The sequence below is a fragment of the Cupressus sempervirens genome, chromosome 11, assembly GCF_028749045.1.
Source record: "Cupressus sempervirens isolate cs-2001-9-10 chromosome 11, ASM2874904v1, whole genome shotgun sequence".
Classification (NCBI taxonomy): Eukaryota; Viridiplantae; Streptophyta; class Pinopsida; order Cupressales; family Cupressaceae; genus Cupressus; species Cupressus sempervirens.
In genome coordinates, this window is record NC_143128.1 from 237,978,517 (window position 1) to 238,050,605 (window position 72,089).

Consider the following 72,089-nt stretch of genomic DNA (forward strand, 5'->3'; position numbering starts at 1 on the left):
CTAATAGTCTAGGCTTTGGATGAGGATGAAAACTTTCTAGAAGCGTCTAGAACTTCCTAGGATGAGGATAAATAAGGTTTTTAGAAAATAAATAAGGTTTTATTTATTTCAAGGGTTTGGGTTGAGGAGATATTTATTAAAATATTTTTAACAAACATGAGGATTAATATTTAATCTTAATTAAATATTTTGAGTTGGGATTAGGGGTAGGAAATGATGGGATTAGCCTTTAATCGAAATTAAAGAAGGATTAGAAGATTTTGGAAGAGGTTAGTGGTCTTAAGGAAATTGGCCAAGCTTTGGGCAAAAAATAAATTATTTATTTATTTTGAGATTTTTGGTCAATTTATTAATTAAATAATTAATAAATAAGGAAATAATGTTTAAATAAAATTTAAACATTTTTGGGAGGGATTCCTTAATTAAATATTTTTAATTAAGATAAAGGGATTTAATGGCATAAAAATAAATAATTAATTAATAAATGATGATGTCATCAGGGACTTTTCCACAAAATAAAAATAGTTTATTTTCTAAAGGATTTTAGGTGTCTACATTTTGCCCCTCTTTGACATAGTGTTGAGATAACACTATTTCAATGAAGTTCAGATATAAACGACACAAGGAAGATGTTTTAGCAACAAAGTTTCCCTAGTCTTGGATAAGAAGGAGAGACTAGACTATGAGATGCCCCCTCAAGAAGGCGACGGGGATAGAAAATGAGGGTCGACAGCTTCTTGACAAATACAAGAATCCGAGATAAGCAAGGAGACTCAGATTGGCAAAGAGAAGGGGCTGAATTAGCTCAAACTCTCACTATGGGAGAATGATAAAGGAGAATCAGATGCACAAGAGGAAGCAAGCTTAAGACTTTAGGGAAGGTGGAGGATGAAAGAGTAAAGCATTATAAAAAGGAATCTAGGATAGGGAGAAGGATGAGGGGATTATAAAGCTAATGCAACAGGATTTCAAAGAGTCAGATTGGTGGAAGATGGGTTTCAGAGATCCCTAGGACTAGGATTGTTGATCTCGAAAGATGAGGCTTGGTGGATTGATAGGATTGGTGGATCCTTAAGACTAGGATTGTGGATCCCTAAAGCTGAAATTAAAGATTGATTCAAAGAGATATTGATGCATAAGATGGGGTAGGAGAGATAGATGATGTATATGGATGGGGGATAATAGAGATGATGGGAATCCATTGAAGCTTTTTGAGAAGGGGGATACATCAAAGAGAAGTACCACCATGTAGTTGAGCACTAGATTTGCTATAGGACTTTTGGTTAATTGCCAAGGTTACCAAAAACATCAAGGCCATGTCACCAACCATCCAGAGGACTAATGGATTGACTCAAAACAAACACACAAGGATTGCCCCAGCATTACACATGAAACCCAGAGGAAATAGCATTGAACCGACATTGGGTAACCCACAAGTAAAAAAGAAACAAACGAAAGACTTGATCAAAACTGTAAGCTCAGATTGCCCCATTTGCAGCATACCATGATATGGATGATCCTGGCAACCTTGAAGAGAGAACAAAAGGATTGCTTGGAAAAGATACTTCAAGACCCAAAACAGAAGATTCTAAATCAAAAGGAAGTGAAAATCCAAAAGAGAACCATTTTCCAATGAAATGGGTAGGACAAGGTACTAACAGACCAAGATCAGACATGAGGAAAGCTATATCCTGCAAGGATCTATCAGAGATCATCTAATCTAGTGGATTTGGATGAGGGATGCATCTGGCAAGCTGAACTAAGAAGGATAACGCTTTGGTAATAGGAGATCTAGCTAAAGGATGCATTGGAATAGCTAACCAATATTTGTGCGATGTGTGCAAGATGTTGATCAAGGATGAACTAACACAAAAGTTGGATAGATATAATGGTACTAAGCTAAAGAGGATGTACAAGCTGACAGACCAAGATATGGTACAAATGTACAAGATTAGATATACAAGCTATGATACAAGGTATGATACAAGCATTGGATACAAGATTATTTACAAGTTGTACAGGAGATTCGGATGATAAGATAGCGGGATGGCTCAAGTTGGTGCAAGATGCAGAAGCTAAGAATGAGGTGATAGCAGAAGATATGGATTTGGCAGGATGCATCCAATGATGATGATAGATGTGCGACCAAGGATGGGGACAATGTTAAGGTTGGTGGTAGCTGAGCTGATAGATGGTGCTAGAGTGAATGGCTAATGAGAGGATGACATTGGATTTGCATGAGGATAGCCTAGAGCGAGATACCAATGACAAGGGAGGATGCACAAGACAAGATCTCCAAGGAATAGAGTGCCCCCAATTAGAAGATGACATGTGGAAGGAGGTCTTATGATGGATGTGATAGGATTGAAGCTAGGATGGAAAAGCTGAAGGCACTAGGGAGATGGATGATAGCTGGGATGATGGGGTGAGGTTGCAAAAGATAAGTGGATAGTGATAGATAAAAGCTAGGGGATGAAAGATAGCTGGATAAATTGGAAGATGGAGCTGGATGGCAAGATGTGTCCAAAAGCATGAGGATGATAGGCTAAGTTGGGGATGGCTGGATTACACATGACGCTTGTTTGCCAAGTTTTCATCATGGTACTTGTCCAAGGCGCTTGAATTGCAAAGTTTTCACCAGTGGATGCTTTATTTTTCTTTTTTTTTGACTTTTTTACTTTGGACTTAGCTGGAATGATTTTGGTTTTCTTTAGCTATTTTTGGCATTTTTGGGATTTTTCACTAGCTATTGAACTATTCAATTTTGTTGCTAGTTGTTGGTACACCAGATGTGTGATTTATGCAATAGATCGGATTAGATGGGATTGATGGTAGTAGATGGAGGGATGAAAAGGCTGGAAAGGAGCATGAGATGGGAATTCTTGTAGGATCAACATTGGCACATGTTGGGACGGGTGTGAAAAGAGCATATGGGGGATAGATGGTAGATGTGGGTTTGATGGAGGATTTGTGGAAGCACGCTTGGGGATATAGGCACCCAAGATGGAGTTAGGATATGGGGGACACGAGTCACTGGATGGGGGATTAGCAATGATGGATGCCATTATGCATCGGGTTTCAACTTTTTTCTTTGGGATCCACATGGTTTTGGATTTTGTTTTCATAGGCTTTTGCATTGTTTTGCATTCTTTGATTGGATTTTTCCTTTTTGGAGTATGTCTTTTAGAATAGACATATGATTGCCTAGGATGTGGATATTTAGCTTTATGAATTTTGAAGTTGGCATTCACACTACTGTGGTAAGCTTTGGGAAGATGGTTAGGAGAAGGTTTGTTAGATGGAGAGGATATGGAAGAGCATGTAGGGGGATGATGATGGGTGATGTACCCTGATATGTGCCTTTGTTGATCTTGTGTAGGAATGGAGGGAATAGGATTTTTATGATGGCTAATAGGGGGATGGAGGTTGGTAGATTGTGGGACATGGGGACCCAAAATGGATTTAGCAGATGAAGGGGGGATATGGTAGGTTGTTTTGGGTTGTAAAGATGGTGGAGGGGGGATGACATAAGATTTCTTGAAGGAGTGATGGGAGGCTGGCATGGTGGGCTTGGAGATAGGCTTGGTTTGGGGATGGTGTGTACCAACAGTTTAGATGGTGAGCCTTTGGATACATATCCAAGACCATGAAATCTTGGATTCATTTGTGCAATAATAGGCTTTCTGATTCCTTGCTCTTGTGGTCCTAAACCTTGACCTTGATAATGCCATCAATTGAGCATTTGAATGAGTTGAGGAAACTTTTTTCTTGTAGAAAATGGTAGAAGTGCTTTATTAGATGTACTGCAACGGGGAGATACTATTCTTAATTCTTCTACTGAGAGGGGGCCGCCATGGATGAATGTAATTGAACCAAGAGGGTAGATTATAGATGGTGGAATATCTTGGATAGGTGGTAAGATGGAAGCATGGAGTGGAGGAGATGGTAGCATAGGATCTTGATTTAGCTAATGGGATGAAAAGATATCCTGTAGTAGAGGAGGTATGGCTTGAGGTTTTGGGGATGGAGGGGATGGTGACTGCACTATGGATGGAAGACATGGTATGATGATATCTTTGTTTATGCTTTAGGGGATGTCAACATGCTTTTGGGCAAGATCTTGATAGGATTAGATTGGAGTGAATGGTGCGATAGAAGGTGAAGGGATGGATTCTTCAAAGGCAGCAGATGGATAGATGGGAGATTCGGTAGTGGAGATGGGTGAGTAGAAGATGGATGCATAAGGGTCATTACAAGAGATTTGGGAAATGCTTGGAGGTGATGTGGATAGGATTTGGAGGGATTTGATAGGTGGTGGGATTTTGATGCTTGCGGGAAGTGGAAGGGTTTTAAGCAATTTGATGGATGGTATGGGGATGATAGCTATGGGAGATGGAGGTGATATTATAGATGGGGAAGCTTCATCATTAACTACTTCACATAGTTGGATTAGATGACATGGCTTATTGACTGTTGGAGGTGGCTTTTCTTGTATTTCCTCTAGGAGATTCCTGGGAGACTCGTGTGTCGAAGGTGGAGGTGGTGGATTGATAGGAATAGCTGGTGTGATGGGGGTGGAAGATTGGAAGCTTGGTTGATTGGGTGATGGAGGAGAAGCTGGGATATGAGATGGCATGACTAGATAGTTTGGAGGAATGCTTGGATTTTGGGGGATGGTTGGTGAAAGGCATCTAAGGCTCTCAAGATACCCGTCATAGTCAACAAGATTTTCATCATCATTGGAATAGGATGTAGCAGGAGAAAGGACAATGTGACCAAACTCATCATGATAGGTTTGGAATTTCATGTTTTGATGATGAGTTGGATGGGGATGGGGTCTTGCATATGGATGAACATGGAAGCTCATGGTTGGATTTGGATTAAGCACAGATTTTGGATTGGCTAATGAAAGATTTCCTAGGGAGAGTCAAAGCTGCATGATAGACCTAAGGAGGATTGGCTGGAGATTTTTGGCTTTCCTATGGATGGAAGACTTTAAGGGTATGCTATCAAAAAGTGAGAGTTTTGCTTTCCTATGTGCAATATTGGTGGCTTTTGGTGTCAACTTGAGGATAGACAAATGATCCTATGGGCATGACACAAGATTGACCACTTGTGGATCCCAACCTTTAGCTTAAGGTGATGAGGGATGACAATGACAAAGCTAGATTACCCTAGACAAAGATCTGTCAATGGGATAACCTTTGGGAGATTGAGGGATTTGGATAGATTGATTGGACAACAAACTTTGGCAGAGTAACAACAATTCCTTAAAGGCTTGGGTGATTTTGGATTGGGTTGCTAGTTGGCTAGGGGGATGATTTGGATGGACTTTGGATTTGGAATTATTCTAAAGCAAAGAACTAGATAGATTCGATTGTGGCGGGGGAGCTTGGATGAATTTTTGATGAGGCAATGACTATGCTAAGTATGCCTTGAGCTAGGATATTTCTACTTTTTTGGGATTTTGACCAAAGTTGGCAAACATTCATTCAAAAGCTATGAACAAACAAGCTGACAAAAGTTTGGAGCAAGCATGTCAAACACACCAACATCCTAGGAAGCTTTCTATAAGGATGAAATTTGGTTTAGCTAGGGAGTCATCAATATATGCAAGGTACGTGAGGCCCAAATCCGTAGATGAAACCAAAAAGATGTCACACAACCGAGAGGACTAGTAACCCACTTCTCCTCTTTCACTTCTCAAGGGTATAAAGTTCCTTGAGGCTTAGCCCGAGTGACAAAATTTTGATCCCAAGAGAGGTGTCTTTAGATTCACCTCCCGATCTTTATACTTCGCCAGAATGCTGGAGTTGAGGTCATCCCAAGGGGTGATGAAACCCCCGAGTAGGCCTCCTAAAACTTAAACAAGATTTTGGATCTTAATCTTATGCACCCAAGATGGCCTCGAAAGATGACAAGGGGAGAGAAGACTTGGGTGATCTTGGGCTACAAGACAAAGTTCTTTTCCAATTGACACTTAAGTTTTCTGATCTAGACTTTTTGAAAACACACGTGATTAAGATGCAAAGGTTCAATTCCAATTTGAAATGCAAAAACAAAAGAGAAGTGATCGAGGAATGAATACACAAAGGAGAGTTAGGGTCAACAAGAAAGTAAACTCGCGCACCCGGAGGCCCTCCACGTCGAGTATTGATTAATTTCCTTTAAGGCATACAAGAGTTGGTGTTTGTTCGTTTTAAGGCCAAAACAAAGATGTGTGTAAAGTTCGATTTCAAGCGCATACCCGAAGGCCCTCGATGTCAAGATTTGTTCAATGTTTATGAACAAATGAAGTGTTAGCGAGACTAATGTGTATTCAAGAAATTTTCTATCTTAGAAAAACCAATAAAAACTCAAGTGAGTGGAGTTTGATTTTTGTGGAGCATTTAACACCTTCTTAGGTAGACCCATCCCCATATATGGCTCTAATATTGCAACCAATGGATAGAATGATGGGTGATTAAAGAGGGTGAGTCCCACAACAAACTCACTCAAAGTGTCTTTATTTGTTTTTATAACTTAGAAAGTTTCTAAAGTGTGGATTCTTTTTATGCCCCAAAAGATGAAGTGTGATGTATGATAATGATTATTTGATCTGTGGCATTCAAGATTGGATTTGTTATGCATTCCAATGAAAAAAAAAAACTTGATTTTAATCCATGGCACTCAAGAGTGATTTTAGCAACATGCATTCAAAGACGAGTGTTTAAACATTCAAGTTCTTTCCTTCGAGCATTCAAGATTGAGATTTTACGTGTTGTTTTAAGAACTTTGAAGTGTTTTGTTTTAACCTTAGATCATTCAAGATTGAGTTTGTTTGAACTGAAATTCAAAAAGGAAGGAATAGGGATGCTTTTCTTTCCAATTTAGATCATTCAAGATTGTTTTTTACTCAAAAAAAATGACTCTTTGGACTTTGGTTTTCATTCAAGATTTTGTGTTCTAGTTTGCATGTTTTAAGCCCAAAAATGATATTCCTAGATTGTTTTGATGCATGAAAAACCTAGGAAACATTCAAGATTTTGCAACAAGACATTTGTTTGGAACAAATAACAAAGCTTTTAGGACAATTTTGACAACCATTTAGGACTCTTAGTTTTCATGAGATTTCAAAAGAACTTTAAAATATTTGCAAATGAAGTTCATTTTATCCTTGATTGATACTTTGAGTTTGATTTAGAATTTTGTGTGCACTTAGTGTTGATTTTGAACCTTTTGAAATGGAAACTTGAAGTTCTTTTTAAGTTTCCAAAAATGAAGTGTTCCTAACTTTGCACGAATGCATCTAAAACCTTGATGTTGCAAGGATACCAATGATTGGATTGATTTAGTTTCACTTGTTAAAAGATTTTTTTACAAATTTTTAATTTTTTAATGGATTTAAGCATGATTTGGGGGTTCATTTTAAGCACTAAAACAAGCTGTGTATGATTTTGCTTCCTTCAAAAAAAATGGCCAAGATCCCACAAGAAGAAGAAGAAGAAGTAGATGGAATAGAAGAAGAATATGGACAAGAAGAGGAAGAAGAATTTCAAGTGCTCCGTCCACTTATAAGCTTGAAAAATCTGAAAACACTCTAAACCCCATTAGAATGTTTGCAAAGAACTCTTGTTTCATCTTCTTCTTGCTTCCTTGGACCTGTAAACCCTAATTAAATGCCCCTGCCAATCCCCAAAACATGAAAATTAACCAAACTTAGTGCAAAACATGCAATTTTGACTACAAATGATAACAAGCATGACCCATGTGGGGTCCTACCAGGCGTGCTAGAATGTATACAAGGATTAGTAATGCAAAGTACACTAAATATCAAATCAAAAAAGTATTCACAAAACTAAATAAATGTAACTTCAAGATAGACTAAGATGAGCTCTCAATTGAGAATATGAGCCATTAATGGGCTCTCTCAATGAGAAGCTCTCTTGTTGAGTAGCTTTGTCTAATTAGATAGGATGTATGCTCAATTCTCCAAAGGATTCAATGGTGTTCTTGATGGATTTTGGCTTGGGTGAATATATTTGATGTAAAATGGCTTCTCAAAAATGGCATTATGGCTTTACTTCATGATCAAAATGGCATTACTTTGTTACTATGGGTGATTGTGTTAAAATGGCTTCGGAGAGGATTCCTTAAATAAGAAAAAGGCTTGAAGGATCAAGGGCTAGGATGCAAGGATGGGAGAAAGCTTATGGAAGGTTTAGATTGAATGAGAGGAGAGCACATGGATTGTGCTTCCTTATAGCCAATCAAGGAGTGACACATGTCACAGGGTCATTGGTTAGAGCAAGAGGGGTTGAGGGGTCAACAAAGGAGGCTCAAAGCTCATAAAGACCCTCATAATGGCTTGTAAGAGCAATGAATGGGTTTGTAAGAGTCATTTATGGCTTTGTGGGCTTCATAAAGTTTTATGGTTGGGATATTTATGAGAGAGTTGAGATTTTTGACTTGGGTTGGATTAAGAAAGTCTTAAGCTTGACTTGGGAATGTGCAAATGATTAAGGCTTGGATTAGGCTTGGCTTAAGATTAGATTAGGCTTGTTAGAGATGGGCAAGTGGATGACATTTAATGAAGGTGGGTGAAGGAGGAGATATTTGGTGGCTTTGGCTTTGGTTAGCAAGTCTTAACCCATGTTTAGGGAATGTGACAAGGTTAGGGGGGAGATTAGGATTAGGGTCAAAGATAAGGATTGACATCTTCTAGAAGAGTCTAGGCTTTGGATGTGGATGAAGACTTTCTAGAAGAGTCTAGAACTTCCTAGGATGAGGATAAATAAGGTTTTTAGGAAATAAATAAAGTTTTATTTATTTCAAGGGTTTGGGTTGAGGAGATATTTATTAAAATATATTTTAATAAACATGAGGATTAATATTTAATCTTAATTAAATATTTTGAGTTGGGATTAGGGGTAGGAAATTATGGGATTAGCCTTTAATCGAAATTAAAGAAGGATTAGAAGATTTTGGAAGAGGTTAGTGGTCTTAAGGAAATTGGCCAAGTTTTGGGCAAAAAATAAATAAATTATTTATTTTGGGATTTTTGGTCAATTTATTAATTAAATAATTAATAAATAAGGAAAAAATGTTTAAATAAGATTTAAATATTTTTGGGAGGGATTCCTTAATTAAATATTTTTAATTAAGATAAAGGAGTTTAATGGCATAAAATTAAATTAATTAATTAATTAATTAATGTTGATGTCGTCAGGAACTTTTTCAGAAAATAAAAATACTTTATTTTCTAAAGGATTTTAGGTTTCTACACACATATACATGTATTTATATACATAAGTACATGCACGTATATATATATATATATATATATATATATATATATATACATTTAAATATGCATATATATGCATATCTATGTATATATATACATATATGCATATATATACATATGCATATATACATGTACATGAAATATGTATATAACATATATATAGAGAGAGATACATATACACATGGTATATATTTACATAGATATACATGATATATACATACATACATGATATATATATCTATACATATATGATATATACATAAATGATATATACATACATACAAAAAACATGTATAAAATGAAACAAAAAAACATGTAAAATAAAACTTAAAACATATAAAATGAAACTAAAATCATTTAAAGTGGGTAAAAAAGTAGAAAATCATACCTTTTTCAATGTTTTATAATTTCAGATGCCACTCTCTACATGGTGCTTCCAATTGAAACTCTCTGCCTATAGTCCCACTGTCGAAAATGACATGTGGGGTCACAATGAAATTATTTACATTTTTATTTTTATTAGTTTTTATCAAAAAAATTCTTTACTAGTTTTGATCAAAACTAGTAAGCCCAAGACCGGGTTTAATAAACCTCGGTCGGGCTTGGTAGTTTCGATCAAAACTACATTGAAAGTTTTGATTGAAACTAGCTATGTAGTTTAGATGAATACTATGTAGCACTACTACTTTTGATAGAAACTTGTAATTTTTTTAGTTTCGATAGAAAATAAATAGTTTTTATCAAAACTAATAAATGAAAAATTTGGAGTTGCATGATTTTGGAGGAACACCCGAGGTGAAGTTGTTTAAATGTTCTTAAAAGTACAATAATAGCTTTTTCATTTCAAATCATCATTTAAACCCTCCCAAATTCATCAAATCCATCCAATTCATATCACATATATTGCTCCTAACATACCCAAACTCCATCTAATAAATCTCATGAGTTTATCCTCTATATACCCATCTACATCAAAGAACCTCCATATCACATAAGTTGTATTGTAGGAGTGTGGAGATCATGAATCTCCACTTGTATTTCTTGATAAGGTGCCAAAAGTTCATTCACATCTCTCTTTTCCTTCTCAGTCTCTTTGTTTTCAATGTAGGCCTTGTAGTCTTTTTGAGCCCCAATATTTCCTATCTTTCAACTATCTTTCGAATATCATCCTTCAAGTCCTTCTTGTGTCTTCTTTCCATCATATGATCTTCTTGTTTTTATTTTTCCTTCTTTCCATTTATAACATTATCTTATATATATAACAATACTCTTTACTATTTTATAAGGCTTGTTGTAGGCTGAAATTTCTCAAATTAATGATGCCTTGCTTTTTGCCATTAACTTGTGCATTGAGAGCTATGTGGTATCATAGCTTGCACACCTATCAAGTTTATGATTTTAATTGAACTCATGGCATGTCTTATTGATTCCTCTTATGTTATATTTTCTTCTTATTTAGGGTACTCCACATAGCTCAAGGTCTGGAGGAAAGGTAAGGAAATCAACAAGAACATCGAAACAAACGAGGTATTAAATAAAAGTCAAGTATATATTTTGTAATTTATTATGAATGAATGTATATACATGTACTTAATATTGATGAATATGTGTTGAATTATTTTTTGTATATATATAGAAATAATTTAGTTTCATAGAGTTGATGAATGCACCTATGACTGCCAATGTTGAGGCAATGTGAGGTAAAATTTCATATTTTCCTTCTCATAAATTTTAGGTCATAGTATGAATTGGTTCTATATACATATTAAATAGTTGTATTTACAAATGAGTAAATTTTTTCTTTTTCATTTTTATAGTAATTATCAACAATTTTTCTTATTAACATATGTTATTTATCTTTTAACTATTACAACACTCTTTGAGACTTCATGCAAATCCTTTCCCATTTCATTTTCTTAGGAATCCTGAGCATTAAAGATAGCATCAAACAAAATAGAGGCTAGAGCTATGTATGTAGAGTCTTAGTTGAACCCTTTTGTGATACCAATTTGATTTCTTGTGTGTGTGATAGAAATCCCTAACACCTACTCTAAAATTCTAATATTTTATCACTTACCATATAGGCTATGCCTCATACCAGAATTGATTCATCAATGGTTTTGCCTCATTCTAGCACATGAGATCCAACTCAAGTTGGAATATGTTTTTTGTTATTTTTCTCTAGTTGGGATCCATAATGCCACTCTATAATGGTAGCATTTTCTCACTTATGATATAGGTTTTGCCTCATACCAACACTGATTCATTAGTGGTTCTACCTCTGATATAGGTTGTGCCTCATACCAACATTGATTCATTAGTGGTTCTACCTCTTGCTATCATGAGAGATCTAGCTCAAGCTACAATACATTTTTTCTTGTTTACTCTAACTGGAATCCCTAATGCCCGCTCTACAATTCTAACATTTTATCGCTTACCATATAGATTGTGTCTCATACCAACATTGATTCATTAGTGGTTGTACCTCCTACTAGCACAAGAGATATAGCTCAAGCTATAGTATATTTTTTTTTTTTCTACTCTATTTGGAATCTCTAATTCCACTCTAGTATGCTAACATTTTATTGCTTACCATACAGGTTGTGCCTCATACTAGCACTTCTTTGTTAGTGGTTGTACCTCTTGCTAGTATGAGAGATCTAGCTTAGGCAACAGTAATTTTCTTTGGTTTTCTTACTCTATTTGGAATCCCTAATGCCACTCTATAATGCTAAGATTTTATCACTTACCATATAGGTTGTACCTCATACCAACACTAATTCATCAGTGGTTGTGCCTCCCATGAGCATTGATTCATCAATAGTTGTGTCTCACATTGTCAGTCTACCTCATCATTTTGTTAGGATTCCCACCCATTGAAAAAGGAGCCCATTACCATTATCATTTAGTCCAACTATGGGACAAAGGGATGAGGCAATGAAAAACTCAACTATCCACAATTTAGAACCCAATTTTAAGTTATTTTCATATTACCTATAAATAAGATATTTGATGGTTTATTTTAATTTTTCTTCTATAGACACCTAGTGAGCCATAAACTACATCAAAGAGGTTCAATTTTGATGATCTTGCACAATCATAGATATTGATAGTGATATACATATGTACTTGTGGTCTTCACATGACATTGAAATATATTTGACTTTGTATTGTATATATTCAAGATTTGTATTATGCTTACATTGAACATTTTTATTTTATAAATTAAAAAAAAAATAGGTATTCAACTTCTGTATTGGATATATTCAAGATTTTTATTGTGCACATTTGACATTTCTATTGTACACATTCAACGTTTGTTAAGTATTCAACTTTTGTATTGTACCAATGAGACATAACATTTTTTTGTAACTATATATTTGATATGACATAATATAGTGTTCATTTTGATATACATTAAACTTGTATTTCCATCCAATTTGTTCAATGTGTGTATATCAACTTGTATTTAAGCTTACTTTCTTGTAATTAATCAAACACATGAACTTTCATTATTTTATACAAAAAAATGTAACATGTTTATCAAATTCATTATAACATGTAATCATATGTTACTTATTTTTCTGTAATAAGACATGAAAAGAAAAAATATGTCATGATTTTTGTATTTGTGTCAAACATCACAGCTCGATAGTGCTTAAAGACCCTTAGGGATAGTTCCATTCAATGTGGTCAATACTATTGGAGGGATGTTGTCGCTGAAATGAGATTGGTCCTAGGATAAACCTGACCAATTGGAGCTAATAGAGTAGATGATTTGATACTAGGACCAATGGTTTGAAATATACACAACCTTGCTCATCTTAACTGAGAAAAATTACAACTTTTGGTAATATGCGAGATACAGATGCCAAAAAAAAACAAACTTGAATCTTAAAAAGGAAGATAGATTGTTGTAGTCCTAGATAACATGATCCTGTAGCACCTAATAGTTTTTCAATACCTCACACGAGTTCAAAGAAATGCCCAATCAAATATCACAACCTAATGGTGCTTAGAGAGCACTAGGGATGCTTTTGTTCAATGTGGTTGATATGTCAAAGGGACGTTGTGGCTAAAAAGAGATTGGTCCTAGCATTAAACTTGATTAACTAGAGATAAAAAAGTAGATGATTTGATCCTAGGACCAATGGTTTAAAATATACACAACCTTGCTCATTTTAATTGAGCAACATTGCAACTTTTGGCAATAAAAAAGATAGGAATACCAAATCCAAAAAAAGTTGAATCTCTAAAAAATGAGATAGGTTTTTTTACACCTAGATAACAAGATCCTATAGCACCTAAGAATTTGTCAATACCTTGTACAATCTCAAAAAATTGTCTGATCAAAGATTACTGCCTTATGCTACCAACAGACCCTTAGGGATGCTTCCGTTCACTGTGGTCAATCTTTGGAGGGATGTTGTGGCTGAAATGAGGTTAATCCTAGCCTAATCCTAACCAACAAGAGCTTACAGAGCACCCATGGATTGATAGGAAAAGCCAAAGTTGCTCATTAGGTCCTAAGTTCATGATCAAAATTTTCTCAATGACCCAAAAGTTACTCAATAGTTTACAAGTTGTTAGGGATGGAAATCTAAGGTATTAGGTTACTTAATAGGTCCTAGGAATCTTAGCTATGGTCCTAGATGGTGTTGAAATATACAAATGGGAGGATTACTTTTGGGGGGGGGGGGGGGGGTTATATTAGAAGTAACACACTTTAACCATAAAAACTTTTAGCTGAAATCAATTGCATGCATGTAAACATATCAAATAAACATAAAATAAAGACATGCATCAAAACACATAAAACCAGATTTTGGTCACCTAGAAACCCTCTAAAATGAGAAGGTAAAACTGGGGTGGGGATGACACCCAAAAGTTATCAATGTAGCAATATAAGTTTGACTTCTTCCAATGGTCTACCCTGTGAAAGGCCTGCCCTGTTAAAGGGTTTACACTTTGTTAAAAGTGACCTGTCTAAAGGATTTACAAACACTTACTTGAAGTGTTACCCTATCAAAGGATTTATCACCTTGTTAAAGGTTCTATAACATAATTTTTAAGCTAACCTATCAACATAGGATTTTCCTTCCTAATACAGTTACTAGAGAGTATTAAAATGTAATGACTTAACAACTTTCAATTATTTATTGCTGATTTTAGGATCTTGATCTACTCACTCTATTATGATCCTCTCTAATCTGACATTTGTTCAAAACCCTGATGTTATATTCTAACCAACTAAATTCTGCAATGCTAATCAATCTCTAAGTCTTAACACCTTGCTACAATTCACTCTCTTCAACCACTCAACAACAACAACTCTTAATCGTGAGGTCTCAACCTTCTTATAAAGGCTTCAAAGACTTAGGGTTAGGTATGAATCCACAATCACCTCTTCTAACTCAAATACTTACACTTTTCCTATTGGTTGCATGTTGATTACATAGATAATGCAAAACATTTGATCTTATCTTTAAATTCATTCAAGATTCACCCTAAAAATGGTTTACATCTGAGTTTGTGAAGGAAAAAACTTATATGTTGATTTTTTGTTTCTTGACACATACTAATTGTTGATGCTTAGCACATATAGGATTTTTTAATCACTTGGCACACACATAGTAATTTTTTCTTGCTCGACATCTATTCACTATTCAACACCTGGAGTAACTTAGCATGTATACTTCACTTGGCACCTGAAGTCCCTTGACATCAATTATCACTCAGCATATGTATCTTGCTTGGCACCTTAAGTTCACTCAACACCTATTGGATTTCTGACTCAGAACATATTGTAACTCAGCATGTATAATGTACTTGGCTTCAACTTGAAAATTGGTTAAGTGTGCTGACACTCAATTGTCAAAAAAAATCTGAGACTAACAATCTCCCCCTTTGACATGAGTGTCAAAAACACTTAACTAAGCATTATGTAACTAATCTCTATGACTATAGTATACATTTTTTTCAGCATTTGTACAAAACTTCAAAAACTTGTTCAAATTTTTGTATAAGACTATATACCTCAAAAACTCATAACTCCCTCTGAGCTGATGTGCCACTTCATCATCCAAAAACTTATATGCTTCATGTTGGATCTGTCTCATGTTGATATATCACTACCTTGTATTGTCATGCCTTGACTGATATGTTCTATCTACTCTATGACTCTCCCCCTTACATTATGTCTCCCCCTTTTGGCTAACATAGGGTATATGCATACTTCTTTTCCTTTTGATTTATTCTCTCCAAAAAGAATGTAATTATCTCCCCCTTGGTTTATTCTCCTCCTTTTTGACACTTATGTCAAAGGGTCCTAATAATGAATTGAATATTTAGCCCAAAAAAAATTATTTACCTCCAAAATTATCTTTAGAGAAGCATCCCAATTGTCTAGTGCAATTTCTAGAGCTTTAAGCTAGATAACTGTCTCTACTGCAAGGTGTACAAGGCCATCTAATGTTGAAAGATTTGAATCTTTCTTCAAGACATTCTCAACATAGGCCTATTCCTTTTGGATTACTTCCATATGAGGGGTAATAGAAAACTAAATCTATACTAATTTTGCTTTAATATTTGCCTCTTCTACTACTAATACAGCTAACTCCCTCTATGTGTAAAGCGCTACTACAAAATGCTTCTCACTCTGAGCTGGATCTTTAGGTAGTTGTGAGCTAGATACCTTTAAGCTCCCTTCTAATCTCAGTATCCTCTAGCTAGTTTCCTATGTGAAATATGAGGAATCAGACAATTTGGAGTACAGTAAGAAAATATTCTCAAGTACTATTTTCACCTTTTCAATCTTCTTGGCTAGTTCCACTTGACTCAGTGCAATCTCACTAGATATCTTCTCATTTACTTTCATTTGAAACATTTTCTCAGACCATTCTAATAATTTGACATTTGTATCAAGGTCTTCATTTTGTACTTGATCCACTATGTTGGACAATTGCTCCATAATTGGCTTGGTTTCATCAAGTACTTGTAGGTTGAAGGCATTTAGAAATATGTCTTTAATTTCCACTAATGCTTTTCTTTGCATATACTCATTTATGAGTATTTCCTACTTCTTTCTCTTTTCTATTGCCTCTTGCACTTCATATATTTGTTCTAAGTTCATTTTTCTTGAGTCATAACTTCATATGATTATTTCTTCATCAAGTTTAGGGTCTCCATAATGAAGTATCCTTGTCACCCTAGTAGATCTTGAGCTCGAGTGCTGAAGTTTTCAATGGTACTATATTAGTGCTAAACTATTTTGTAGGAGTCCTTGTTGTAGGAAATTTAACCAATGTTTGTATTACATCTTGTTATTTCTCCTTGGGGGAATTTCTCCTCTTCCTTGTCTTTTTCTCTTCTACCTTGATCAATAATGCTGATGAGAGGAGGTGCACCTTGGCTTTGTGCTGTAGGATTAGAGATATCTATCTATCCTATATTATCCTTGTCTTTCTCCTTGGTAGATGTGGTGACTATTAATGTCAAATCAGCCATAGTATTTATATATTGTGTTTGTTGCTCTTATGGTTGTTCTCTAGTAGCTATAGGATTTTGTGAAGGTGGTTCTTGAGTGTTCACCTTCTCCTTTGTAATTTCACCTACTACCTTTTGTAGCTCCTTTTCACTCACCATGATAGGGTTTAAACATAAATGTGATTGCATATTTTTTTGGTGAAGGATTTTTTGAGATCCTAAATTCAATGGATTCACATTCTAACCTAAAGTGTCAAGAACATCCTTTAGTATTAAAGACACTGCAAGTGTAGGAGTGACATGTGGAGGACTGGGTGGTGGTAGTTGTGTGTCTTGGACACTCTGTTCCTATTGCTGCTAATCAACTTTTTCCTCTTCACCCTTCTTTGTTTCCTTTTTCTCCTCTTTTTCTTTCTCTTTCTCTTCTTCCTCTTTGTTATTAATTCCATCATCCTTTCCTTAAAAAATATTTTCCTACCCATATTTCACTATTTGTAGGCCATAGATGACTTTCCACATAAGTGTGGACTTATTTACAACATCTTTAATATTGTTTTGCAAGATGTGGAATGCCCTGTAGTTGGATGCAAATTTTCTCCCATGTTCCTTATTTGCCTTGCTTATTTGGCCTTTGTTTAGGTCAAGCATTACACAAGCTAAAGTTTATTGTTTAGCTTCCTTCTCCATGTTTAAGCAATAATGCCATTTTTTTTCAACTATGGAGTATAGCTCTTTTGGCATTGTATTTTCAAGTTCAAGAGGTGTGGTCTTGAATTTAGCCATCATGGTATAAATGGAATCTTCTACCATGTTTCATTGTTCCATAGAAAAATTATTGAATTCAATGCCTTTAAGGTTTGACAAATATATATTATCCTTTACATTATCACAAATAATTTCTAAGTCAAATTTAGGTGAATGGCTTGCCACTATAAACTGACTATTGTCATCAAAATCTATCTTTTCATCATCAAATCCAAGAGGTGCCACATACTTCTTCCTTTGTTTCTTCTTTTATGAACCTTCTTTCTCCATGGATTTCTTATTTTCTTGTCCATTTACTACCTTTGCAGTTTCCCTTGTATTTGCCCTTGTTGTAGGCTTTGCTAGGCTCAGCTTGGTTGCATTCTTCTTGGTCTTTAGTTGTGGACCAGGTGGCCTTTGTGTTTTCCTTTTCTTTGGTTTTTCCTTGGGTGCATCTTGCTTGGCACTTTCTTCTTTTTCATCTTCTCCCATTCCTTGGGTCAGTTGTAATGGGTCTTGCCCTTGTTCATCTTCATCTTCATCGGTCTCTTCATCATCTTCTTTATCCTCTACAACAGCTTCTCCAAATCTAGCCTTTAGCTTCTTCACCAATCTATATTTTTTCTTAATGGTGGAAGCTATCTTCAACTCCATATCCACTTTTGATCTTACCACATCAAAGGTACCAAAATGTGGTGCACTCTTATCAATCTCTTCTGCAAGTAAGGTTGTGATTGTTGTAGATGCCTCATTTATGTTTATTTCATTGCCAAGGGGTCTTAACCATTTGATCTCTAGTATTTCTACTTGTATATAGGTGTAATCTATATCTACAAGAAAACATACATCATTCACATGCTGCTCAACTAATGAAATAGGAATCCTCAATGTCTACTTCATGGTCTTCTTAAAGTCCTCAAAATAACTAGTCATGAGTGCTTCAAAATTGGTTCCCATTTTCTCAATGTATTCATTCACTTGGGCAACCACTGACCTATTTTCTTCCAAATTACTTTACCAAAGGATACGAATTCATTTTGTACATAGAAGAATATGCAAACCACAGCTCTACAAGATCATAGGTATGATCCTTCTTGACTAGTTTATATCCAACATCAACTGCAATGCATGGAACACTATTAAGTCTATTGGATTGATAAAATTTGTTGGATATGACTCTAACAAAAAAATTAATGAGGGGATCCTAGCTAATATCTATATTCATCCCTCTTTTTTTCCATTTTGCTCCAATGTTCTTCTCAATCACCTCCTTTGAGTCACTTTTGAGAGTCTTTGGTAGATCTAGGGTTGGGTACCCTATAACTCTATGCATAATTATCTTTGAAATCTTGATTGGTCCATCTTCTAACCATAGGCTTCCATCATAGATTCTACTCAAAACTAATATGATCCATTCTATTTTGAAGACACTAGGAAATTCAAGAGAATGGGTTAAACCCTTCATTTTAACAATTTTGTACTCATCCTTCAAAACTTTGTCTACACATAACTTATCATAGGCTTCCCTAATTTCCATGTCTCCAATGGCTCCTATCTTGTAGTTGTGACACCTTCTTACATCCTAGACCATGACAACTTTAGGTGGAATGATGGATAAGGCACTGGTTGGGTCATTTTTGTTACCTCAAGCAACTCTTTCTCTTGAATTTTCCTTGAATTGGAGGCCATTTCTTCTTTCTAAGGTTTAAATTTAAAGAAAAAATAGAAATTATGTAACTTGGTATTTGTATAAATACCTTAAAATTGATGAATCTATACTGGGTCATGGTTGAAATCTTCTCAAATATTGGTTTCTCTACTTAGAAATCACTATTCTCTCTTCTTCATCTTTTCTCTATGATCACAGTGAAGAAAAATGGTTCAAAATTTGATCAAATACTTTATTTTTGTAGTATTTAATGCTTAGTGTGATTACATCTATTTACTCAGCTTCCTAAGCATTTCTGCATTACTCGACTTCCATTGTTTTTCAACCACTTGGCATCCACTAAAGTTTCCCTTACTTAGCATTCACTACCAACTCCGTTGTAACTAACAACTTGACATCTTAAGAAAACTTGGCAACACTTGTAAAAACTTGAAGTTTTAACTCTACATCTCTAATCATGTTGATTTCTTCTTTGCAATGCTTGCTTATCTTAAAACTAAGGTATGATAAAGCTTTATATATCAGTCCCTCATACCTTCTCTTAACCACTTGACCTCTTGGGTGAAGTGATCCCTCCATTGGATGTGCTACCTCCATCTCTTCTCTTCCATGTTCTATTCATCTCTCCTCTGATATGTTCAACATAAACTTTTTCTTTTCCTTTGTTGAACTCAGAGTTGGGTGCCTTGGGACTTGGTTGGGAAAAACTTGCTAATGTGTCATGTCTTTAGACAACTGAAGCATGTGGTTTGACTCAACCATCTATTATAGTTGTCACTGAAATGTGTTCTAATGAAATTTTTAGGAATGTTCCCATACTCCTGATAGTAGTGACAACTTTCTCTAGTATTGTAGTCCCAATTGTAGTGATGTCCATGGCTTTTGGTCTTTGCTAGTTGGTTTGGTGTCCACATAGGCTTTGATCTACATTCAAAATATCTATGACCATACTTCTTGCAATTGTAGTAGTGACCTTCAAATTGTGATGTCCTTATAGGTTTGGTCCTGCAGTCTTGTGTCTAATGTCTTTGCTTATTGCTTTTTTGACAGTGACATTTGTTCTTAGGTTTGTACTACTGATTGGTCTTCTTAATCCTACATACATTAGAGTTATGTCCCTTTTTACCATAGAAATGACAAGTGTTTTTAGTGTTCTTATGTTTGTCACTTATTTCTTCTATAGTCTTTGATGACTCTCCATCTTCAATGCTAGTGTAACCTAGTCCTAGAGTGTCATTGTTGGATCTTGGTGATTTTAGTAGTTTCTCAAAGTGCTTGATGGCCTCACTTGATTTATTGAAGCTCTCTAGTATCTCCTTCTCTCTTCTTAAGTCATTTTGTAGTTGTTCATTTTACATTTTTAGTGTGGAGATCTCAATGTCCTTGACATTCAACTCATGATTTGCATTCATCATTTCACTTAGGCTATCTAGCTGCATGTTGGAAATTCTTGCAAGCTCTATTGACTTCTCCTCCAATTTTTTGGCAAGGTTTCTTTTGTCAGCTTCAATTATTGTCTTATCTTCAATGGCTCTTTTCTTCTATTTAGTTATCTCACAAAGCATCATGGCTTGTGATTCTTTCTCAATTTTGAGAGATATGATCTCTTCTACTTGAGCTCTATTCTTCTCCATCAAATTTGATATTGTTGCATTAAAAATCTTTGGCGTCTCCATTGGTAAACACTTTTGTGGTGTCAATCTCCTTGTATTGTGTGTCATTTTTAGCTATGGCAATCTCTGGCCTTCTCTTTAAGGATTTCCTCAATTCTTCTATGACTTCTTCCAAGTTGTGTACAACGAAGTGTGTTGGAATGTTTAAATGGGAAGAATATTTCTAAGAGGGAGGTTGAATCAAAAGTAATGACTTTTTATCTTTCTCAAACCCTCAATGGCATTTAGATGGAATTAACATGCATTCATATTTAAATAAAAATGAAAAGTAAACATGCAACACCACATAACACATGAGATTTTGGTGACCTAGAAACCCTCCAGGAATAAGAAGGTAAAATTGGGGTGGGGATGAGACCCACAAAATTTACTGCAACAAAAAGATTTCAACCACTTCTGATGGTTTTCCCTGTTAAAGGCTTTATACACTATCAAATGTGACCTGTTGAAAGGATTTACAAAACACTTTACATGAAGTGTCACCCTATTAAAGAATTTACATATAGGTTGTTAAACCCACCTAACTTAATAGGACTGTCATGACCTTCTCCAAAGGCTCTCCTATCCTTCTCCTAAGGATCATCCAACATAGCTATTAAGCTAACCTATCTCTATAGGATTTCAACTTTCTAATACAATTATGAGAGATTATTAGAACAATACACCTTATTGAATGAAATCTCTTATTACATGTCTTAGGAACATGATCTACTCTTTATTCAATAATCTTGATAGATCTAATCTTCTCAATGTGTCCCGTATTCTATTTTGATAAACTTGATATGTAAATGTTGTACTTTCCACTTAATCTCTGACACTTATGTTCTGCAACAACCTTAGTATTCGGCTTTGCTTCTTCTTCTTCTTCCTTCAACTACTTCTTCTCTGGTGTGATGGCTTCCTTTTAAAGATTAGTGGATCATCATGCATCCTTGATTGAAGTATTCCTTCTCAAATCCTTAGTTGTCACCTACTGGCTGCATGCTATCTCCAATTATCTTATTGGTTGCATGTTGATTGCATAGGTGGATAGAAGGATCTGATCTTATCTCCTTGTCATGTCATCAGTCATGCATAACCATTTCACATCTTGGTTTTTCATGACACAAACTCTAATTTTAATCCTATGTTACTCCACACATGAAGTATTACTGATTTTGGGTACATACTATTCCTGGATTGCTTGGCACCAGTTATCCATGCTTTTCTTATCAGTTGAACAATTTTTTATTGCTTGGCACACATATAATCCTGGATCACTCGGCACCTGAATACCATTCTTGTTACTTGGCATATGATTTTTTCTTGATTGCTTGACACATACTAAATTATACCTTTCTCGGCACCAACTGTGTCTTGGCACTGTCTATGGCTCAACACTAACTGTGATTCTGACTCAACATACACTATGTATTCAGCAACCATATAAAAATGGTTAAGTGTGTTGACACTCATTTTTCAATACTAAGTATTTGATCAACAATCTCCCCCTTTAACATGAGTGTCAAAAACACTTAACTGATCATTCATGATCTAATCCTTATGAGTACATTCTTTACTTACTCGGCTTAAATGCAAAATTGCAAAAATATTGTATGCACCTTATGACTCCCCTTGAGTTATTTATGCCTTTTCATGTCATGAATTTGAAGTTTTCTGCCATTGTGCCTAATCTTCATTGTCCTTTGACCTATTTTTGACTTGTTTCTGCATTCTGAACCTATATGTTGTATCTAATCTATTTGATGTCCCTATTTCCATGTGATTACCAAAATTTTGCATCTTCCCTTCACTCCTTTATTACTTTTTTTTCATTTTTCTATTTACAATCACTCAACTTTATTCTCAAAATGAATGAATGAATGGAGTGAAAGAATGCAATCAAAATTTGGGTAATTGACCATAGCATCTATAATGCTTATTCCTTCCCTTGGAATATTATCTCCTCCTATTATTACTATATCTCCCCCTTTCTTTATTCTCCCCCTTATCTTATTCTCCCCCTTTTTGACACTAATGTCAAAGGGTCCTGTAGGGTGATGCCATGCTTGGCCAAAAATGTTTTATTTACCTCAAGGAGTACCCTTGGAGCTGCATCCTAGTTATCTAATGCAATATCCAATTATTTGTGTTAGATTGCAAGCTCTACTACAAGATCTACAAGTCCTTCATGTGTAGAAAGATTGGGGTCTCTCTTTAGGACTGTCTCTGCATACATCTACTCCTTGTGTAACACTTCTAAATGGGGTGTAATGGAGGACTGTATTTGCATCAATTTAGCCTTTGTATTGGTCTCCTTTGCTATTAAGATAGCTAATTCTCATTGAGTGTGAAGCATCTAAGTAAAATGCTTCTCACTTTGAGTTGGATTGGTTCGCAACTGCATGCTAGAAATCTTTAGATTTCTCTCCAAGCTCAATATCTTTTGACTTGTTTCTTGTGTGAAGTTGGAAAAATCACACAACTTGGTGTAAAGGGAGAAGATATTCCCTAATACAACCTTGACTCTGTCTAAATTTCTTAGCTAGGTCAACTTGTCCCAAAATAATGTCATTAGAAATATTTTGATTGACCTGGGCTTGGAACTTCTTTTCTAACCATTCCATAAGTTTTGCATTTGTATCATGGTCTTCATTATTCACTTGGTTAACTATATCTAATAGTTTCTCAAGAATTTTCCTTTTTGCATCAGGAGGTTATAGGCAGAAGGCATCCATGAATATATCTTTGATCTCATTCATTGTCTACTTATATTTATACTCTTTCCTCATTGCCTCCTGTCTCCTCCTTTTTTCCAATGCACATTGTATTTCATTCATCTTTTCTTCAGTTAAAGTGCTTGAATCATAATAGGGTATTTGTATTTCTTCATCAAGCTCAGGAATTCCATAATGAATGGTCCTAGCTACCCTAGTAGAGCTCAAGCCTAGTGTCCTAACTTGTAAGGCCAACACGTCATTGCTCGATTGCTGAAGTGATTTGGTAGGGGTTCTTAATTTGGGCATTCAACTAGTGTTTGAATCGCAAATTCCTCCTTATCTTTGGTCTCTTCTTTCTCTTCCTCTTGTTTTCCTTCTTCTTTTCCTATGGTCGAGGGTGTACCTATTGTTTGTATTGATGTATCTGTATCTACCCCTATTGCTACACTTAGCTCCTGAAAAGCTTTTGTTACTGACTTTGGTGGAGATGGAGGTGGAAGAATTAAAATTCCAATAGTTTGAATAGTATTAGGTGGTTCTTGTGGTGGCATCTTGACTTCTTTGAGTTGATCTACTAACTTTTGAAGCTCATCAACACTAACCAATATAGGACTTGTGCATAGTCTGGCTGCTTGTGTTGATTGGTCAAGGATATTTGAAAGATCCTCTATAGTCAATGGATTAATGGGTTGACAAGAGGTGTAAACAACATCCTTAATCTTTATTGTTTCTGCAAGTGTGATGGTATGAGGAGGGCTAGGAAGTGGTAGTTGTGTGTCTTGCACACTCTATTCTTGCTCATCTCCTTTATTCTGTTCTTCCTCCTTTTCTTCATCCTTATCCTCTTCTATCTTCTTCTCCTCAACTCTCTTCCTTCTCTCTTCTCTAGCCTCTTTTGGCTTTGCAATTGCCTCTTCCTTGTACTCTTTGTCAAAAACATCATCAATCTTTTTATAAAAAACTTTCCACAATCTTGTGGATTTATTCACAACCTCTTCAATCTTATTCTGCAATATAGAGAATGCTCTATATTTAGGAGTAAACCTATTCTTGTGCCTTTTCACTACATTTGCAATTTGACTCTTAGTCAAATTAGGCAGCAATCTAGCTAGTGTAGATTCTCTTATTTCTTTCTCCATCTGTAAACAAAAATGCCATTTGTCTTCTACTCTTTTGTACAACTCCTTAGGCATAGATCCATCCAATTCTAGAGGTATGTGTTTATATTCTACCATCATTGCATAGATAGATTCCTCTATTTTATTTTTCTCATCCTTTGTGAGCTTATTAAAGTCTAAATTCTTTAAATTTTTTAAATCATCATTCCTAATCTTGGCACATAATTTGTCAATTAAAGATTTAGGATGACTTACCACCTTGAACTAACTATTATCATCTGATTTAGTCCTTTCTTCATCAAAATTAGGCTAAGCCACATATTTTCTTCTTTTTCTTGGCTCTTCTTCAGTCCTTTTAGTGGTCTTCTTCTTCTTTGCAGCCTCTTCTTTGACCTTTTGAGTGGTGGACCTTGTGGTAGCTCTGGTGGTTGACATCTTGGGTTTAGGTTTTGCCACTTTGTTTGGCTTATTTCATTGGCTCTCTCTATTGTCCCTAGTTCTCCTAGGTCTCCCTCAAATTTCTTTTTAAGCTTCTTGACCAGCTTATCTTTCCTCTTGACTACACTTGTTGTCTTGAGGTCCGCTACCACCTTAGGTTTCACAACATCAGAGGTACCAAAATGCTTTGCAATTTTATCTATTTCCTCTACAAGAAATGTTGTTATGGTTGTTGAAGCTTGATCCACATCAAGCTCATATCCCAATGGTCTAAGCCATCTAACTCTAGGATTGACTACTTGAATGTATGTGTAATCAATGAAAATATCATTTTCATGTTGTTCAACCAGTGATACTGGTATTCTCATCCTCTTTTTCAATGATTTCTTAAAATCATCAAAATATATAGTCATTTGATCATCAAAACTATCTCACATCTACTCAATAAACCCATTAATCTACTCAACTATTATTTTGTCCTAGTCCCAATTCACCTTCCCAAATGAAGAGAATTCTTTCATTACATAAAAGAATATGCAAACCAATACTGCACTAAATTTACATTGAGAACCTTTTGATTTTCTTATTACTCCAAGGTTTTCATTGATCTATTGTACCATTGGCTCGGCAAGATCATAGGTGTGGTCCTTTTTCACCAATTTGTATGCCACATCTACTGCTATGCAGGGTACATTGTTTAACCTACCTTAATGGTAGAATTTGTGGGATATTATCCTCATTACAAAATCTAATAGGGGGTCTTTGATTGTGTCAATTACCATGCCCCTGTTATTCCACTTGGCTCTAGTGTTCTTCTTAATAGCCTCCCTCTTATCACTCCTTACGGTTTTAGGCCGATCTAAGGTTTCGAATCTAGTGACCCTGTTGACAATTTTCTTTGAGAATTTCACTAGGTGAGTCTCCAACCATAAAGCTCCATCATGTATTCTACTCAAGACAATTCTAATCCATTTAGTCTTGAACATGGTTGGGAAAGCTAGGGCTTTGGTTAAAGTTTTCTTCTCAACAATGGCAAACTCTTCTTTCAGTTTTCCATTAGCACATAGTTTCTCATAGGCATTGGCAATCTCCAAATCTTCTATTACCCCTACTTTACAATTACAACACCTAAGAACATCTTGAACCATGAAAACTTTATCAGGGATGGTAGATAGGGCAACAATGGGATCGTTCTTGTATGCCACTTCAGGAATTGGCTTAAATTCGGGTTGTTTTACCTTGTTACTGACAAGTTGAATTTCGTGACTTTCCTTCCCTTTGGCAGATTTAGAACTAGATGCCATTTTTTACCAAACTAGGGTTTACTATATCAACGATTTATAAACAATGTAGCTCGACACTTGAAGAAAATACATGTTGATCAATGAACTCAAGTTGGGTTGTTGTTGGATTCATGCAAATTGTTGTTTGTTTGCTACAAATTCGCTCAATCACTCTGATCATTCTCACTTTATATTTGAATGGTTCAAAAATGAATGATTTTCACTTTTATTAGGTTCAAAACCTAACATTTAATGCATTTTGTACTTTTAGCTGTCACTCAGCTTCTTAAGGATTTTTCAACTTGGCATCCACTTTACTTAATTCAATTGGCAATAACTATCTCATTTCACTCAGCATCAATCTATCTTGTCAATTGCTTAGCAACCACTATCATGTCTTGACTTGATAGTAACCAAACTATTCAACTTGGCTCACATTGGAGTCTTACTTGGCAACCAAAGGTAACTCGGCATCATCTTCCAAGTTTTGTCTTGACATGTTGACTCATGCATATTTCTACTTTTTTATTCTTCAATACTCTTTTAGGACTGATGTATGATATTTCCTTATATGTATTAGCCCTATCGGCTCATCTTGCACTTAGTTGGATGAGGTATGATCACTTGACCTCTTGGGTGAAGTGACCCCTCCATTGGATAAACTTGATTCATCTCTTTTCTACCATGTCTTCTTCATATCTACCTTGATGTTTTCAGTATCAACTTTGTCCTTTTTGACTTCAGTCTTGGGTCCCTTAGCCCTTGCTGGACAATTCCTATTGATATGTCCATTCTTCAAGTAATTGAAATAAGTAGTATTTTTCAACCATCTATTTTAATTCGCTTTGAAGTGTGTTCTAATGCAATTTTAAGGTATATTCCCATACTCTTGACAATAGTGCAAACTTTGCCTTGTATTGTAGTCCCAATTGTAATGGTGTGCATAGTTGTTTGCTCTTGCATGCTGATTTGGTGTCCACATAGGCTTTGATCTACACTCAAAGGATCTATGTCCATTCTTCTTGCAATTGTAGTAGTGCCCATCAAATATTTGTGACCTTGTGACCTTAGTTCTACAGTCTTGTGTTAGATGTCCTTTCTTGTTGCATTTGTGACAATATTCTTTACTTTTGGATGTGTTTTGTTGATTGATCTTTCTACTCCTACAAGAATTAGTAGTATGCCCTTTCTTATTATAGTAATGACAAGTGGGTTTTGATTTCTTACCTTTGTCACTCCTTTGTTCAGCACTCTTTGATGTTTCACCTACTTTAGTACTGGTGAATTGAAGTCCTAATGTATCATTGTTTGATCTTGGTGATTTCAACAACTGTTCAAAATGCTTGATAGCTTCACTTGACTTTTTGAAGTTCTCTGCTATCTCTCTTTCTCTTTTCAACTCATTCTACAATTGTTCATTTTACGTTCTCAAAGTAGAGATCTCAATTTCTTTCATGTTGAGCTCATGATGAATGTTCATCATTTGGCTAAGTGTATCCATATGCATGTTTGAGATCCTTTTAAGTTCGGTAGACTTCTCCTCAAGTCTATTTGCAAGATTTATCTTGTCATCTTCAAGCATAGCTTTGTCTTCAATTGCTCTTTTCTTTTATTCAGTGATTTCACATAGCATCATGTCTTGTGATTCATGTTCTATCTTAAGAGATCTTATCTCTTATAATTCTATTTTATTTTTCTCCATTAGCTCTTCTATTGCTGCATCAAACTCTTTTGAGTCTCCCTTTGCAAATATTTCAGTGGTGTCAATCTCCTTGTAGTGTATGTCATTGTCTACTATGGCCATGTCCTTTCTTCTTTTTAGAGATTTTCTTAATTCCTCTCTTGCTTCCTCTACCCTGCGTAGAGCAAGTTGTACATCAATCACTTGGTTTTCAATGATCTTCCCAAGTTTGAAAACTTCCATCTTCGGATCTTTTTCTCCAAGCTATTAAGTTTCTTCTTGAGAGAACTAGGCTCTAATACCAATTGTTGGAATGTTTAAATAGGAAGAATACTTCTGAGAGGGAGGGTGAATAAGAAGTAATGACACTTTATCTTTCTCAAACCCTCAATGACATTTAGATGGAATTAACATGCATGCATATTTAAATAACAATGAAAAGTAAACATGCAACACCACATAACACATGAGATTTTGGTGACCCATAAACCCTCTAGGAATAAGAAGGTAAAACTGGGGTGGGGATGACACCCACAAAATTTACTGCAACAAAAAGAGTTCAACCACTTCTGATGGTTTGCCCTATTAAAGGCTTTACACACTGTCAAATGTGACCTATTGAAAGGATTTACAAAACATTTTACATGAAGTGTCACCCTATTGAAGAATTTACATATAGGTTGTTAAACCCACCTAACTTAATAGGACTTTCATGACCTTCTCCAAAGGCTCTCCTATCCTTCTCCTAAGGATCTTCCAACTTAGCTATTAAGCTAACCTATCTCTATAGGATTTTAACTTTCTAATACAATTATGAGAGAGTATTAGAACAACACACCTAATTGAATGTAATATCGTATTGTGTGTCTCAGGCACTTGACATATTCTTTATTCACTAGACTCTGATAGATCTGATCTTCTCAATGTGTCCCCTATTCTATTCTGATCAACTTGATATGTAAATGTTGTACTTTCCACTTAATCTCTGACACCTATGTTCTGCAATAACCTTAGTATTTCACTTTGCTTCTTCTTCTTCCTTCAACTACATCTTCTATGGTGTAGTGAATTCCTTTTAAAGATTAGTGGATCATCATGCATCCTTGATTGAAGTTTTCCCACTCAAATCCTTAGTTGTCACCTACTAGTTGCATGATGTGTCCAATTATCTTATTGGTTGCATGTTGATTGCATAGGTGGATAGAAGGATTTGATCTTATCTTCTTGTCATGTCATGAGTCATGCATAACCATTTAACATCTTGGTTTGTGATGACACAAACTCTTATGTTGATCCTATGTTACTCAACACATGAGGTATTACTGATGCTTGGCACATATTATTCCTAGATTTCTTAGCATCAACTATAATTCCTACTTTGCTCGGCACTAGTTATCCCTACTTTGCTTGTCACCTAAAAGAATTTGTATTGCTTGACACATATATAATCTTGGATCACTTGTCACATGAATACCATTCCTGTTACTCGGCATATGAATGTTTCTTGATTGCTTGGCACATACTAAATTGTAACTTGCTTAGCACCAACTGTGACTTGGCACTGTCTATGGCTTGGCACTAACTATGATTCTGACTCAGCATACACTGTGTACTCGATAACCATATGAAAGCGGTTAAGTGTGTTGACACTCATTTTTCAATACTAAGTATTTGATCAACAAAGTGTATGTCAATCACCTGGTTCTCTATGACCTTTAGAGGTTTTTAGACATCCATCTTTTGATCTTTTCTCCAAGTTGTAAGGCTTCTCCTTGTGAGAACTCAGCTCTGATAGCAATTGTTAGAATATAAAAATGGGAAGGGTGGGGGTGAATTAGAAGTAACACACTTTAACCACAAAAACTTTTAGCTAAAATTAATTGCATGCATGTAAACATATCAAATAAATACAAAGTAAAGACATGCATCAAAACACATAACACTAGATTTTGGTCACCCACATCCACAAATTACCAATGCAGCAATATAAGTTTGACCACTTCCAATGTTCTTCCCTGTGAAAGGCCTACCCTATTAAAGGCTTTACACTCTATTAAAAGTGACTTGTCTAAAGGATCTAAAAACACTTACTTGAAGTGTTATCCTATCAAATGATTTATCACCTTTTTAAAGGGTCTACAACATAGCTGTTAAGCTAACCTATCAACATAGGATTTTCCTTGCTAATACAATTGCTAGAGAGTATTAGAATGTAATGACCTGATGACTTACAATCCTTTATTTCTGATTTTAGGCTCTCGATCTACTCACTCTATTCTAACCCTCTCTGATTTGATATCTGTTTGAAACTTTTATACTCTGTTCTAGCCAATTGAATTCTGCAATGTTGATCAATCTCTAAGTCTTGACACCCTACTGCAATTCACTCTCTTCAACTATTCAATGAAAACAATTCTTAGTCATGGGTTCTTGACCTTCTTATAAAGGCTTCAAAGATTTAGGGTTAGGTATGAATCCATGATCATCTTTTCCTACTCAAATCCTTACACTTTTCCTATTGGTTGCATGCATTCTCCATTTTATTGATTGGTTGCATGGTAATTACATAGATAATGCAAAAGATTTGATCTTATCTTTAAATTCCTTGGAGATTCATCCCAAAAAATGGTTTACTTCTGAGTTTGTGAAGATACAAACTCATATGTTGATTTTGTGTTATTCGACACATACTGATTGTCAATGCTTGGCACATCTAGGATTTCTGGCTCACAAGGCACACTCATAGTAATTTTGTCTTGCTCGACATTTATTCACTACTTGACACTTGTACTGACTCAACACATATACTTCACTCAGCACTTGAAGTCACTCAACATCAATTATCACACAACATTTGTATCTTGCTTGGCACCTAAAGTTCACTCAACACCTATTGGATTTTTGACTCAACATATACTATATCTTACCATGTATAGTGTACTCATCTTCAATTTGAAAATTGGGTAAGTGTTTTGACACTCAATTGTCAAAACTAATCTGACACCAATAGATGGACACATTTGACCAAAAGATGTCAAGAGAAAAAATTTCTCTAAAGTTGCAAAGTTCCTCAAAAAGTCGCTTGAGCAACTTTTGCAATTTTTGCAAAAAGTTGCAAAAAGAGGTTTGGGAAGTTGTAACTGCCCATGCTTGAGCATATGACCATGGGGAACATATTTTGGAACTCCTCTTCAGTGCTTTGTAACTTTCTTTCCAAAAGTTGCTTAAGCAACTTTTGAAAGTTGTAAAGTTGCATAATGCAACTTTTCACCAATTTGGTCAAATGACCTTCCTATTATCTCAAACTTAACCACAAACCTTACCTATGGTAAAAATCTAAACCCAACTCTTTGTAGGCCCTATTGACCTCATGATGATGTCATCATCATGCCTTTTTCCAATTAGAGGGTTATTTTAAGACTAAAAAGGGGCAATATAGTGTGACAATAAGGACACAGTCCAAAACAACCCATCCAAGCTTTGCATATATTGTAGAGAAGTCAAATGGGTATCCAAATATATAATTTATTTTCCAAATTTTTTAGGAAATTTGGGAGAAAAATACAAGAGGACAACCATCTAAATCAATATAAACTGAAGATAATTGAATTTTTTTTAAGGATATCATAAAACCCACAAAAAAGAGTTCAACAGAAAAATTTATAACATATTTATAATAATAATGCACAATACTATATCTCTTATTGGTTTTATATACAAAATATGGCATCTAAATATGCACATGTTTGACATCTCTTATCAATTTTGAATACAAAATATGACATCTAAATATGCACATGTTCCATGTCCTCTATTTTTTATATACAAAATTTGGCATCCAAATATGCACATGTGACATCTCTTATCCATTTTTTTTACAAAATATGGCATATAAATATGCACATTTTACATGTCTAATCAATTTTACATCCAAAATTTAGCATTTAAATATTTACATGTTGTTAGAAACAATAGTCCACCAAGATAATTGAGAAGGGGTGGGGCGTGGGGGAAATATGTTATTCAATAATTATCAACCTTAAATAATATTAATGATTCAATAAAAGTAAACAACAACCATACTAAAATGCACATGCAAAAATTCACAAGATTTGTTAACTAGGGAAACCCTGGTGGGAATGATACCCACAAGATGATGTACTAATATAAACATTCCTTGCTAGAGGATGGACCCTGTTAGGAGTCTATTACAAAATTTAGTACATATGAGTCCCTATTAGGAGACTTTGAATAATTGTTAGAAAATTCCAATCCTATTAGGAGTTGTGCCAACCATGTTAGGAGTTGTAGAAGGCCGAAGGACCCATTGTCCAAATAGCTTCTAGGTAAAGACCACTGAACTCACTGTCCAATTTATCTCTCAACTATTTCTTGTGGAATAATTATCTATACTACACTTTAACTTCTTTTTCTCTATCCTATCAACTAGACCAATCACTATAGACATTGTAGACTAGGTCACAAACCTCGGATCTAAATATCAAACTTCATATCACACAACGAAACCTTGGAAATGAAGTTTCTTTCACCTTCGCTCTACTCTTCTTATGTTCCTATTCTAATTTTTGTGCTTCTAGAAATTATTCATCCATTCCATACATGACAAAGGAAAATATCTATCCTTTATACTGAATCCATAAAATAATTCCTTGAGTTGGCTATTACACCTTCTTAATTAATTACTATAGGACACCATTAAGAAAATGTTAAACACTTAGCTATAACATTTATCTTTTGCCTTGTAACTTGAATAGCTTTTTGTACTTGTAACATTATGATGAGAAAGCTTAGCTACATCATCTCTAGAATGTCTTATTTATATCTTTAACTTTGGCTTCTCAGAACAATAAATTTGCTAAGAGATATAACGAATTTACTAGAACATTCTTCTATAAACTCTATCTCAGAATAATATTCACTGAAACTTGCATAACTTCTTCCAAAATTAATATCTTATACTTCCAAAGTTAGCTGCATATACTCTATACTTTGTAGTATCTCCCTTTAACCTCTCTTAGTGAAGATTCTCAACTGTCTATCTATACCAACTTGTTCTTTACCATTGTTCTTCTATCAGATCCCACAGAAAATAGTTATGTTGACATCAATGAAAAACACAATCATGAATGTAACATATCATCATGATAATAATCTAATCATGTTTCTACAATACTCCTCCATAGAAGTATCATTAGCATTCATGCTTCTAGCAATCTCTTCCTTTGGCATTGATGGCAATGTAGATGAAAAACATCTAGTTCCAAAAATACCAATTACAAAAAATTGTTAACCTTTCTTTTCAAATCCTCTTCATCAATCATTCTCCATCATTGATATACCTCAATGTGCTCTATATCAAACTATTTTTCCATGCTCAAACTATTTTTCATGCTACAAATTCTCCCCCATTAACATCAATGTCAAAGGTTTTAGCAACCATCATTCTTTGCAACAATTGTCTTTGACTTGCTCAAGTGTCCAAAGACACTATTCAAAAATGGAATCCAATCAAGAGTCCTAGATTACTCTATCCATCTCAAATACTCCCTCATATAGGAAGCATCAACATTTATTCTAGAAAAATAATATTAGTATGTTACACTGGACTAATCCACTCTTGCATCATCTACTCTGATGCAGGAAGGGGCATAACCCAAAGCATACCTCACCAATAATCAAAACTCTCTTTAGGAAGAGGCTTGGTGAAAATATCTACAACCTTCTCTTTGATTCTTACATACTCCAATTTAATTTCCTTTTTTACAACTTTCTGACTCGACATGTGATATTTGATAGAAATGTGCTTAGTCTTAGAATGCAACACTAGGTTCTTAGACATATTCACTATTTTTATGTTTTCACGATGTATGACAATAGGTTCACTAAATTCTATCATTATATCTTTCAACATCTACTTCATCCAAACAACTTCATTACAATTGTTTGTTGTTGCAACATATTCTACTTCTATTGTACTTTGTGAGGTATAGTCCTGCTTCCTACTTAGCCAAGAAACCAATCTTCCTCCAAGAAAGAAGGCTCCACCACTAGTGCTCTTTTTGTCATCCATACTACCTGCCCAATCAGCACCAGTGTAAGCATATAAAGTGAAATAATTTGATCTTTCATACCAAAATCCAAACTCTGGTGTTCCGTTCAGGTACCTAAATATCCTTTTGACTACTGCATAATGTTTTTCTGTAGGATCAACTTGAAATCTTGCGACAATTCTAACTACATTTGCTATATCTGGCCTTGTGTGAGTAAGATATTGCAATCCTCCCATCATAGATCTGTACTTCTTCTACTCAATAGTAGGTGTCTCATCCTTTGTAGATAACATGTGTCCATTTAGCATAGGTTTTCCAATGGGTTTACATGTTTCAAAACCAAGCTTTTTCTGTAAATATTTTAGGTACTTAGTTTGAGAAATAAAGATTCTTTCTTTGTCTTGCACAATTTATAATCCTAGGAAATATTCCATTTCTCCTATCATACTCATTTCAAATTCCTCCTTCATTTCTTCTACAAAATTTTCACTTTCATCATCATTTCCTCCAAATATGATATCATCAACAAATATCAGCAAAATCATCAATTTATTTCCAATATAGATTATTGTCTTCCATACCTTTGCTAAATCCAAGTTTTGGTAAATGCTTGTCCAACATTGCATACCAAGTTCTAGGGGCTTGCTTCAAGTAATACAATTCTTTCTTCAATTTGCATATTATGTCCATGTCATATGTTATAGGAAAACCTTCAGGCTGTTCTATGTATACCTCTTCTTCAAGTTCTCCACTCAAAAATGTTGACTTGAGATCCATCCCATACACTTTTAATTTCTTATGTGTTGCATATGCTAAGAATAACCTTACCATTTCTATCCTTTCCAAAAGAGCATAGGTTTCATCATAGTCTATTCCTTCTTGTTGTGAGTAATCTTTACATACCAATGTTGCTTTTCTCCTTCCAACTTTAGCTTGTTTATTCATCTTTTTCCTGAATACCCTTTTTTTTCCTATCACATTCTTGTTTTCTGGTCTGGGGACCAATTACCATATCTCATTCTTCACTATCTAATCCAATTCTTCTTTTATAGCTTGTTTCCAATATTCATCTTAACATGCTTCATCTACATTCTTTGGTTCAACTCAAGATATCATATATATTTCTTCATTGATTCTACTTCTCATCATCACACCTTTATCTCTTCTTCTAATGATCTATTCAGGTGGATGATTCTTTGTCATATTCTTACTAGAAGTAGGAGTTGTCATCTCGACTCTTAGTTTTGTTGAAGGTTTTGAGCTTTGTTCCTACCTTATCTCTCATTCATTCTACAAATCATTGTTATTCTCAAAGAATACTTCATCATTCCTTGGTTTAGTAACAAAATTCTCATCATCTAAATGGTAGTCAACTATTCTTTCTTGTATCCTAAATTTCTCATCAATTCTTACATTTTCACTTTCAATAATAGTCTTAATTACCATATTATAACATCTATAGGCCTTTCTTTTCAATGAATAACCAAGAAATGTACCTCCATCACTTCTAGCATCAAACTTACCAATATCATCATCTCTTTTGATATAACATTTGCTACCAAAATTTTTGAAATACTTAATTGTAGGTGAGTAATCAAACCATAGTTTATAAAGGGTATTGTTTGTGTCTTTCCTAACTTGCACTATATTCATAGTGTAGAATAATGTATTTAAATCTTCTTTCCAAAACATCTTGGATACATCATTCTTAGTTAACATAGTTCTTGCTACTTCTATTACTGACCTATTTCTTCTCTCTGCAATGCCATTTTGTTTAAGGGTTCTTGGAGTTGATAACTATCTTTTGATTCTAATAGCTTCACAAAAGATGTTAAACTCATTTGAATTAAATTCTCCTCCTCTATCTGATCTTAAACATTTAATCTTCATACCAAATTCATTCTCAACTCTATTCTTGAATATCTTGAACTTATCAAGTGCCTCATATTTTTAAATAAGAAATGCAACCCAAATTGTTCTAGAAAAGTCATCAACTAAAATCATGAAATATCCTTTAGAATTTGTAAGGCCACTAATATTTGTATGTACAATCTCCAACTTTGTTGTAGTAGTAAACTTCTTGCTGGGAAAATAAAATCTAGTATGCTTTGCCAATACACATTCCTTGCAAATTGTCTTAATAGGTCTTAGAATCTTAGGAAAATCTCTAACTACAAACATACTACTAGTTTTCACAATGCTATCAAAGTTTACATGAAAATCTCTTATGCTATAACCAACTATCATCTACCTTTGTAACCAAACATGTCATTTCAGTAGGATTCATTTGAAATACATTACCTCTAGATCTAGTTTCTATTCCAATTACCTTTCCATCTTTGTCTCTGATCATGCATGTCTACTCTATGAACTGTAGTTGATGACCTTTATCCACTAATTGTCCAACACTTAGAAGATTGTGTTTCAAACCATCAACAAAATATACATCCTCGGTGTTTTTCTTACCATCAAGAGTTATAGATCCAATACCTTTAACATGGAATGTTGCATTGTTTCCAACTCTTAAAATGCCTCCATCATGACTTTTGAAGTCAAAAAACTTGTTCATATCACTAGTCATATGGTGTGAACAATCACTATCAATTATACAATTAGATTTCTTTTCAAACTATGATACCAAAGCCATTTTCTCTCAACTTTCTTCTTTAATAGCTACAAATCGTATTTAATCATCACTAGCACTTATTGCTTGTTCATCAAAATCATCTTCTTCATTTTCATATAACCACTCTCTATCTCTTTTAGGTTTGAAATTTCCTCTTTACTTTTGCTCTCTCTTAGGACACATAGATGCATAATGACCAAACTCATTACAAGTCCAACATTTAAAGATTGTCATAGCATCCTTTTCTCTTCTTACAAGAAGTGCTACTCCTACTTATATCCTTCTTTCCTCATCATATATACTACTACTAGTAAAGTCTCCTCTAACAGTTGTGCTCCTTGATAAAGTAGGTCAAATATTTAGGCATTGAAAGTTGTTTATGTTCTAGTCAATTCTTTGGACTATCTAAACTCATTGTGAACTACTTCAAGTCTCCCAACTAATGTTTCCTTTGTGAAATATTTGGTACAAGAGATCAAAATTTGTATCATTTGAAGTGCTTGCATAAATGGTGGAATTATTCTCTTCAATATCTTCCATATCATCTCATCATCTTGCTTGGTTCCTTCTTGAGATCTAATACTTGTAGTAATTTCTGATATCCTACCTACATATGTTCTTATGGATTCATCTTCCATAATTTTAGCATCTGGAAATGCATGAATCCTACTTTATAGCTTCAATTTCTTAAAATGTTCATCACCTTCAAAACAATTTTCCAAAGCTTTCCAAATCATATAAGAATTATTAATTAATTTTACCTAGTTGTATTCAATTTCAAGAAGTGCAGATAATAGTGCTTCTTTTGCTATCATGTCACACATGAAAAGTTCTTTCTCTTCCTTGGTAGAAGTTTCCAAATCTTTTTCAGCAATGATTGTATTTTCTCATTTTGTCAAGATTTGATATCCTAAACCCATTCACAATAGATGTGTCTTCATCTTTTCCTTCCAGCTATCATAATTTGTTCCATCAAACTTTAGACTATCCTTTCTTAATATGTTTTCCATGGATCTCCCAAAGTTGTTAAAATTTATCTTCAAGGACCTAAGACTCTAATACCAATTGTTAGAAATAATCATCCACTAATATAACTGAGACAGGTGGGGTGAATTAATCATGCAATAATTATCAAAATTAAATAATATTAACTATTCAAATAAAGAAAACAAAAACCATACTAAAATGTACATACATGAATACATAAGATTTTTTAATAAGGGAAACCCTTGATCAGAGGCACAACCCCAATGGGAATGACACCCATAAGATGATGTACTATTATAGATATTCCTTGTTAGAGGATGGACCCTATTAGGAGTCTATTACAACATTTAGAATATATGATTTCTTATTAGGAGACTTTGAATCCTTGTTAGAAGATTCCAACTCTGTTAGGAGTTGTGCCAACCCTATAAGACCCACTGTCTAAACAACTTATGGGGAAAGACCACTGAACTCAATGTCCAACTGATCACTCAACTATTGCTTGTAGAATAATTGTCTACATTGTACTTTAACTTCTTTCCCCTATCTTGTCAATCGAACCAATAACTGTCAAACCTTGTAGACCAGGTCACAAACCTGATATCCAAATATCAAACTTCAAATCACACAAAAAAACCCTAGAAATGAAGTTACCTTCACCTTCACTCTTCTCTTCATGCTTCTAGCAATCATTCATCCATTCCATACATGATAAATGAAAATATCCTTCCTTTATACTAAATCCATAAAATAATTCCTTGAGTTAGCTAATACAGATTCTCAATTAGTTATTATAGGACCTCATTAAGAACACATTACACTTAGCAATAAAATTAATCTTTCACCTTGTAACATGAATAAGTTTCCATAATTGTAACATTATGATGAGTGAGTTAGCTAAGTCATATCCAAAATGTCTTCTTTACATCTTTAACTTTGGCTTCTCTAAATAAAAAATCTACTAGGAGATATAACAAGTTTACCAGAACATGCTTTTGTAAACTCTATCTTAGAATAGTCTTCACAAAAACTTACATAACTTCTTCCAGAACTAGTATCTTATGCTCCCAAGGTTAGCTACATATACTAGAAACTTAGTAGTATCTCCCTTTAACCTCACTTAGTAAAAATGCTCAATTTTCTATCTGTACCAACTTTTTCTTTACCATTGTTCTTCTGTCAAATAGCACAGAAAACTGCTATGTTGACATCAGTGACAAACATAGTCATGAATGTAACATATCATCATGATAATGATATAATCACATTTCTACAATACTCCCTCATAGAAGTACCATCAAAATTCATGCTTCCAACACATGTGACATTTCTTATTAGATTTATATACAAAATTTGGTATCTACATATGCACATCATTGTGAAGTTGCAACATTTCGTATAACATATATATATATAATTTTCAAAATTATTTTGCCATATGTAGAATGATTTAGCTACATAGCACATAATCAATCAAGGGAACCTTCTAGATCAAATCTAACCCTTAATTTATCAAGTATTGCCTCATGATAAAATTCATATACTTTCCACAACTTCTTGTTAAGATGCCTACGGTGGTACAGTATCAATTGAATCTTTTTTTCAACAATAACGTTAGAGTAATAAAGAATATGTTTGTGTGTCTCAAAATACTCAAATAACCACATGGTAGAATTCTTGATAGGATACCTACATTTAATTGTAAAGACAATTTAAAATCAAACTACATACATTATACATAGAAGTTTGACTTAAAGAGATCTTCATGGTAGGTGACAAAAATATACTACTTTCTAAGCCATGTTCCTATCACAATGATGAATCCTATTGGGTATTCAATATCCTCTCCATCATTGACTATAGCTATCAATTTGTTTTTGGGCTCAATACACTCAAATATAAAGTAATATGTTCATCATTATTCTCATATGCAACAACTACATATACATGACCTGCATTATATAGAAGGATAAGTTAATGGAAAATTTGAAAGAAATCTATTTTAACCAAGTATTAAATTGATAAATTAGTACCTAGTTCAACTATGCTCAAAATCTATTGATGCTTCAACCTAGTTAAGTTGTAGTATTGTAGGAAGTTGATATGAATCAATTGGATGCAAAAGTATACAAGACCATTGGTCAACCCACTCTTTTGATTCATATTCATCCCATAAATGATGCATACACAAAGAGAAAAAGCATGCAAGCTTTCTAGTATGAATAGCTAGTGACACTACATTTGAACTTCAAAATGAATGCATCTCACTTGATCCTATAAATGTATAATAATCTTGCAAATTTTCAATGTTAGGTTCATGTATCAACCAAAAGTATCTAGAAACCATAGACTTACCTAGATTACCTAGTCCCATCATAGAATTTCACCATTGGACAATTGTTTCAACATTTTGTAATATTGTGCCACCTTCATACTTTAATGCCTCTCTACTAAGAGCTCTTTTCACACATACTTCAGCACCATCATGCTCTCCCTTTCCATGTCCCACTTCAATGAAATTCAAAAAATGTTGCACTCCACTTTTCACATGCATCCTACTCAAACAATAGAACATCCTTGCATTCTTGAATTGTGTGGTGCAATTGTCTGACCATATTTTTTTGATTGTATCTTTCATCTCCTTCCCTCAAATTATCATAGAAAACACTAAAATGTCCTTTCACAAGCTTTGATGAATGAGTTTGATCATCACTGATATAGAAGTGATACTCTCTTAATACTTTTATATCATCCTTTGTGCTATCATGCGCATGAATAAATTCTATGTGTACAAAAATTAACACTTGTATAGAGTTGTACTACATTAGTTGCACTGCATTTTGAGGTTTTAGTGTATAGTTTTTAGTGAAGTCAAAAATTGACACAATCACACCCAAGGGAAAAGTGTCCTTACACAACTTGAATTTCTTATCTAACCATCTAGATCTATGTATATGACCTATTTAGTCATAAACTATTTTCTCTTGAAACAATTTCATAAAATCATCTACATATACATCACCTTTCACCAATTCTCACCTCTTTAATTCTTTTCCATCTTTAACAACATATACAACTGACTTGTACTTTCCAAGAGAAACTAGTCTCTTACCAATTTCATGTGTTCTATCTAGATTTGGGCATCTATGCAACATTTGCAAACAACCACATTGAGGGCAAAAACTTTTTAAACACATGGTCTTGTAATAAATGCACCCATTATCTCATTTACATGATACAATTGCAATAAATTATCTCTATGACTTAGGAGGTAATTGTAGACCACATTCCTATAATATTATGTTAGTATGAAAAGTAAAACATATATAATGATAAATATCATAATGCTTAGGAAACTCAACATGAATTGTTCAACAACATGTAGTACGTGTATGATTTATCTTAACATAGAGTGATTTTGTCATCTCATAAAACCTTTGGTTGATTTTAATTTGAGGAAATATTTGATGAAAAGCTTCATAAAATTGTGTTTGATTCAAATCCAAAAAATGTTTTGCATGTGGCTCACTATTTGTTTTTCCAATTCATCTTTTGACAATATCTTTTTGGTTTGGTGAAGCCCTTGTTTTGTCATGCCAAAAGTTTTGTATTAATGTTCTTAGTGCATCAACAATAAATTTATCCTTATGTGGGAGTCTACCTTAGAATGACCAAAAAACCTCTCATTAGAATTCTCAATTTTCTCTCACCTCACTAAGGCTTTGAGTAATGTTGTTCTACTTATCCTTAATGATTTACTTGTTTTTCTTACCATACGGGTTTTTTCCATTTCCTTTCCCATTATGGTTGATGTGAGGACCCATCGACTTGTATTAACATCTTTGGTATGTGCTTTTTAACCAATGGATTGGTATGCATCAAAGAGATTTCTAACAATGTTTTTTTCACTACTATTTTTAGATGTTCTTAACCCCAAAATTCTAATTGTCTCTCTAAATTTTAGATTTTTAACCATTTCAACAACAAGTTGGCATCCTCCACTTTGATTTAAATTTTCAAAATAGTTATTCCAAATATTTTGAATAATTCTCCTACAATTTCTTTTGGATATTCTATCGTGCATTGGCTTCAAAATATTTTCATCAATGTCAATTAGAAACTTTGGTTTTCTATGAATTATTCAAGGAGATGTTCATGCACGTGCATGCTCTATATTTTTTGTTACTTCGATCATGTATAATCTATTGCCTCACTTTTGTTTTCTAGCTTATAAGAAAAAGGAGAAGTTCTATGTTGTAGAAGAATTAAGTCTTGTTCTATTTTTTTGTTTGAGTCTGAGTCTAGATTCCTAAAAGCTAGGAAATATCTATCGGATTTTCCCAATATGCCTCCTCTTTCTCCATAGCTAGGTGGGTGGTTGTTTTTATCTTGTAATTTGTCAGGTAAGTTAGTATCCAATTTGATCAAGATCAAATTTTACTCAGTAAAAATGAAGCATGTTCACTATTTCATGACATATTAATGGCTGATGAAATAAGCATTGGCATAAAATTCCATATTGTCTTCTCCTCGGCAGTTTCCAACCCATAAAGGCAAGTTTCTGTGAAGGCTCACTTGTAGGCATGTTTAGCTTAAAAAGATTCAAAGATTGTACATTTTTAAAGTAAGTTGATGTTTAAGTCTAAGATGATACTCCTAAACATTATTTGGCTTCGTTATCACCCAAATTCTAAGCCTTGGCAGAAAAACTAAAACTATCATCTCCCTGGCAGGTTTCCAACCCATGAAGACATTTTTTTGTAGAAGAGATAAAAGTGAAAAAAAAAAGATCTTAAGTGACACCCAAGGGGATCTATACACCTTAACTAAACATCCCTAATAGTGAAAAATACATTTTTCAAAGATTCAACAAATAAAGGAGCATCGGCAAAAAAATGGAAATTGCCTTCTCCTTGGTAGGTTTCCAAGCCATGCAGGAAATTTTCTAATTATACAAGAAAAATCAAGTCAGAAAGTAGATTTGGCCCTCATATTGGATTTAGTGTCTATCTGAATGATATTAGAATGAATTGAGCCATTACAAAAGGAAGATATATTCAAAATATCGCTTGGCAGATTCTAACCAATGAAGTACCTCAATGACAACTTTCTAAAACTAAAAGGAAAATGGAAAAGTAAATAATGGGTTTACAAAAAGTTACCCTTGTGCTCAATAGAATAGTGAAAATACTTTTAAATGTCCATTGAGCCTTTGCATTTACTCTCTAACTGGTATTTCCTTAAATTTCAATCATGTGGCACAAGTTTTGAAGTAGAATAGATGAATTGAAATCCTTATATGCAAATACATAAATAGTTGAAGAAGTTACCTTGTTTCCTTGATTTCTCATTCTATCAATACACATAGCTTTTGAAAGCTAGTGACTATTGTATTTGTTATTGTATTGACTTTTTTGATTCAAAATATTATTCATAAGCTATGGCCACCAAGTTCATGGGTTTTGATGGTTTGACTAGGATCAAATCTCAATTGCAAAACTTCACAAACACATCCCTTTGATTCTATGATATTGCATATTTTCAAATGAGGGTAAAATCTGAATGAATTCATCCTATCATTGAGTAATTTTGAAGATGTGGTTTAGTCAAAACCACTAGTTTCCTAGTTTTTGTCCAAGCCCCAAAACTCATTTACAAATGTATTCATCATTACAATCCAAAAACCAAGCAAATAGTTCTTTCGGATGACACTGTGTTGATTTCAATTGATAGGAAGGTAGTGGTAAGTTGTCTTTGTGTGCTAGAGTGAGAGGAGTTCTCTGACTCAACAATTGGTGGGGTCATCTTAGAATTTTTGGTGAAGAAGATGATCTAGAGGAAGGGTATCATGTGAACATGGTTCTCGATGCTATGAAGTGACAAGAGAAAAGTTTGCAAAACTTTGATTTAGACAAATCTCAAACCAAAGATAATTGATATTTTGATTCTTCTGCACAGATTGAAAGGTGAAGTAGAAGCCTTGAATTTTGTTGAGAAATACTTAATTTTTTGGGTTCAAGTTATATGCTTAGACACCAAATATATTGATTGGGCACAAGTTTTAAGTGAGATTCTACCCAATGCCCCCCAAGTGGCCAAGTTTTACAATTCATTCTACATGTCTTCATTCTTGATTTACATGTTGGCTTCTTTGCAATTATGGCCTGACCTTCCAAGATCAGATAATTTTCCTAATGATGTTATATCATATGACTTTTATCCATGTCTCAAATAACAAAATAGTTATTCATATTATGTAAAGGTGAATGACATGTTTACTATGAGAATTTGTAGGGAACTACAAGGATGCCTAGAAACGAGATTCTCCCCCAAAGAAATAGCCTCCATTAGCCAATTTGGTTGTTATTTCATTCAATTCTCATCTTTTTGTTATCTGCATCTTATAACTTTTGATGGATTTCCCCTATAGCTACCAAGATATTCAAGTTATATAATATTGTTAATCAAGATTATCCAACAAGATTTGTAGGTCAACATCCTAAGAGGAAGTCTAAAGAAGAAGGGAAAAGGAATAAATCTTAGCCAACCTAGCTACTTTGTCAAAAGAAAAGGAAAAGAGTGAAGATTACATTTCTCTTCTACATCTAGTTATTGAAATGAAGGTAAAAGAAGCAATAGAAGCCAAGATTCTACAGAAAGGAGATGAACCTTTATTTAAATGGTAACAAAGCTTGCAATTCAAAGCTGAAATTATATTAGCGGCAGAGGAAGGGATTCAGAAGATAGAGGTCAAAGTTAAAGAAGAATGAGATAGGAAATATGAGTTGCAAAGAGGATTACACACTGAATCCTAATGAAGTGGACAATGGAAAGGAATAGTGGGGGTTACTATTATGAAAAATACGTTCTATAGTTACTTGGAAAAATTAACAGAGAGGTCTACTAGCTATCAAGATAGAGTGTCAGATCTCCAATGGCTTGGTGGATGCATACACATGGCAATGGAGGAAATGTAAGAATGATTGAATGTAATCAAAGACTTGGAAAAAGAGAACTCCAAGTGGCTCCTCAGATACACCAAAGTCCATGTCCACAAACATGAGGAGATCATTCTAATTATTGTGGCTACCAAAGCCTTTAAAGTGAAGTTGGAAAAGGGAAAGAAGCCAAAGTGATCTTTCTTCCACCTTTTTGTATTTTGATGTGAAATTAAAACTGATAATTGGTTTCTTGCCATTTGTAATTTTTGAGGAGATGAATCTATTTAGTTTCATTTTGTAATGGTCATCTCAGAATCCTATATCTACTCAATTGGAAGAGTAATGAAAAGTTAGCTAATTTTTTGTGTCAGATATTTCATGTTGTAGAGACAAATTGAATATGTTTTGTATTAATTATTTACTATTCCATCACTTTCATTTGTCAGAAGTATCTCTTTAAGTTGAATTGAATTAATGAACAAACAAATTTTTATTCCCCTATTTAATGCAACAAACTAAAGATAATCATACCATTTCTAGAGATTAAAATAGATTATTTCTAGTAGTTATTTCTCAAACTATTTCTTGTATTTTAGAATTAAGAGCATTCAGTTAGAGCATCTAATTCATATGAATAGGATTCATTATTGCATCATCAAATTTTATGGGTTCATAAGAGGTGTGGATTCAGAAATTTGGTTGGTTTTAAGACCCAAATTCAAGCCTAAGTTGGTTTCTATCTAGGCCTAACTTAGTTTTCCTCTCCTATTCTTTGGTCAAGAGCATACCTCATTTATGAATTAAGAACAAACAAATTCATTGCAAATCACAATTTCAAGGGAGTTGTACCTTCAAATTTAGAGGGAAATTAGCTGCTTAGTGTGGTTTCCCAACTATTTTAATCAGTCATTGTTCACAGATATTGAGCATTCAAAGAGTTGATTTAAGAAGGACAATCTATTTACCAACATATTTTTGGTTACTTTGTTGAGTAAATGAACAATCGCTAGACCAAAAGACCTATAACATGAAGAAAGATGGTGCTACCTCATGAGGATATAATTCCTATACTCCAACCTAATCTTGGATTCTAAGATGACCAGGAAGATATCATTTCATCCTTGAATAGATTTGTTTGGAGAAATAGGAGGAACATTAAACACTACAAAAATTCTAGCTAGGTGCTAGAAAAAGAAGAAGCTAGAGATGAGACATTGGAAAGAGATCGTTAGAGAATAAAATTTTGAAGGGAACAAAGAAACGATGATCACAAATCTTGGAGGCAAGATTAACTCAAAATCCTAGACCAAGCAAGATTCCTCAGGAGCACCAAAGGTCAAGGTGGACAAGACCCTATTTTTGAGAAGCTTATAGAACTTGGCTTTCCCATCCTAGAAGAACCTCGATGAAAGGGTGATAAGAAGAGTAGGAGTAGGCTATATTCACCCCCCAAAAATCAAAATTTTTTGCACACTACTTGCTAGTTATTGGCTTCACATAAAGTAATTGCTCCTTTAGTTGTCAATTTTCTGCCATACCTTGCTAGGACAATTATGGCCACTCCTTGGGTTGTAACCATTGGCCTGTTACACCTTAAAACATATCACCCACTCCCATCTAGTTCAAAAAATAATTTTCCCAAGTTTTTAGGTGATGGGAAGGTTACTACTGATGAACACATTAAAGCCTTTTTTGCAACAACTTGTATCTTTTGAGTGGCACATGAAGGCATAGCCATAAGACTATTTGTAGAAACTCTAATAGAAAGTGTAGTAAATTGTTTTTATCATTTGGATGACACCTCAATTATGAGTTTGGACATGATGAGATCAGCTTTCCAAACAAGATTCAAAACTGCAGAAGATGAACACATCCTGTTGACATAGTTGATGTCTATCAAAAAACAAGTTGTAAGTATGAGGGATTTTGTTGTTAATTTCAATAAGATCACTAGTAGAATCCCTACTGCTGATAGAATTACTATGGGTAATTTAAAAAAAATTCTTCATAACTGTCAAAAAGTGGAAATGAGAGTCTTGGACCAAGGAAAGTACTACTAATACCACTTCGTGTAATGAGATGTTGCAAAAATTATTAAATGAACTAGTTTCTAATAAGAGGCAACTTCCTAGATTCAATAATTTGTATCAATGAAACTTCCAAAACCAACTTGGGAGGAATATTGATGGAAAAAATCTACAGCTTGCTAGTTTGCCATAGAGATTGGCTATTGAGGTTGCACCCAAGAGGGGGAACATGTGTGTGTTCCATTTAGAAATGGATCATGATAATGAAAGTTTTCCTAAAATAACTTGTATGATGAAATTACTATCCACTAATAAGCTAAATGTTATAGCTTCTAGTTCTAAATTAGATTTGTACTTGATTGGTGATTCTAGAAATTTATTTTTAGAGTATGAGTCAAACTCAAAAAAAAAAAGTTGAATGTTATGCTATGATTGATGGGACCATGTGTATAGTGCTAACCAAAAGCCAAAGAAAAAAAACTAGGCTTCTAATCATTCTTTAGGGGGTAATGATGCTTCTCCTTTAGTTGTTGGTCAACCCAATCAAGGAGCCATGATTCCTCAATCAAGTAAGGAAAAGAATCCTTCTAATTTCATTCAATTCTATAAAGACTCCTAAACCCAAATTTCTCCTATAAACTACTTAAAATTCTACCCCTTAGAGTTGAAATGATTGGTAGACCATTGCATAGGAGATAGTATAAACCTAAACTATAATGTTATGATTAAAAAAGAAGAGAAGTCTTTAACATCTACTCTTTTTTACCAAGAAGTATCCATATTTTTAGTAAATTTTCCAAGGTAGAAACCTGACCCATTTTATGTGTCCTTATAAATTAATGGATGTAAATTGAGCAACTATATAATTGATTTGGGTGCTCTAGACAACATGATGTCTTACCCAGTGGCTAAAGCTTTAGGCTTCACTCATACTAAAGTTCATGGTAGGCGTTATTTCATGGATGTCAAACAAGTCCCATTGCTTGGACAAATCAAAGATGCTCAAGTTGTGTTGGCCACTCATCTAGAAAAGAAGCTACTATTGACTATCCTAGTTGTGGACATTCTGGCCAACTATGGTTTACTTTTAAGCACAAGCTTTTGCAAAGATCTAGGAGGAGAAATAAAATAATATTTCTCTTAGGTGATGATACCCATAGGAAGAAAGAAAGTGAAGTTAGAACCTAAAGAGAAAGCTAAGTTCATAGTTATGAAGTTAGATGACCCCAAAGCTCAAATTCTTTAACAAGAGTTAGAATTTGATGATTACATGTTGTTCACTAAGGATGTCATAGATAACCAAGATGTCAAAGATTTGGGAAATTAAATTCCCATTGAAGAAGAAACACTATCGATTTGGATATTGGAATTTGATGGGAGTTGTTCCTTATCCGGGTCTGGTGTGGGGGTGGTATTGATATTGCCTAAGGGAGAACCCAAACCCATGGAATTAAAGTTAGAATTTGAAAATGAAAACAACATAGCTAGATATGAAGTATTGTTACTCAAGATAATAGCTAAAAAATAAAAATAGACAAAGATACTAAAATCTTAGGGTGATGCATAGGTCATTGTATGAAAAATCAAAGGGCAATACTCTATTAAAAACCATAAATTGAAAAATTATAGGAATAAGGTCTAGGATGGAATCGAAAGGCTAGATGCATTCTCAATTGAATCAATACCAAGGGAGATGAAATATAAAGTGGATTCACTGGTCATTTCTACCTCCTTACTGCTTCCTCATCAAGAATTCTAGGACAAAAAGTATTAGGTAGAAATTGTATACAAACCTTTTGTTCCTAACAATATAGAAGCCTAGCTAGTGTTTGAGGACAAAAAAAATTTGCAATTATTTTTTGAAAATTCCAAAACTATTTGTGAATATCATTCTAAGGAACATATTCAAGAATATCCTCACAAGAAACAAAAAGAAGATGGAACCGATACAATTCAACTACAAGGTAACATCATTCCTTTGTACTTTGTATCATTAGAGAAGTTGTTTAATAGAAATGATACTTACATTAAGGAAAAGAGGATAGAAAAAGGGCCTAATACTGGTGAGCATGAAGGGGTAAACAATAGAAACATGCAAAGTCCCAAAATGATCAACACAAGAAAAAGTTACACGCCTTAGGAAAAGGAAGCTACCAGACCACTTTTCATAGAATATCAAGATGTATTTTCATGGAGTTAAAAGGATCTAAAAAGATACAACAATGTGAAAATGAAACATTAGGTTCCCTTGAAGCCTAATACAACTCCTTTCTGATAGAAGCAGAGAAATTATAATAGATTCTTAAGGTGAGGATCATTTATCCTATTCATTACTCTACCTAGATAAAAAAAAACATAGTGCTAGTTAGGAAGAAGAATAGAGAAATAAGTATTTGCATAGATTTTAGAAACTTAAACCAGGCATCTTTAAAGGATAACTATGCCCTCTCAAACATGGAACATCTAATACAAATGGTGGCAGGAGCTTAGATGATGTCCATGCTTGATGGCTTTTTAGGGTACAACCAGATAGAAGTAGAAGAGAAAGACCAATAGAAGACAACTTTTACCACTCCTTTAGGTACATTTCCATATCATAGAATGCCATTTAGCTTTATCAACACTAACACCACTTTTCAAAGGTGTATGAATAAATATTTCACTGACATGAGAGATAGAATTATCATCATATACCTTGATGACCTTACTGTATTCTCAAAGAAGAGGGAAAATCACATAGGAGATTTGACGAAAGTTTTGCAAAGATGCCAAGAGCATTGAATCTCTTTAAGTCTTAAGAAATCCATCTTCTATGTGGCAAGAGGACAGTTGATTGGCCATATAGTATCACAAGAAGGAATCAAAATTGACCCTCAATGAGTTGATGCTATCTAAAGACTAAGTCTACCTATAGGCAAGATAGGAGTTAAGTCCTTTTCTGGACAGGTGAATTTCCTTAGAAGGTTTGTGCCTAATTTTTTTGAAACCACTAAATGTATTGTAGATATGATGAAAGGGAAATCAAGTTTTAAGTAGAATGATTCTAGAAAGAAAGCCTTCTAGAATATAAAAATTGTCATTGCCAATTCTTTAGTCCTATGTCATCCTAATTATAAACTAGACCTTATGATCTATTGTTCTGATTTTGAACACACCTTGTTAGCTATTTTCATGCAGGATAATAGAGAAGGACTAAAAGCCCCTATTTCCTTTATGAGAATATCCCTAAAGATTCAGGAGTTGAAATTCTCTCAGATTGGAAACCATGCCTTCACCATGGTAAAATCCTTGAAAATTTTCAAATTTTATATTCTACACTCTCATTCAGTAATTCATGTACCTTATGTGGCAGTAAAGAGTGGGTTAACTCAATAGAATGTAGGGTGCAATACTAGGGGAATGTGGGTAGCTAAAACACAAGAGTATGACATTGAGATTAAACCCACAAAATTTATAAGAGGTAATGCCTTATGCAAACCTATAGAAAAAAATGGAAATGCCAAAGAATTGGTAGAAAAGTAGTTAGTTTTGGTAGTGAGCTTACAAGATCCTTGGTTTGAAAATATCAACTATCTCTTAACATATGGTGAATGCCCTAAAGGATTGACAATAAAACAAACAGGATATCTCAAATTGAAAGCCACTAAATATGTAATCTGGGATGATAAACTATTCAAAAGATCTATAAATGGGAATTTCCTCAGATGTGTAGACAAGAAACAACAAGAGAGATTGTTGAAGACTTTTCATAATGAAGCATGTGGTGGAAAATTATCATCAGCTATCACTACTTTTCAAATATCGTGGCAATGTGATAATTGCCTAGAAGTGTTCAAAGATGCCTACCAGTGGGTGTCAAAATGTAAAAAATGAAAAATGTTCATAGGAAAACCTTAGTTAGTTGCATTACCTCTTAGGCCTATGGTAATTGAAGGTTCTTTCCAATAATGGGACCTTGATTTCATTGGTCATATTAATTTTGCATATAATTTTGGTCACACCTACATCATCACTATGACTAATTACTTCAAGGCAGCTAAGAAGACCACTTCCAAAGTAGTTCACGAGTTCATAAAGGAGAACATGTTGGTTAGGTTTGGAATGCCCATTAAACTGGTAATGGATAATGCAACATACTTTTCTTCAGTTAAAATTACTAAGTTCTACTTTGAGTATGGCATAATAGTCAGTCAATCATCTAACTACTTTCCACAAGGGAAGGGTGAAGATGAGTCTAGTAATAAGAACTTGGTGAACCTTGTGAAGAAACTAGTATAAGATAATCAAAAAATGTGGCACAAAAAAATTTACGAAGCACTTTGGGTAGACAATGTGACTCCAAAGATAGCAATTGGAATTTCCCCTTTCGAACTGGTCTATGGAGAAGAAGCTAATCTCCCTCCACTCCTAGAATTGGACACTAGAAGATTAAGGATAGTGATCAAAGACAACATTTACAAATATTGGTTGGAGAAAAGGATCCTATATCTGAGAAAGTTCAAGGAAGAAAGAGAAGAAATTGTGGATCATATCCACAACATCAATTGCATGTGAAGAACTTGTTTGACAAGAAGACTAGACCATGAAAGTTTATGGTGGGAGATACTATAGTATTGTTGGATAAAATAAGGGCACTAAAGAGCATGCATGAGAAATTTGACACACTCTAGAAAGGAACATTCATTGTTCATCAAGCTTCCAAAAACAATTCATTCAAATTGGCATACCAGGATGGTGAAGTACTACCTCTGACATACAATGGTTAGGACTTGAAGCTATATCAAATTTCAAATTAAAAATAGGTAACCCATGTATTGTATCATAGTTATGTTTAGTTGTCATTTTTATTTTTCCTTAGTTTAGTTTTTCTCGCTTTTCCTACTTTAGTTTTATTGTGTGGCCACCTTTTATTTTTTCCAAACTAGAGGTCTTGGATTTCTTTCTTGGACATGGAATGTCCAAGTCCCTAGCTTGAGCTAGCTATTGCTCAACTTTTTTTTTCTAGACTATCAGAAAAATGAGAAGTTTTGTGCTATAGAAGAAGTAAGTTTTGTTCTCTCTTTTTTTGAGTCTAGATCTATATTTCTAAAAGCTTGGTGATCTCTATCAGATTTTTCCAATACGCCTTCTCTTTCTCCATAGTCGAGAGGGTGGTTATTTTTATCTTGTAATTTGTCAGGTAAGTTAGTATCCAATTTGGTAGAGATCAAATTTCACTCATTACAGATGAATCATGTTCACTATTTTTTCATGACATATTAATGGATGATAAAATAAGCATCAATAAAAAATTCCATATTGTCTTCTCCTCAGTCAGTTTCCAACCCATAAAGGAAAGTTTTCACAAAGGCTCACATGGAGGCGTGTTTAGGTTAAAATATTCAGAGAGTGTACATTTTTTAAGTAAATTAATGTTTGAGTCTAAGATGGGACTCCTAAACATGATTTTGATTTGTTATCACTCAAATTCGAAGCCTTGGCAAAAAACCTAAAACTATCTTCTCCCTGGTTGGTTTCAAACCCATCAAGATGATTTTCCTCAGAAGAGATAAAAGTGAAAAACAAGATGTTAAGTGACACCCAAGAAGATTTGTACACCTTAACTAAACATTCTTAATAGCTAGAAATGTAGTTATCAAAGATTCAACCAATAAAGGAGTGTTGGCAAAAAAATGGAAATTGTCTTCTCCTCTGCGGGTTTCCAACCCATGTAGGCAATTTTTTTATTATAAAAGAAAAAATCAAATCAACAAGTAGATTTGGCCCCAGTAGTGGATTTAGTGTATTTTTGAATGATATTATAATAAATTGAGCCATTGTAGAAGGAATATACAGTCAAAATATCACTTGGTGGATTCTCACCAATGAAGTACCTCAATAGGAACTTTCTAAAACTTAGAGGAAAATGGAAAACTAAACAATGGGTTTATAGAAAGTTACTGTTGTGGTCAAAAAAATAGTGAAAAGACTTTTAAATGTCCATTGCAACTTTATGTTTACTCTCTAACATGTATTTCCTTAAATTTCACTCATGTGGCATAAATTCTTAAGTATAACAGATGAATCAAAATCCTTATATAAAAATACACAGGCAGTTGAAGAAGTTACCTTGTTTCCTTGATTTCTCATTCTGTCAATACACATAGATTTTGAAAGCCAGAGACTGTTGTATTTCTTATCTTATTCACTTTTTTTATTCAAAATTTTATTCATAAGCTATGGCCACCAAGTTTATGGGTTTTGATGGTTTGACTAGGATCAAGTCTTAATTGATTAACTTTACAGATACATCCCTCTAATTCTATGATATGGAAAATTTTTGAAGGATGGTAAAATCTAAATAAATTCATCCTATCACTAAAAAACTTTGAGGATGTCCACTAGTTTCCCGGTTGCAGTCCAAGCCCTAGAACTCATTTACAAATGTGTTCATCATTACAATCTGGAAACCAAGCAAATAGTTATCCTGGATGATACTATGTTGATTTTAGTTGATAGGTAGATGGTGGTAAATTATCTCTATGTGTGAGAGCAAGAGGAATTCTCTAACTTAACTATTGGTGGGCTTATCTTAGAATCCTTGGTGAAGAAGATGATCTAGAGGAAAGAGATCATGCAAATATGGTTCTAGATGCCATGAAATAACAAGAGAAAAGTTCACAAAAATTTGTTTGAGACCAATCTCAAACCAAAGATAATTGAGATTTTGGTTCTTCTGCATAGATTGAAAGGTGAAGTAGAAGCCTTGAATTTTGTTGAGAAATACTTCGTTTTAGTCCAAGTTATATGCTTTGACACCTAATGTATTTATTGGGCACATGAGGTAAGTGAGATTCTGTCCAATGCCCTCCAAGAAGCCAAGTTTTACAATGCATTCTACATGTATTCATTCTTGGTTTACATGTTGGCTTCTTTGCAATTATGGGCTGACCTTCTTGTAAGGAAAATCAGGTGTGGAAACAACTTCCTACACTAATACCTTAAGGAAAGAATTGTGCAAATTCCTATTATATCCTTATAATTTCATATTCAATATTATGTAAACAATAATATTATAGTGAACCATGAATACATAAAATAGATAGAGAAAGAGAAAGAAAACACATAATTACAAAGATATGCCAGTGGGGGAAAACCATTTGGTAAAACAACCCCACCCCTCCAAAACCTACACAATGTATTATCTTTAACACAAAAAGCTACAACACACTTGCAATGCAAGTTCTTAAAGACAAATCCAATAGCAACATACTATACCAACAATACACTTTCTCTCTCTCTCTCCTATCTAAAACCCCTAAAAAAATGCTTATATCATGTGCTTTCCCTTTTTGGACAACTTCCAAAGAACAACCATATTAGGGCATGTGAGTTGGAGACTCAAGTGTATAGTACTCAATGATCAATTTCCACATGTCTTCACATCTTCACCCATCATCAAATCTTCCACAAATAGCTCTTAAATGTCATAGGAATCCATCATAATTATTTTAGCCATGATCTTCTTACACAGAATTCAAGATGCTGACACATACAAGTGGAATGACACATCAACATGCCAACTAGACATGTATAGTCACACTTAATTACATTATTTGAAAAAAAATGAATTTACAAAACAAATAATAAGAATAGGATTATCCAAGGTTGAGACACCTTATTCCTAACACTTCCAAGATTACAAAATTTTCCTGATGATGTTAAGTCCTATGAGTTTTACCTGTGTCTCTAATTCCAGAATAGTTATGCAGGTTATGTAAAGGTGAATGACATTTTTACTATGAGAATTTACAGGGAACTAGAAGGATGTTGAGAAAGGAGATTCTCCCCCAAAGCCATGGTTACCATTACCCAATTTGGTTATTAGTTCATTCAATTCTCATCTTTTTCTTATCTGCATCTTACAACTTTTGATGAATTTCCACTGAAGCGACTAAGATATATGAGCAATATGATAATGCTAATCGAGACTATCTGACAATCTTTGCAAGTGAATGTTCTGAGTGGAATTTTGAAGAATAAGGGATATGAATTCCCTATGAAGGTTGAATCTTTCAGTTGTGACACCTAATCAGATACCAAGAACATGATGAAAGTTTTTGAGACAAAGTACAAGCTAGATATGTAAGAGATTTTGAGGCCTATGTTTGACCCCAATTAGTATGCTAGAGATGTTATGCAAATTGGGAGTGTGATAAATCATATCACCGCAATTGGAGATTATTGGGTTGATTGCAAAGATGAATATGAAAGCCATGATCGAGCCTTCGTAAGATTGATAGTTGATTAAGTTAAGATGTATAAGTTAAACATAGATGTAGATGGAATCGAGGATAATGGTCAGAATATGTATAGCAATACTTATTTGACCAAGTTGAGGAATACTCTTATAAGCTCTAAACATTTTGAAGATTCTTTGGAAGATGTATATATAATGATAAATAGAATCTACAAGACAACTAGAAAGTGGGTCAAGTGGACCACATCAAAATGATGTAGGATCGACCCATTCCTCCCCAAAGGTACCTACAGTGTAAGATTCTTATAGTCATGCTTTAGGAACAATCTTGCCTCTCACTCAAGGACATGCTCAACCAGCTAATAGAGTTGATCAATCTCCTAAAAAGAACATTCCACTTGATAAAACTTGTCAGGATGGTTTAGTGCTAGTGATCGGGATGGAGACTGATGCTGAGAAGGAGGAGGATGAATTAAAGGATAGTGCAGTCCTGGTAGCTTTCTCACCCCACAATAGTCTAATCCCATCTATAAGTGCCACATTACTCATACCAAGTAGCCCACAAATACAAGTGGTTGATCTTGGAGATGGTGGGAGTAGTAAAAGTTAATTTACAGAGTCAAATGAAGTAGCAAAGAAAAAATCTAAAGTGGAGAAGGTATTTGAAGCTCCAAAGCTCATTTCCCTAGCTCTAAAGAATCATTTCTCCTCAACTTCAAAGGCATTGACTCCTATTAAGAGAAAAATGTTAAGTGTGGATATACTAGGGACTACATCTAAGATAATTGTCATTGAGTCATGGCTCAAGAATACCTTAGACAAAAAGAGGAAAAGGATAAAAGAGAGAGCTCCAAACAAAAAGACTATGTCTCTACTCATCTATTCTAGGTCAACATTGAGAATAGTGAAGAAGCAAAAGAATTTATCCATCCTCAGTTGAGAACCTAACACCAGACACCTAACTATGGAGATAGCCTAGCTTAACAAGGAAGGTAGGTGTTGGCCATGTTTTACCTCAAGTTCTATAATTATGTCATTACATGAATTTTCTTGGTTTTTATGAGAAAATTAGGGTTTAGTTCCTTTTTGAATGATTAGTCCCAACAAAAACCCTAATTAAACCAAATTCATGCCCTAAGAAAGTCCTTTAGGTCATATGTTTCACTTTGAAGATCGAACGAGAAAATCGTTTTGAAATAATATATATTTTGGGGAACTTTTTAAAGAATTCTCATTTTTGCTTCATAATTCCTCGAAAGGTCCCTCATCATCAGATCTTTGCCAGATCTATGATAGTCATCTTATTGCCATAAGAACATGCACCCATTTTATTACATGTAACATGGTAAACAAGTGGGACCCAGTTAGTAACAAAGCATAGTTTCAAAAGTGAATCATCTACACTATCAGATTTTCTGAAGATAGACAGTGGTCACTATGTCACGACCAGAAGTTACAAGGTTTTTATCACATGGGACATAGTGACTACCAAAAAAAAAAGATGATGGGATTGACTCGAAAGAAGGGCACCAGGATTTTAATTGCTATCAATGAACTTGGTGGCATGATGGGATGTTAGAAGTGTTACACACAATAAAGGAGGTACAAGGGAAAAATCATGTTGTTTTCTCTTTTAACGACACTAAAACTCTAGAGAATCATGGTGGTTGTTATGCTGCCACCAAAATTTGTGAGAACTTTTCTAGTAGCAAAAAGGTGACCTCATGCAAAAGGAAAACACGACAGGCCCAACACTAAAGACGGGCGTCACAAAGATTCTTTGTCATTAATAGTTGTGTCATCATTATGGAGAGTCAGAGGTGCAGTAAATAAAGTATCATAATGAGAGCATGCTTATTTCATGAGACTATATTTCTTCAAATTATATAGTGGTCACTACATCACCACCAAAATTTGTAATAACTTCATTAGTAGTGACATAGCGACTACTACAAAAAGAAATGGTGGGACTTGCTTTCAAAAAAGAAACACCAAAAGGGGTAACTCTAATAGATGAGTATGCCAGTGTGTCAAGGTGATCTAATGTCACATGCCACATGGATTCACACTCAAAAGAGGATTCATCTTAATTGACACCATTAGATCTTCTTAGATCGATGGTAGGCACCACGTTGCAATGGAAACTTACCATAGTGACCAAATGAAAAATAGAAGGACCCACCATAGTTGCATTAAAACTCTTGAAATATTTACATCATCAAATCAAAGGTGCATCAATGATGGTCATTATGTAGCATGTAGAAGTTTCTTGATATTTATGCATGGTGATATAATGAGAGTGTGACACATGTCCACTAGTGCCAATGGGTCCAAAATAAGTTGCCAATAGTAGAGGGAAAAAACATATGTGGAGAAACTTGATTGGCTTGACTGCCAACCTAGAAAATTGAAAGTGATTCATTCATGATTTTATTCCTAGATCATTAGATTTTTTAGAATCGATGGAATGTTTTCAAAATTAGAAGGTGATGCCACCCTTTTTCTCTTTACAATTCATTTATGAAAATTGAAATCTCCCTATGTGAACTAGAACTAGAGATATATCACAAAGATTTCAACATTGTTTCTCTATGTAAACAAGTTCCAAAATATTCAAAGAGCTAACAACCATTGAAGAATTGTTCTTGGTGTGATTAAAGTGCAACAAAATTCCTAATATCCATTGTGTGTTGCAGAATTATAGTAAAAGAGTAATGAATAGCCAAGTAAGTATCCAAATTTGTTAGACAATAAAGAATTTTGGTATTCTATATCACTAGTAAACATGCCTCCAAAGAAATTTTTCTTAGGAAAGGTAGATTATGCAAGTAGAAATATACATGATGACCTTCTTGAATTATTGCCTAAGTCTACAAATGAGTCTACCCAGATGAAAAAGCTATTTTTTGTGAACCCTAGGCTCAAGATTGTGGATGGCCTATATGATAAAGGGAATCAGGTTAGGGATGCTACTACTACTAGAATAGGTCTCCATCTTTTTAAGAAGTGGTTCTCAAAAATGAATTTGTTTGCTCCCCATGGAAACATTTGGAATTTTGATCTAGGAAAACTAGTGGTCCCTGGTGTCTTTATGGATTCTAACCTACTCATGGCCATTGCTCAAAATTATGACCCAGTAGCCAGGATATTGAGAAGAATAGATGGGGAATGCCTGGTATGATTAAATATTGAAGAAATTTGAGATTTTTTTGGGCTAAAACCATTTTTAGATTATCATGTAACCATTGACCTACCAAGACTAGAGAAAGAATACTTGTCTAAGAGGGATAAGATCAAGTAAGATACACTAAGGGCCCACTTGGGTTTATTTGGAAATTTTCTAGTGGTTACACCATCTACTAAAGAGCCTTTTAAAACTACATTTTTCACTTCTAGGGCCATAGAAGTATATATGACTCTATGTAAGGTCTTTGGTGAGGATGAACAAAAATTTATGCCAATAAAATTTATGTATATCATGACTCAGATCTCCTCTTTTGGTGTTGATATTATTTTTTATTTTGCATCATATATAGCAGAGGAAATCCATATAGGGTTAGTTGGAATTGCGAAGAGCAAGGTGGAAAAGACTTTTGATTCTTATTCATTATTAATGCATATGTTCCTTTTTAAAGGAGATACATATTTTGAAAAGGAGATGGTCCCGAACTAAGAGTATAAAGAAGAAGCTCTGCTAGTCTAGTTGTGGAGTGTAGACATGACCTGAGATGCAGAGGAGGCTAGTTTTGTTAGGTTTGATAAGTATTTTGCATCTAGATTAAGATGCCTCCTATTAAGGGACAATCCCAGAATCCCCAAGGCACTATTGGATTTCATTAGACCCATGGATAATCCTTCTAATTTGAAAGTATCACATAATTGGGTTGATATCATACCATAGCCTATTTCAATAGTTTTTAGGGTTTATGGTTTCTAAGGGACTCCCCATGTACTACCCTACTAGGTGCCTTTGAAGGTAGGGATAGCTAAGATGTTGTGGTAGTTAGGAGGATTGGAAGAAGCGCAATTGGCTTGAAGAGGCAGAGGCTCAATTTTCCCCACTTGTACTATGGCCCACCATTTCACAATTACAAAAGTTGGTTGATTATTCTTGTATAAATTCCTGGACCAGTACAAGATGGTTGTGTCTCATCCCCATTTTTGTGACACTGAAGGATTTTTTGATGTGTTCAAAAAATGGGCTAACATTGATGCAAAGGACCACCAATTTTATTTCCCTAAAGACATAATAAGGAATGAGTATTCTTTGCAGGAGTAGGAGACCAAAAAGGAAAAATGGGCAGTTTATTGTAGGGTTTTAGAATTCATTCATTGTTTCGATAATAGCTATAAGCCTCTAAAGGATGCCAAAATAGAGGCAGGTAGGTTGAATAAACTTATGAACATTTTTCCTAAAATTGTGGAGGTCATGAATGAAAAGAGTTTATTCTTTATTAATACTTTTCTTGAGTAGGCCAAAGAAGTTATGAGGAGATTATCATTTACTCCTACTATGGGATCAGGGCAGTTAATTATTCAAAAGAGACCTAATTATAGTGTGATTTATAATAAGAAGGCCATTGCAGATAAAGGAAAATAGATAATGGGATCAACAGGTGTTGTTCTTGAGGAAATACTAGATGAGCCCATGCCCAAGAGGCAAAATGTTGAAAAGGAACAAACACCTCAAGTTGAGGAATATTCACCTACTCAATCCCCATTGCAAATAGGAGATGAGCAGCTCACTAGGGAGCAAGTGGAACAATTGGGAGCCCAAGGGAGAGTGTTCATTACTCAAGTAGAGTTAGAAGAGGGAAATCCTTAGGAACTTCCAATGCAAGCCTTGAATTAATAGTGGTAGACTATAGAGGAAGAGAGTTGGACCCTATAATGGAGCAGGCCAGACATGAATTTATCTCTAATGATAATTTTGTTAGATCTAGAGCCTTTTACCAATTTACTTGGAGGAAAAACATTGGAATGTTTGAAGAAATATGCAATAAATTGAAAATAGATCATCTAGAACTAGAAGAAGTAGATGTGAAAAATCAAATAAAGGAAGATATGATGTAAGAATTCAAGAGCTTGACCCCTGAAGAAGGGAGGAAAATAATAAAAGCATCTGGGGTTTTGCTATTACCTAATTGGGATATTGCAGATGCTATGGTTTTTAATTTTGTTACAAATAAAATGAGTGTAGAATAAAAGGGAAATAAAGAAATGAAAGGTGCTAAATCTAATGAGGACCATGCTACATTGGTCATTTTGTCAATAAGAAAAGGTTCCAATATTGCCTCTTCCCAACCTAATGATACTGGCTTGATAGGTAGCCTAATTGTAAAAAGAGTTGAAGAGACCACCACTAAAGAAGTCACAAAGCTAGGTGTTGGATCCACCAGCTTCACCTTAGTTGTAGCCCAGAGAGACAAAAGAGAAAGGATATAATTACAAAATAGGTATGAGAAGGTTTTGAATGCATACAATAAAGAGGTTCAAAAGAGGATTGAACTGGAGAATAAAGTGATGGGGTGATCTATTAGGTCAAGAATCACCTACCCCCACCTACCAATGGAGCCTTTTAAATCCACTCTCCTGATTAAGATCCCATACACACCACAAAAGCCAAAATATTATACTGCAAAAGATTTTGCAAAAGAAAAGAGCAAATTGTGGGCATTACATGTGGAAATGAATGTACAATATGAGGATAAGCTAAGAAAAGAACTCATGTATTTAGTTGATAAGATTGATTGGACCTCATTTTATGAGAAACTAAAAAAGACAATAAATAAATGGGATGAGTTAAAGGAAAATGATGAAGCCTTGAAGCCAATTGTCAATGAATGGAGTAAAAGGAGTAGAGAGGTTACTCTTTGTTTTTTTGTCATCAGTTTATCACATGAACATATAGAAAAGACTTATGATATTGTCAATGATCTCTCTAAATTTGATAATAAGAGAGTTGAGATACAAAGGAGAATTGTCAGTTATCTAGACAAGTACAAGAGTGTTAAATTTCATTTGTTCCCACTTGCTTTATATAAAAAGAATAAATTGAAAAAAAGGAGGAATGGCCCCAGAATTAGATGACCTGTTTTGTCTAAAGATGAATAGAGTCATAAATGAGAATTAAAATGCATGGCAGTCTATTACAACTATATAATTTGTAAAGGTTCAATTATTCTTTGATTCTTCAAGACAATATTTTGTTGAAATTGACAAAGTTGTAGAATATGTTATGAAAAGGTAGCAGGATATTCTATAATTTAATTGGCCAGATGACACACTTTTTAATAAGTGGATGGCAAAATTTGTTGATTCAAAGCAATTAGAGGATGTTAAAATTGATGATGAAGATATGGAACAAGATGAAGTACAAATTATTGACTCATCAGTAAGAAAAGAAGAAGAGGATAAGGAAAAACAACCAATTGCAATTACCAAAATGGAGTCCCAAAGTGATGACTTGGCAATAGAGAAACCAATGGTGGTTATCAATCTGTTAGTTCAAGAGGGCACAAATGTAATATATCAAGTCCATCTCAGCTTGTAGGTACTAGAGAAAGGCCCCTCACATGTTAAATTAGTGATTACACAACTTGAGGATGAAAAACAACAGCAAACCAATCATGAAATGATCTTGGCTACAAAAGATATAACAAAAAATGGTCCCACTAGAGAATATTCATAATGAAAGACATTCTATTGCACAAATTTTTGTCCTTAATGATAGTAATGATGTAAATATTTTTGTCTTAAAGAAAACTATCAGTTCTCTATACCTGAAGTGTTGATCTCATAATGGTTTTGACAAATGAGTGTCAACACACTTAAGTTATTTACTCAGTTCATGCCAAACTAGTAATGCATGCTGAGTATAAACATAGACTATGTCAAGTTGTAATGAGTGTCGAGTCACTCATGTTCTGAATCACCAAAGTTTTTATAAGGAAGACATTGCCCCAAAAAAATTAGCATGAAGAGAGAACAGTGATAGAAGGAAGATATCAAGGGGTGAATGACTGAATTGTTCAAAGAGAATTCAAGGTGACTTAGTAGTGTGAAAAAACTACAAAATTAGTTAAGTGCAGAATAGAGGATCGAGGACACAATATTGTTATATCAAATTAGACAGGATCAAGAAGGACTAAATTGTGATATGAAATCTACAAGATAAAGTTGTAATTTGTGTCAGATCAAAGATCTACTATTAGTTTCTAGAAATTGTACCAGTTAGGGTAAAAATCCTTTGAACTAAGGTTGACTTAATAGTAACTAGCAAATCCTTTAACATGGTTACATTCGAAGTGGAAGTTCTAAAGTCCTTTAACTAGGCACACTTCTAACAGGGTGTTGAAATCCTCTAACAAGGTGGGACTTAATAGTCTTTGTAAGCCTTTAATAGATAGGCCTTTCATAGGGAAGATGATGTTTCATGGTCAACCTATTATAACTTTAATTGGCTACACTTTATTGCTATAGGAGTAAAGCTTTGTGGGTATCATCCCCATCATAGTTTCACCTTCTCATTTGGAGGGTTTCTAGGTAATCATATTTGGTGTCAGGTGTTTATGTGCCTACATGTTTTAGATGCATTTACTATACATGTTATTTTTAGTTTATATATTATATACATCTAATGAATGGTGAAAGTTTTAATTGCTGAAGTTTGAACTTATGATTCACCCCTGCCACCCCCCCCAACCAAAAAATAAAAGTACATGTTTCCCATTTGTAATTCCAAAAATTGGTACCGGAGCTGAGTTCTCAAAAGGATAAGCTTTGCAGCTTAGAGAAAAGTTCTTGAAATGGAATTCTACAAAGTGGGAAAGATTATTAAGAATCAATGAATTGAGATACAACTCATTCTACATTCACTGAATGAGGCCAAAGAGGAGTTATGGAAATCTTTGAAGAGAAGGAAAGAGATTGCCATTGCAGAGAATGACACACAATGCAAAGAGATTGACACCACCAAGCTATTTACAAATAGAGACTAAAATGAATTTGATGCAACAATTGCAGATCTAATGGAAAAGAATAGAGTACAAGTTGAGGAGATCAGAAATCTTAAGTTAGAACAATAATCTCAAGCCATGATGCTATGTGAAATAACTGAACAAAAAAAGAGAGATATATGATTGAAGAAGACAAGAGAACTCTAACAAACAAACTGGAAGAGAAGTCAATAGAGCTTACCAGAATATCCAACATGAAATTGGATACCCTAAGCCAGATGATGAATTCTCATCATGAGTTGAATGTCAAAGACATTGAGATCACTACATTGAAGTTTCAAAATGAACAACTGCAAAATGACCTAAGAAGAGAAAGAGAGATTGTTGAAACTTGAAAGTTTCAACAAGCCAGATAAAGCCATCAAGTACTTTGAGAAATTACATCTCCTAGATCCAATAATGATAAATCAAGATCGAGCTACACAAGTATTGAAGAAGGAGAATCATTCAAGACTACTAAAGAAAGGAATTACAAAGGTAAGAACTCAAAAACCACTTGTCATTATTGTGGTAAGAAGGGACATACTGCTAATGTGTGTAGGAGCAAGAGTGCAAATCAGCATGAAAAACCTAAAAACATGACTCACTATCATAAGTGCAATAAGCAAGGTCATCAGGCACATGATTGCAGAACCAGAGCCATGCATGCACCAAGATTCAAAGGATATTGCTACAATTGTCAGAAATATGGACATAGAACTTTTGATTGTAGATCCAAATCCATGTGATCACCAAACAAGTCAACAAACGTAAGTCATGGACACTTCTATAATAGGATTACAACACAAGAAAAAGTTGTCATTATTGTCAAGAGTATGGACATATCCCTAAAAATTGCATTAGAACAAACTTTAGAGGTAACTACAATAGATGATTAAGTCAAACCATATGTTTCAGTTATTTGAAGACTGGTCACATCAGAAAACATTGTCCAACAAGGTCAAAGGCACCCAATTCTGATTTTGAAAAAGGAAAAGGCAAGACAAATGTTGAACACATCAGAGGAGAGATGAAAAAGACTTGGAAAAAGAGAGATGGGTGTAGAACATCAAATGGAGAAGGGATCACTTCACCTAATAGGCCAAGTGGTCACACCTCATCAAACTAAGTAAAAAAGAGGCATGTGGGACTGATACTCGAGTATTATATCTTACATCAATTCCAAAAGAAAATAGTATTGAAAAGGATATATTAGCATGAATAAAGATGCAATATGTTGTGAAAAGTTAAAGGTTAAATCTTCAAATTTTCATGTTGTTGCCGAGCATAGAAAGATTTCAATAAATTCCTAGTGAAATGCTAGTTAATGCCAAGCTACCTATAGTGCCTACCCCTAGTTCGCATTTCTGTTATCATTGTCAAATTCTTTTAGGCCTATTTTATGCACTAATTAGTTTTAGAGATACTAGATTTATAGTATTATGATGTTATTTTATAACTTAGATTACAAATATATCGATTATAATTGCTTAGTTGATTTCATTTCACGTATTGTTAATGATGTCTTGATGATTCCTAGTTAGTTAATGTGGTTTCTTTCATAACAATGTTAATGTGATGTCTTTAATGATGACTATGTTTGTATTGATAGAGATTCATTTTTATACCTGAGCATTTGATGTTAGACTTGTGATTTTTATGATACTTACCCCATACTTGCATGTGTATGGTGCACGTGTTTATTTTATCTTTCTGTCTGATGTGTTTGATGTGGTTAAGGGAGGGAGTCGTAGTCACCTGCTAGTTGAGATCTACATGATGCACCACTCCTCGCCATTGCTTGTTTAGTTTAGATATATTTGTATACATGTACATACTCATCTTTTATTCAAGATGTAGGTATCGGGCATCGACTTCCCTGAATTGCCAGGATGAGTGTGCCTAATTACAACTACTCAAATGGTGAGAATGGGAAGATAATGATCAAGTCCAGTCCCAGCCATAGCCTATAATACTTGTCCTGCAAGGAGGACTCGTAACAGACTGTCTACCCTTTTTAAAATTTGTATGTCTTTTGTGCGCGTGTTTTTTTATGAGTATTTGATGAATTTTCTATTAATTAAGTCTACTTAAAAGATTAAATTAATGATTTAATTTAATGAAAAATTATTATGACATTTTACTATTTAGTTATATTTAATTAATTAAAAAATTAATTAAATAGAAAGAATTGAATTTGAAGATAAGAGTTATAAGTTTGAATTTTAGAACGTGATAATATTTATTTAATTTAATAATAATATAATTAGAGTTCATTTTTAAATAAATGCTAAATATTATTATTAGTTAAGTTGATAAATATTTTATTAATTAAGTTTCAAAAATATATAAAAAGGAGAAAGATTTTAAATTATGAAAAAAGATTCAAGTTTGCATGATGGATGCATGAGATTAAAGTTATAAATTGATTAAAATAGAAGTCAAGTGGAAAATTAGATAAAGTAATTTAATAATTCCTTTGATGTGCATGAAAGGAATAATAAAATAATATTTTAATTAAAAAGTGAATTAATCGTGCATGAAAGAATAATTAAATAAGATAATTCTAATTTAGAACTGGTGGTGATAGAAACCCTAAAAGATAATTAGAGTTTATATTAGAGGGTTTTCAGGTCATTATCACACACACAAGTTTTAGGGAACATAGGTTTTGGAGAGCAACTTGGAGGGCTTGAGAAAGAAGAGAATTTTCATGGTTTGAAGGATTGTTCTTAGGAATTTTCATCTAGCTATCAGAGTTTAGCATCAGTACGAGGTAGGGTTTTGAAATTCCAAGAATGTATTTTCAGTTGGAAAAGATTTGTTTGCTCCGTGTTTGATTAGGTGCTTAAATCTCATCTGACATTCTATTTATTTTCTCAGATATGTGGGAATAAATTTGATTCTTATTTATATTTACAAAGAAAATCGTAGAGAAAATTAATTAAATCACGTAGGGTTTGAAAGAAAAAAAAATTCTAATATGAAAAAAATTTGAACGGTTGTTCGTATTCCTCCTATCAGATTAAGATGGCAATTGTTTTATATATATATATATATATATATATATATATATATATATATATATATATATATATATATATATAATAAAAACATTGTGTTATTTATTTTTATGAAATTAATGTAAAATAAGTTAATTTTTAAAAAGAAAGGAAAAATGTTTTAAAACGATCTGGGCAATATTTATTAAAAGAAAAAAATTTATTAAAAAAAATTACAAAATTTGGAGAGGAGGATATCTATTTTGGTATAGACTTTTTTATAAAATAAAGTTCTATTAAAAAAAATTGTACAACAACAAATACCGTGTTTTAAACATAAAATAAAAGTATATAAACAAAAATATAATACAAAATTGGGGAGACCCCACTTACCTACCATTTGGCAGCTCTCCCCATGCGACTGCAAGAATCGCAGCGTACCTGCCTGCGGTGTTTAATATGTGCTTGATGCACGGTGTCCAATGTGGGCATTTGTATTTAATAGCCACACGGCTTTAGAAAAGCCAACAAGCGATTAAAACAATCGCATGAGTTCGATTTGCCTTTGTATTAATGTTTTAAATTTGTAAGGTTTTAATATTAGTTATTATTTATATAATATATATTAAATTAGTAATAGTATATATAAAATGCTATTTAATATGTAATATATATGTTATTCAGTTTTAATTTATTAAATGATTAATGAGTCATTATTATTAATAATGTAAAGTATTTTTAAATAAACTATTTGTAATAATATAATTAATTGATTTAAATTTTGCGAATATTAATTTAAGTATTAATTAAATTATCATTAAAGTAATTTACAATCATGATATTTGAATTTGATATGAATATTTTATATATTAATTAATCTAATTAAATATAATATAATTAGAATTAATTAATAATGAAAGTGTTTAATTAAGTTATAAGTTTTACTTAATTATTGTAATATTGATTTTTAATAAAATCATAGATTATTATATTTAAAGATCAACAAGTATTATTAACAATTTAATTATTACCTTTGGGTTGTTCTGGGGACTTGACTTAAAATCAATTAGGGGTAATTGTGTGTTTCATTTGGATATAGGAACAAGATATTTTTTATGGGTAAACTATGGGTTTTATCTGATTAAAACATACGTTTAACTAGAAATGGAAACCTTAGATTAACTCAAAAGTATATTATCAATCAATTAAACTATGAGACTAGTTATGTAAACACAAACACTGAAAACTAAAACTTTACTTGTAACCCAAACTATGAAACTGTACTGTCTTGCTTGTACTATCTATGCCTTTGGTTTTTTGGGGTTGATTAGATGTCGACCAGTCTAGGATGTACACCAGAGGCTTTGTGAGATTTTTTTTATACTATATTTTGTGGCTGGATATCATGATATGCCTTGTGATTTAGATTGGAAATTATATTTATGAGGTTTACTTTGTGGAGCATTTATGTGTACTTGGATGGGAGAACCATCTTATTTTCTAGTTGCCTATTAAGGAACCGAGTTTGATCATTATGGTTGTTGTGGTATGGGAAACAACTGTGGTTTATGTGCTTAGGAGAGGTTGTCTAGGTACATGACTTGGGAGTGGCTTGTAGTAGGGGTCCGGGACCCAAAGTGGTCAGTGCCAGGGTAACTTAATGCAAGTTATGTAATAAGTGATAATCTATTAATTAAAATACCAGGGGGGAAGGGGAACACACTAAAAAGATAAGTTAGAGATATTTGATCCACCCATGCCTTGAGTGCTTGTATAAACTAAGGATGAGAATGGGATGATTGCCTCATCTTCTTGAGAGGGCTTTCTAGTTTCCACATGTGTGATGTTGAGGGTTTGGGGTTCAGAGTAACCAATCCAAGGTAACTCAATGCTTAAGGGTCCAGGGTCTATTGAGAGACCAGTCCAGGGTAACTCAAGCAGCCATATGATGACACTCCCTAGTATGTAGCCTGAGTCTCCTTTGTATATTTTGTTTGTACCTCTAGTGGTGTACTTATTTTTGGATGTGGTGTACTTATTGTGGTTATATACTTTCATTGATGATGATTGGTGATTCATGGATGATGTACTTTTGACGTGTGGCTTCTGTCTTGAGGTGGGTATCTTTCATTGATTTTATCTTATAATCTTGGCATTCAATTTGTACTTGGTTCATGTATGATGTTTGGTTATGTGGTGTTGGTATTGGAATGAGGGTAAAAGCACAAACCTATGTCACCTTTTATAAAGAAAAGTGATATCAGAATGTGACAGTTCAACATTAATGATAAAAAAAATGGTATTTGCATTTAAAATATGAAGATGATGTAAACTGATGAAATGTGTAGAATTGTATGAATTTTATGCCTATAATTTTTATTATTTTTTTGACTAAGAATTTATTCATTTTATTTTATTTTGAAGTCCCTTTTTTAACTGTAAAAAATATAGGATGTAGTTCCCATCAAACAAGTACGTGCAAATCATCTTTTTTTGTTATGATTTGAAAATATTTTATAGATGACATGTATAGCTAGTGCACAAAAAAAGAAATAATTATTTTTTATGTATATTTTGTTTGTTATAAGTACTCAAGTTCAACCTTGTCAAAATCCAACAGTTTTTTCCTACCGTCAAAACTTCTCCGTTCAAATCTATACCTTCTTGAAAAAAAATTACATATTCATGAAGTGGATTCTCTCCTCTAGTGATAAATATATTTTTAAATTTTTTTTGATATGATTTACTATTTTTTTAAATTTTTTGAGAGAGCATCTTCTGAAATGTTGAAATATCGACTTATAATATTTTTAGATTATAGCATATTATAACTAATCAAAACACTCAAAAATTTATATAATGATGATATTGAATCTGAAATCTATAAAAGGGTATTTTTAGTTTTTTTTTTTAAATTAAGTTTTGATAGAGAAATGAGATTTGACCAAAACAGGTTTTTGTATCACAAACGGTGACACAAATCTATGCTTTTACCCATGAGTTTTCTTTCTTTTTGGATTATCTTATCTTCTTGAGTAGCATGTGTTACCTTTGAGGTAGTTTTGGCTATTAAGAATTCCTTGCCTAGGAATGTTTTATGTTTGATTAGTCGTATGTGGATCGTTCATTATCTTCCCTACACGGTGGGAGTGGAAGCTTGACTAGGTAACCATGCAGTCGGGAGGTAGTTTCTTCTTACCATTTGGGTTTTTTCTCACATTGCTAGCTATTGGATGTTCATTGCAAAAGATGTACTTTTGTCATTCTATTTCTTATCTTAGAGACTTCTTTTCAAATGATGTATATATGATGTCATGTATTTTGATGTATTATGTTTAATCTCACATACCCTGCGACATGTGCAGTGGATGTTATTAATTGGATGTACTTTCATTAGTTATACTTATGCTTTGCTTATGTTATTTCTTTATGATCATGAGACATTGTACTTGAAACTTAAACTAATTAATTTAAACTTCTTAAATGTGACTCAACGTAAAGGAACCCTTGAGGGATTAAAACTGTATCTGTAATTGCTAATGTGTATTTGATGTGTATGTTCATATTGCTTCTGCATTAATGTTATCTTGATGTTGATCAAACCTTTAAACAAAATTAGTTCAATAAAAATTGTAACATGTTAGGTTTATTTCTCTTGGATTCTCAAGCGGGGCGTTACACTACTAGTCAAAATTAGTTGTTGCTAAGTCCGTAGTAACTGCTGAATAAGGGTAATATCAATAGCTATCGAGTGAGGAAAATATCTATAAATGTTGGCTGGAATGGAAATCATGTAGATGCCAAGTTTATAGTTGTAGAAGCATTAAGCATTAAATGTAGATTTTTGAAGGGTATATGATCAATTTTCACCCATTTTTCATTATAATAAATTCAAGAGAAAGCAAGTGGAGCTAAAGGCAACCATGGAATCTGTTCAAAGCATTTTCAAAAGATCACATCAATGATTCCACACGAACTCATCAAATTTCTAAGGTATTCTTCATAACCCAAGTTACGCAGCTTGAAATTTGTTAAATCCTAGCTTGCATAATGGCATCTAGTTTGAGGAATGGAAATGAGAAAGAGGTTTTAGATGTCCAATTAGTTAGTAATGAGGTCAAGAAACCAAATTTCAAGGATTCCCTTGACATAGCTAACAAACAAGACCCATTAGGCACATTATCCATGATTCCTCCCTAGGTCATAATGGTCCAAGACATTAGAAAATGTTACAACTACAAGGTAGGAGGTATAGGAGTTATGGACATTAGAGAAGTATATGATAGGTTATGCGAGAAAAGAGATTTGAAGGAAGAATTTAAGATTGTCGAGAGGAAGGGTTTGACTTGTGCCCTAGACTTCCCCATGGTGTTCAAAACAGAATGGATTAAGATAGTGTTGAGAAGAATACATGATGGATGTTTGTGGCTGGAGGGTGGACCGATCAAAATCTCAAAGAGAATAGTTCATAGGGTAACTAGATACCCAACTTTAGACCGGCCAAAGACGTCGCAAAGTGACTTCAAGAAGGTTATTGAGAAGAACATAGGAGAAAAATGGAATAAATGTGGAATGAAAATTGATACCATCATAGACCCACTACTTGACTTTGCAATTAGGGTTATTTCTCATAACTTTTATCAATCCAAAAGTTTAAATAGTGTTCCCTTAATTGCAGTTGATGTTGGCTATAAAAATGTTAAGAAGGATCATACATATGATCTAGTTGAATTTCAATTACAGAAAATAATGAAGAACCTTGGAGTAGTAAAAAAAACCAAGAGTGCACAGTGTAAGTTTGGATCAATACTTGTGTCCATATTTTTCTATGTTCATAACACATTTCCATATTTTGGTATAGTTGGTTGGAAGACAAATATATTAGTGGTTGTATAGATCAATGAATACATTGAACAAATGGGTGAGAACTTTGAAACAATCATGACCAACTATTTTGAAGACTTCAAGAAGTGTATGAAACAAGGATGAGGATACCAATTTCTTTAGTTGAACAATATTACAATGATGTATGCTTTCTTGTAGATATTGATTACACATACATATAGGCTCCAACACCTAGGGTAAGATGGCTAAGACCCTTAGGATATGAGATTAATGTTGATGAAGCCTCAACTTCCATCACCACACTTCTTGCTGAAGAAGTTGATAAAATAGTCAAGATATTTTAAAATTATGATGTTATGAAGTCCAAATTTGAGATGTAATTGAAGACATTCTCCACATTGAAGAAGAAAGACAAATTGGTGAGAAAATTAAAGGCCAAATTTGGTGAAGGTGTAGGTGAAGGTGAAGAAGAAGTTGACGAAGAGGATGATGATGATGAATAGGAACAAGGTCAATAACCTCTTGCACTAACCCAAGGTATGGGAGAAGATAAGGACAAAGAAAAGGTAGAAGGTGTTGAGGAAGAGGAAACCAAGGAAGCACTAGTACAAGTAGAACCAAAGAAGAGAAAGGCTAAGACATAGCCTATGATAAAGACAAGGGAAAAGAAAGTTGTCAAGCCAAGCCCATCAAAACCATTAGCACCAACAACCAGGGCAAGCACATGAGCCACCACACAAAAGGCCAAAGACAAGACCAAGGCTACTAAATAAAAGGGCCTAGTATAGAAGAAACAACAAAGAAAATACATTGCACATCTAGAGACTGATGATGAGAGAAAAAAATCTAAAGATACAAGTTAGTTTAGAGTGATAAGTCATACACCATAATATGATCTTGAAAACATATGTGAGAATGTTAGAAATAGTCTAGATTTTGGAAAACTTGGTAGAGAAGAACAAAATTTGATTGAAGAATCAATATATGCAATGATGTCTAAATTTTAGAACACTCCACTTGAATTGGATAACACTATGCCAAATGAATTATGTACTATTGTTGAAAATAAGTGGCATTATTGTTTAGACCTAAAAAAATAAATTAGAGAATCAACATTAGCCCAGGTAATGCCAAAGTTGACAAAAGGAAAGCTTGCCAAGGCCAACAAGAAATATGGTGGAAGATTTACACCTAAATATAGGGCAATTAGCATTCTTCAGAATAACATTGAAGATATTGTGAAGAAATCCACTCAAATGTGGAAATCAATTTATAGAT